The following is a 60948-nucleotide window of genomic DNA, read 5'->3' on the forward strand; positions in this document are numbered from 1 at the left end:
CCTATCCTTGCAACAAAGCCCGTTGCCAACTGTGCCCACATATCTATTCAGGGGACACCATCACAGGGCCTAATCACATCAGCCACCCTATCAGAGGCTCGTTCACCTGCACATCCACCAATGTGATATATGCCATCATGTGCCAGCAATGCCCCTCTGCCATGTACATTGGTCAAACTGGACAGTCTCTACGTAAAAGAATAAATGGACACAAATCAGATGTCAAGAATTATAACATTCAAAAACCAGTCGGAGAACACTTCAATCTCTCTGGTCACACGATTACAGACATGAAAGTTGTGATATTACAACAAAAAAACTTCAAATCCAGACTCCAGCGAGAAACTGTTGAATTGGAATTCATTTGCAAATTGGATACAATTAACTTAGGCTTGAATAGAGACTGGGAGTGGCTAAGTCATTATGCAAGGTAACCTATTTCCCCTTGTTTTTTCCTACCACACCTCCCCCCCCCCCCAGACATTCTTGTTAAACCCTGGATTTGTGCTGGAAATGGCCCACCTTGATTATCATACACATTGTAAGGAGAGTGGTCACTTTGGATGGGCTATTACCAGCAGGAGAGTGAGTTTGTGTGTGGGGGGGCGGAGGGTGAGAAAACCTGGATTTGTGCTGGAAATGGCCCAACTTGATTATCATACAAGAGTCTGCATTAGGTGTAAATTTTTAACAATGAAAGTAATTAACCTTTGGAACAATGTGCCAAGGGTTGTGGTGGATTCTCCATTGCTGACAATTTTAAAATCAAGACTGGATGTTTTTCTAACAGCTCTGCTTTAGGAATTATTTGGGGAACTTCTTTGGCCTTGGTTATACAGGAGGTCAGACTAGATTATCACAGTGGTCCCTTCTGGCCTTGGAATCTATGAATCTATAAATTAGATGGCACTCGAAGCAGGGTTTATATAATGTCCATGTACCACCCATAGAAAGTAACAGGCTACACACACATACATTACAATACGCCACGGCCTATTAAATTCAAAGATCGACTATCTCCCTCTCTGGCAGTGGGACCTAAGAGGAAGGAATTATCTCATCATTAGACCTTCCCCACCCCTACAGCACTGGGGCGGAGTGTGGAGGCAATGCATGCCTTGGTTATGCCCCATCCCCCATCCTGTCCTTACAGCTGAGGCCAGCTCTGGGTTACATCCGAGACTAGGTCACATGCACAAGTAGGCATGGAGTTTGCTCATTCATCGTCCTCTGTGGACATTCCTATCTACCCATCCACCCAGATTCTTATATTGGTACCCACCACCATTGTGTAGGTGTGTTTTCTCACTGTAAAACCACAGCACAACAGACAATCTCTACTTGGCAGAATTTAAGGGCTTAAGGGGTAGTGAGATGTCTTAGCAGTGCTGTGTGAGGGAAGCTTACGCAATGCCTGCCTGTACTATGCCTGGTTCAGATCAGTCTTGTGGCTAAGAGCTAGTGTGATATCAGTTTAATATGATATGTCCCTTATTGGTAAACTAAATCCTTCCCTTATGGGGGATGGGGAACAGATTCTGTGATCAAATTGGACGTTTCCATTGCTAACAACTATCATCCTGTTAGGTCCTCACGTTATTGATCACTGAATTAATTCCCCCAAAAGTTACGGATTCATTTATAAAAGTCAGATAGGTGCTAGATGATAAGACCGTATTCTTTCAGAATTCTTTCATACTAAGTTTTCTTTATATTTGCTTCTCAGATATTTTGGATTTTATCCATTCATTTAAAACAAATTCATCTTCAATCATGTTAGTCCAGATTTTCCTCCCAGCTACAAGTTCTCAAAGAATTCTCTTGCACTTAAACACACAAAAGCTAGAGAGCCAGATCCTCAGCTCATGTAAATCAGCAGAGTCTCATGGCTTTACAGTTGCTGAAGACCTCGCTGTAGACTGCAAATCTCCTCCCTCCAGCTCTAGATGTATTATCTAACTCCTCAGCAATAAATCCGAGGGCATAATCCCGCAGAACAGAAACCCGCCCGCCTGAAATGACAAAAGAGCTGAAATTGGTTATTTTTCAACGCTTACTGTTTTTAAAACACTAGGTCTGTCGAAAGTGGCACTGGGGTAGTTGTATGACCTGTTTATCAACTTAAACCATAAACTTGAACCTTGTTTTAAAATAAACACAGCACGCCGCCGAGGAATCATGATTTTTGCAAACTCGAGCCCTGATGCTGAAATCGGATCTATGCGGGTGAAGCCCTGTGCCCATGTTGAGTCCTATTGACGTCACTGGTGTTCCAGGGTGCAACCATTCACCCACACAGGTCTGGTTACAGGACTGGAGCCTCAGAGCGGGTCAGCTCATTTTGCCTAAATCTGAACCCACAAAGATATCCTAGGTTCTAGACTTTGATTCAGAAGCCATAGTTGTGGGGTTTACTTTCTGCTTAGCAGAGACTGTGAGGAGAGGAAAAGCGGTGGGGGGAGAGAAATATAATAATAAAAATATGTTATATACTGTAAATAGAGCATCCACCGTGCCAGTGAGGCATGTGTGTGTTGTGGGGAACAGGGGTTCATGTACCCCTAATACAGACCATGGGCTCCAATTTAGATCGACAACCACAGTGTTGACCCTTGATAATAAATCATGGGCTTAAATTATAGTGTAGGGTAAAGGCTGTTGTGTACTGCTAACCAGATACTGTGTACCACCCAAGAGGTGACTGCATTTCCGCAATATATGAAGCGTCCCTTATTATACACTTGTTTGTAATGGGCTGAAACAGCAACATATACATCTGGCTTTTGAACTCCCAAAGTTCAGGAGTGTTTAGATTCAGTGTTGGTTCAGACCCATCTCTAGTTGTTTGTAAATAAATTGGCGTGTACATTTTATGAAGTGCTTTGGAAACCTTTAATGAAAAGCACTATTGACTTTGGGCCACAGCGGCTGCTGCTTCTTTTAATGACAGCATTGTGAGGGCTGGACCTTTGCCAAGTGCTGCAATTATCCATCAACGCTTTGCGAGTTCACAGTTCTATACAGCCACATTCCCACCTCTTCTTATTCACTTTTCTGTGAATATTTGTGCAAGCGATTTTGCACTGCTCTTTTCTTCTATGGGCTCATGCATATTTGTGTAAGGCGGGTATGGGAGATATATAAAATATTGCTATATATTGGCAGGGACACTATACAGCATGGCAGGGACTGTGTTATTCCCAAAACCCCAGGCCAGAGACAAATCACATGGGACAAACAAGGGTACGTGAATGTATCCGCATCACTAGGACAATACAGAAACCCTGGCTCAGATGAAAAGATTTTAAATATCCTAGCTAGATTCCCTAGGCTTGCTGTCTCCTGGATCTTGCTCTCCTCTGAAGATGTGCTATCAGCCTCTCCTGGAGAGAATCAAAGCTTCACTAAGACGTTCAGCTGAAAAATTCAGAGCAAACATTGTTTCATCTGAATTTGCCTACTCAGCAAAATCGGAATGTTTCACAGAGACGGGGCAATTTCACAAAAATACAACCAGAACCCTGCCAGCCAGGCAGGTTTCCCTCAGAACCCTGCCCGGTTTCCTGCCAACTCACCCATCGGGAACCCCAGTAGCCAACCGGGCAGACTGCTGTGGGGCCCAGACTTCAAAGTTCGATTGATCCTGGGCAGCAAGTCCAGTGGGCTGCTCCAGGACCGGAGTCCCAGGGCTTCCAGAATCTGGTGCTCCAGAGCCTTGAGGCCCCATTGCCTTTCACAGAGAATATTGAACCTGAATATTGAAATCCTCTGGGACATGGAATCACCTTTCTCTGAACAGCTCTGCTGGTCCGAACTCCTGTCTGTAAAGGCCAGGTAACCCAATGAGGGGGTTGAACAATAGTGCGCATCTTAGCTGACCAATCCCACAGCTGGGCAAGTGAGTGCAGAACCTAGACCAATCAAAGTGGACAGTGTGCAAACAACCCTCATCGGGCTAAAGGAATTTGTACACAGAAGTCAGCCAACGGCTCCTATCCTATTAGCATTAATAGGAGCCTCACGGTTCAATCTGCCCTGGGTAACCACGTCCTCCTCCTCTCTGACCTCCCTGCCTCTCACTTCTTCTATCTAGGCAACACATGGCAACTGCAACAACTGTCCTCTCCCAGCCCTCTGGCCACATGGAGTCTCTGGCTCCCTATTTCTCTCCAGACCCAGTTAAAAGTGCTTGGCCTCACTACAAAGGGCCCTAAGCTGTGCCAACCTCTCACCTCTAATCTCCTCTCACTCATCAGCTCCATCATTCTCCTCCCACATGTCCCACAGTCCCATTCCCCTCTGTGTGTCCCATTCGTCCTCCTTCATATCTCTCCCCAAATTCTTCCCTCTGGCTTTCCACAGCTGCCCTCACCCTGTCCCCTGCTGGAGAACTTATCAGGTTCACTCACTGTGTAATACAACTCATGTTACTTGCATGTGTTTTAACCCCCATCCCTCTTCCCCAACCTCTGGATTCCTTCACCTCTTACCATCATGTTCGGGGTTTGTCTAACTCAGATTGGGCATGCTCCCACCGGAGCGCCTAGTGGCAAAGGAACACCAACAGTTCCGGCTCCTCCTTCCTTGTTGGCTCTCGACACCCATATTGATCCTCCTTCAACCTGCACTGGTTCTTGATGTCTTTGCCCCCTGGCTTCCCCTGACACTTTCCTCATTCCCCCTCTGCCCTACCCCGATACCTTCATCACTCACCACCCCCTCTCTGCCTGACCCCAAGTCTCTCACCTCTAACCATTCCCTCTCCAACTGATCCCTATTCCCTCATCACGATCCACCCCCTCTCTGCCTGAACCCCAAACTTCCTCCACACGTTCTTCACTTGACTCCGATTCCCTCACCGCTGACCACCCCATCTCTGCCCAACCCCGAGTCCCTCACTCCTTCTCCACTAGACCCCAATTCCTGCACCTCTAACCACCCCCACTCCACCTGACCCCAATTCCCTCGCCGCTGACCATTCCCTCTCCACTTGACACTGATTCCCTCAGTGCTGACCACCCCCTCTCTGCCTGAACCCCACACTCCCTCCACACTGGCTTCCCCTGGATACTCCCCTCACCTGCTCTCTTTCTGTGTTCCCTCCCTCCCCCAGTAGCCTCCCATCTCCCTTCTCTTTGGTTCACTGTTACTTCAGAAGGCAACGCACACCGCAGAATTTGATGGGTAGCCCCAGTACTCAGGCAAGGCCGACTTCCCATCCCCTCCTCAAATCACCCCTGAAACTGCACAGTTTGCTGCACTTCCTCTCTGGTGCCCTAGGGCCAGAGCAGGAAAAGAAACTCCTGAAACTCTGCACACAGAAATCATTCCCTATTGCTGTAAAGGAGCATATCTGGGGTAGCCGTAGCCCTGGGAGGTTACTTGTCACACAGTCACAAATGCTTCTTCGCAATGCTTAGATAAGGGACAGGAGCTGGGATATTACATGCTTTAGTCTGACCTGGCTGAGCTGTTCACGTGTTTAACTGAGATAAAGTATAGACAGGTACACACGGGGAAAACAGAACATTAACAGTAGTGTGGCCAGGCTCACGCTCCCTCGGAAGACCCCCCGTGTGTCAGTCTGGGGTGTTGCTACTATCTTCAGCTCCAGCACCACCTGCCGGCTGCCAGCCTCTGGCCCCAGGTGTTCTGGGGCTCAGCAATCTGGCCAAGTCACCTGAGTTCAGACCCCTTCTGGGGTATCATAAACAAGTCCAAACAAAAGTCCAGATAAAACTGCATAGTTCTTCTGCCCTCTTGGCCTAACTGAAGTCTTTTCTTCTCCACTTGCAAACCCTGTCTCAAGGCTTCGCTTGCAGGAGTCTGCACTGCCTCCTTTGTCACTAGCTGTGTATCCTAATCCTCGACTTCTCTCAGCCAGAGAGACCTGTCTCCTCTGTCATCTCCCCCTCAACTAAGCTCCTTCAATCTATTTATTACGGCTTAGCTCTACCTCCTGTGGCCAGGAGCCAATTAGCTACTCACCTCCTCAAGTGCAAAGCATGACAAAGAATCAGGGGTCACCCAATGAAATTAATAGGCAGCAGGTTTAAAAAAAAACCAGAAGGCAGTACATCTTCACACAATGAACAGTCAACCTGTGGAACTCCTTGCCAGAGGATGTTGTGAAGACCAAAACTATAATGGGATTCAAAAAGGAATTAGATAAGTTCATGGAGGATAGGTCCATCAATGGCTATCAGCCTAGATGGTCAGGGACATAACCATATCCTCTCTAACCTGCTAACTGAGAGGAGTTGGGACTGGACAACAGGAAATGGATCACTGATAATTGCCCTGTTCTGTTCATTCGCTCTGAAGCATCTGGCACTGGCCGCTGATGGAATACAGGATACTGGGCTAGATGGACCATTGGTCTGACCAGTATGGCCGTTCTTATGTTCTTACATCTAATTGGGTGCATCCCCTAGTCTTGTAGGTGGTGGGGGTTAAGCCACATGATCATATGCACCGACTTCCTCTCTACCCGTGGGTGCTCGACTCCCTGCCTCTGCCCCAGGCCCAGCCCACACTCCACCCCTTCCCCAAAACCCTCACCCTACCCCACCTCTTCCCACCTTCACTCGGCCCCTGCCCCTACTTCATCCCTTTTCCCTAAGGCCGCACCCCCGCCCCGCCTCTTCCCACCCCGCCTCTTTCTGCCCCCAACCCCAGGCATGCTCAGGCCCCACTCCTCCCCCTCCTTCCTAGTGCCTCTTGTATGCCATGGAACAGCTGATCCATGGCGGGTGGGAGGTGCTGGAGCTAGGGGGAAGCTGGCTGCTGGTGGGTGCTAAGCACCTGCTAATTCTTTTCCTTGGGTGCTTGAGCCCTGGAGCACCACAGAGTCAGCGCCTATGCACATGAGGAAATTTAGGCAATTTTACAATGATCTCTATCAGGAGACATCTGTGTGAAAGGTATATATATTTGACCTCTGGGCTTGGGGCAGTGTTTTAAAGGGAATATTCATGGATCAGCTGTTGGAAGATGAGCCTGGAAATAAACTGGAAATAAACAACCTGAACTCTGAGGATGCTTGGACCCAAATCTGAATCTAAGCCTTGCAGCTCAGGGCTCTCTCGACTATCTCTCGACTATCCTTTGTTCGTGGCCTTTTGGGCTGTTTTGAATCCACATGACAGCATTCCTATCCAAGACTTTTGAATTAATTTTTCAATCCAGATTTCATAAAACACAGTCAAAATGCTTTAAAATCCAAAAAAATTACATCTTTTCAGCTCCTCTTGTTTGCTGATCTTTTAATTCAATAAACAAAAGACGCGAGCAAGTGTGTCTGGAAAGATTTATTGCTTATTAAAGCAGTACTGCTTAATGCTCATAATTCCTTTACCCTACAGCTGTTCAGTGAACTTTTTCTCTTAATATTTGTTCCATTACTTTACAAAGTACAGTATGTAAACTCCTTTTGTGTTTTGAGAATTGGTGTGGTGTCCACTGACCACTCTGGGACCTGGGTGCTTGATAGAGATTCTCTGTACCCAGTGATGAAATTCCAACTGCCTCTGCGTAACAGCACATAGGCTTTTGCAGTGATCCTCCCCCGGACTTAAAGGTCCAGTTCCCAATGCCACATCGAATCATAGAATAGCAGGGTTGGAAGGGACCTCAGGAGGTCGTCTAGTCCAATCCCCTGCTCAAAGTAGGATCAACACCAACTAAATCAACCCAGCCAGGCTTTGTCAAGCCGGGCCTTAAAAATCTCTAAGGATGGAGATTCTACCACCTGCCTAGGGAACCCATTCCAGTGCTTCACCGCCCTCCTAGTGAAAAGGTTTTTCCTAATATCCAACCTAGACCTCCCCCACTGCAACTTGAGACCATTGCTTCTTGTTCTGTCATCTGCCACCACTGAGAACCGCCTCGCTCCATCCTCTTTGGAATCCCCTTTCAGGTAGTTGAAGGCTGCTATCAAATCCCCCCTCATTCTTCTCTTCTGCAGATTAAATAACCTCAGTTCCCTCAGCCTCTCCTTGTAAGTCATGTGCCCCAGCCTCCTAATCATTTTCATTGCCCTCCACTGGACTCTCTCCAATTTGTCCACATCCCTTCTGTAGTGGAGGGACCAAAACTGGATGCAGTACTCCAGGTGTGGTCTACCAGTGCCGAATAGAGGGGAATAATCGCTTCCCTCGATCTGCTCGATCACTTCCCACATCTTCCTTTCCCAGCCATAACTTAATAACAACACTTAAAGAACAATGATATAACACTGATATAACACACCTTTCAAAAACTTATGGCCAATTTATAGCCAATCTACTAACTAAGCTCATTAGCAGTGTTCAATTAATCCCTGAGGTGCCCTCTGTTGTCACTTGGACTTGCGGATTTCCCTTGAAATATGAATAATACTGTTAGGAGACTGCAAGTCCATTTGTTCTGGAAGTGTTGTGTCCTGGGGCTTGGTTGTCTTGACCTGTTGCAGTTGTCGCCTAACTGAGACCTTCTCAAGCAAAATGGCAGACTCGGTGCCCCTTATCTCCCTCCCTTCTGGAAGTTGGAGAAGGGGTCCCCGATTCTTCCTCAGCTTGTATCTGTCTGGGATGGCCACCTAGTAAACTGTGGGGCAAACTCACATGACATCAGCGCTCTTTGCCACCACTGATTTCCGTCATAGGTGCATGCTGCATCATGGTCATGAAGTGGTGGCATCTCCTGGGACTCCCAAATCATATTGCTTTTTTGTTTAGCTATATTTCTCTCTTTATGCATTTGCACATCCCCAGTTCCTCTGACATCAGCTCCCACCATTACAGGTACATTAGTTCTCAGTTTTCTGTTAAACAGATTGTCTGCAGGTGACAAACCATATTGCATTGGTGCCAACCTGTAATTTAGCAATAGTAAATATGGATCAGAGTTGGACTCTGTAACCTTTTTAAGCAGGTGATTTATTATTTTAACACCATTTACCACCCGCCTGCAGGACTGGGGACATGGTTTACATGTCTAAACCAAAGCTTCATTGCAAACTGCTTAAACTCATGTCTACTAAATTGCGGCTTATTGTCAAACATTGCTATGTCAGATATACCATGTATAGCAAAAATAGACTTGTCATATACAATCACCCGTTTAGTGGTAGTATCTGCCAGTAAAGCTATCTCAGGGAAGTGAGAATAATAGGCTAGACTGAGTACATTTTTTCCCCAGTCACTGTAAACAAATCTATGCCTACTTTTCCTGTGCCAACAGCATGGGTTCTTTTGTTTGACCTGGCCTGTATGTATGGCAAACGCAACAAACCTTGACAGCTGCCTCAATGTTGCTGTTCATTTGAGGCCAGTATAATACATCTCTAGCCCTTCCTGTAGACTTTTCAATCCCTAAATGGCCTTCACATGTCCTTTTTAACATGTTTTTCTGTAATACTTTTAAGGATCACCATGCTGGTGTCTTTAAACAAAATCCCATCTAGGGCTCTGAGCTTCTTCCTGAATTAGTGATAGGGGCTGAGAACATGATGTCGTGAAACCTTACTCACTTTCCACAGACTCTCATCCTGAGCTGTGGCTCTGGCAATCACAGTCCACATTTCGCCTGAAACCAGATAAAGTGTTTCCCTCAAATTGATGTATACGATGTCTACCTCTGGACGTGGCTCACTCTAATGCCCTAGAGAATGTCACAGCAACCACCAAATCGCTCTCCGGTTTCTCTCAGGTTTGTGTTTCATATGTAAATTATACATATGTGACTGAAAAAATAGTTTTTGTATTTTAATAGATTCCAAGACAAAAAGGAACCTGTGATCATTTAGTCTGACCTCCTACGATTCCGAGAGCAGATCTTTTAGAAAAACATCCAATCTTGATTTTAAAATTGTCAGTGATGGAGAATCCATCATGAGTCTTCGTAAATGGTTCCATTGATTAATGGTTAATTACCCTCATTGTTAAAAATTTACTCCTTATTTCCAGTCTGAATTTAACTAGTTTCAACTTCCAACCATTGGGTCATATTATATCTATCTCTGCTAGACTGAAGAGCTCATTATTAAATATTTGTTTCCCATGTAGCTACTTATAGCCTGTGATCAAGTCAACACTTAACCTTCTCTTTGTTAAGCTGACTGATTAGATAGTCAGCTTAGATTGAGCTCACTATAAAGCATGTTTTCTAATCCTTTAATCATTCTCCTGGCTCTTCTCTGAACCCTCTCCAATTTATCAACATCCTTCTTGAATTGTGGACATTAGAACTGGACACAGAATTCCAGCAGTAGTTGCACTAGTGCCAAGTACAGTGATCAAATAACCTCTCCACTACTACTTGAGATTCCCCTGTTTATGCATCCAAGGATCTCATTAGCCCTTTTGACCACAGCATTGCACTGGGAGCTCATGTTCAGCTGATTATTCACTATCACCCTTTTCTTTTATGCCTTATAATTGATAATTTTACCCTTTTCATCTAGTAATGGACCAATATAATTGTTAGGATTATTTTTGTTCCTAATATACTTTAAAAACTGCTATTAGCCTTAACTCTGCTGGCCATAGATTTCTCCTCATGTCCCTTTGCTTCCCTAATCAGTTTTCTACAATTCCTTGCATATGTATTACCGGTTTGAATATTGTTCTCTTTGCACATTATAAATGTGATCAAGTCATGAGCACTTGTACCTAATCTACCATTGATCTGTTCCTCTTTAGCTGTCAAGATAAGGTCTAATATAGAATTCCCCCGTGTTGGTTTCAACACCTCATTAGTTAGGGAATTGTCATCTATAATATTTCGAAATTCCAAGGATGATGTAATTCTAGCAGCATGAGACATCCAGCATATGTCACTCACACAGCTTTTTTTCCTACACACTATAGATATGTGTGTATGGCAGTGGTCATCCTGTTCCCTAGTGTGATTTTGTGCTCTGTTGCAGACACCAACTAATACCTTATCTTATGCTTTATCTATTAGGACATTGATCCATACACATTCCAGATCATTTTCTTCCAGTTATTGGTGACTCTGAAGCAGGTAATGCCATTTTTGACAGAGTGCTAATCCCCCTCCCCTTTGGCCAGTTGATCCTTCCTAAACAGGTTATAACCGTTGATGTTAACATTCCAATTGTGTGAACCATTCCACCATGTTTCAGTACTGTATCAAATGTATGCTCATGAACGAGCAATTCCAATTCCTCTTGTTTGTTACCCAGACTCCTAGCATTGGTGTATAGGCAATTCAAGAATTTTTTCTCTTCATATCCTTTGGTTCCTTGATTAATTTTGTTCTTAACATCTTGATTCTGTGCTGAATATGCATATCTTCCCTCTTTTTACCTTCCCTTTTTGTTATTAGTTATTGCCCCCCTGACTACTCTAACCAGCCTGTCCCCAAGGAGATTGGTTCCCCTTCTAGAGAGGCCATTTAAACTATACAGCCCCCTCTCTCAATAGAGAATGGACCTGTGTTCCGCAACACCCAAACCCTCTACTCTACACCACTTACCTAGCCAGTGGTTCACTTCCAGAATCTTCTGCCTTCTGTCTTCCTTCATTCACAGGACAGAAGGATCTCAGAGGAGATTGCTTGGACATCAAACTCTTCCCTCTTCCATTGTGAATAATCAGCCCACCCTCCTTGTATTCAACCCAAGTTCATTATCCTGGTGTCATATTCATCTCCTCTCTGTCCTTCTCCCCGAACCCCCACATGTGGGTCATTGCTCCTACTGATTCCTCCACTATAATCTTTCCAAGATCTATTCCTTCCTCTCTCCATCTGTTATTGATAAAATCCTGATCAGTGTTTGAGCATCTTGACTCAGCTACTGCAAACTTTTTCTGTGTTCCCCCCAGTTTCCATAGTACTCCCCTCACTCCTATTGAAAATTCTGCCACTAAAATTATATCCCCTGCCTGCCACCACATCATAGGCACCCCTCTTCCTTGAGTCTGATCTCTTTCCATGTCATGTTCACATCCAGCACCATGTACAGCTCTGTCCAGGCTTCCACCTCATCTCTAGTTGCCCCTTGCTTCCCTGTATGTGTTCTGTACTTGGCCAGCACTCTTTAATGTACACCAGCTGATTCCACACCTCCTCTCATCTGCCTGAATTGTTAATGGAAGGTGCTCAGATATCATGTTGGTGGGTAACCTTGTAAAAACTTAAGTGGATAGATCGTCCTCCATAACCCAGTGCACCATGCAGCCTCTCTCTGCCGTAAACCTGTCCTCAAAACCCACTTCTTCCAAAAAACATACATAGAAGCCACATGAAGCTTGTATAACACTGAGCTCATCTCAGGGATCTTCCTCGGCCCCAATCCCCAGCCGATACTTGATCCTGACCTGAATTCAGGTTTGACCACTGCCCCCTTTTCCCTATATCCACTTCAAAGGCAGATGGGCAAAAAAAAAATTGAGATTAGTTATTAAGAGGCTTTGGGTGCAATTGGAAAGGCTTAAAATAATATACTGTCTATGAGTCTAGGAAGTAAACACACAAGCTTGCAGTGGCTAATGCAGCTGGAAGAATACAGCAAAAATATGGAGGAACATTTGTTCAAATTTTTAAATGAATTGGCTTCAAGCTGCATTTGCAAACCATTTGTATTCACTTTGCATGAATGCTCATTTTTACTAGCATGAATCGTTGCAGAATGTGAATGTCAAGATTGCACAGGTACTCTTAAAAAGCAATTTGGAATTCATTTTCCACAGGATTTCACACCAAAATCCTGGTGGTACGAGTTACGTTCGTGCTGTCAGGGAGCAGGAACGCTATCACAGGTCGCCTGTGACCGATCGCAACTAACCAGCCTAGCATGATTTTTAGATTTCAGGTCTGGCCACGGAGTAAATGAAATTTGCAAATGTTTTCAATCACGTCATTTCAAATAACAAATTCCAGACAATTGTGATGTGTTCGTGAAGATTCCATGGGGGGTGGGGGGCTGAAAGGCAAATTTACCAACTAAATTATTTGTTACAAAGTATTGATTCAGCTCTACCAGCTGCTATCTCTTATAGTCATGATATTTTGCAATTTTGAAGTGCAACTGTAGTCCAAAAGGTGACTGTAAAATTAGGTATTAATTTTTTCCAAAGACTTCTAGATCAATTTTTTCTCAGTTTATACACCAGGAGATTCTTTTTCTATTACTCAGCCTGGGATCTGAAACACAAGCCACGATCTCTCTGCCACTTACATGATCAGTGGAGATTCTGCTGTGGGAAGTTAGCTGACAATTTGTTTGCTGAGACATAAGGCAAAAATACAAAGCCATGTAGTACCGCTGTTGAGCAAGATGTCCTTTTATACAGCATTATTATTTACTTATTTGTATGACAGTGCTGCTTAGGGGTTCCCGCTGAGATTGGGGGCCCATTGTGCTAGGTGTTGCATTTGCCACAGTGAGTGACAGTCCTGACCCCAAAGAGTTTGCAGTCTAAATAGACAGGACTGATAAAAGTAGGAGGGTGAAGTGATTTGTCCAAGGCCACCCCACAAGCCAGTGGCAGAACTGGTGATAGAGCTCCTGTCTCCCAGGTCTCAACCCAGTGTCTTCTTCACTTGGCAATATGGCCTCACACAAAATCGCCAATTTTCTACATACACGCATGGTTTCAAATGGTTTTTTTTCTGAACCCTCCTCCCCCGACTATTTTGCACAGAGTTATTTGCTATGCTCCATCTGTATACTAGGCCACCTCTCCTGCAAAGCACTGAAGTATGCATGTAGCTTTGCTCACGGGCAGCAATGGAAATGTTCATGTGGGTAAACTGATGCGTGTACTTAGGTGCTTTGCAAGATCAAGGCCTTAGAATATTGCATACAGTGGAGGCTATCTGCAAGCCAGAAAGACTTTGAGAGACATATTGGAGATTAAGGTGTTGTACGTATGAGAAAGATTAAAAGAACTAAATATACATTACGTGGCCTACCAGTGTGTAAGAGAAACTAAAATAGTCTGCAAGTATTAAAAAGTGCCAGTGGTGGCTCGATGGAAAAGATGGAAGACGCATCACTTGGCACATTTAAAATTAGATTGGATAGAAAATTGCTAAATGCACAATAGGGAACAATCATGCATTGGTAAGTGAAGGGAAATTGAGGCCATTTAGACTGGGATAATCCACCAAATGAAGTGGGTCATATATGATTAAACTGGATGCAAGAGTGGAGAACAGACTGGATGCAAGAGCAGAGGGAACACTTTTGCATTAACAGGGGAATGGAGTGGACCACCTTTTCAAATATAAATGCCTAAATTGCACCTGCATGTATGAACATTTGTGCCCTCAGAACAGACCCGCACAGAGCTGCTAATTCACACGTGCAGTTTTCCCATTTTCAACATGCGTGTGGGGAATGGGGGTGTGAACACATTTTGTAGGCACAAATACTACTAATTATGGTATTTATAAAGTGCACGCACTTGGCCAAGCATCTCAGGGCTCTTCACAACAGAATAACAACATAATTAAAAAACAATAAAGAATTCCCACAGATACAACGGATCAAAGGGCAGCCCAATACAACAAGAAAAACCAGGAGGTGGAGGAAGGACCATATCATGACCTTTTCTTTGCCCTGAAAAGCACCTAATGCATTTTGGGCACTATATAAAGAATGATGATGATGATGATAAATGCTAATAGTAAATAAGTACGGTGGAACCTCAGAGTTACGAACACCTTGGGAATGGAGGTTGTTCATAACTCTGAAATGTGCATCATGGCCCCTTCTGGCTTTACATTTGGTTATTCTCTGAGTCTATGTTCAGTCCAAATAATTAATCCATTTTCCATGATAAGTCACCCAGGTGCAGGGACGAATTAATGACCTGTGGCTTGGACAGGCCAAAAATCTACAGACTTGCTTCCAGTTAGAGGCAGGGATGGGAGTTGAGGGTCGCGACTGAAAAAGGTTCTGAGGTCCGGTCAGATCCCACAGAGACCCCTTCCAAGCAGAAGGCCTGGTTCAGCCTCTGTAGGTAATGTAAGGGGTGCTGGTGAAAAAGGCACATGCTCCATGGGCCATCAGACACTGACTTGACAGCAGGGATCCCAAGATCAGCCAATCTAATCAAGGAGGGGAATGCTATTAAAAACAGATAGGACCAGTTGGGAGCACTGGGCACCTCCCTCAGTGCATGGGAGCCCATATCAGCTTATCTGGTTGATCTGCTCTTAATCTGCTTCTGTCCCTGAATGTCACGTGTGATTTCAACCAGCCGTGACAGGTTAGATCAGGAAAGTTCAATCCAGTGGCAGGTGAACAGGAAAACTCTTTGCATCTGAAATGCCTCACTAGGGCATTGTGGCCCAAAGCACAAGGATTTCAATGGCAAAGATGCCCACTGATTTCAATGGGCTTTGGATCAAATCTTTGGAAATCTTCCCACTAGAAGACCCTAAACAGCTCAAAAGACATTCATCAGTAATACTTCTGGCCCAATCTATCATTCGTCTCAAGCGTCTTCCCCTCAGAGGCACGGCCCTCATTTGAAAAGCAAGTTCGTGCTTGCCCCATGTGACCCCATCATCGCCTCGCTTTTATTACTGTAAATGATGGGTGTCCAAAGGGAGGACAATCAAGCTACTGAAAAACAGGACCGAGACTGACATTGATCTTGCATCCATTCCAGCTTCCTGCATTGTTGCCTTTCGAATGTGTCTCCCATTTTGGCTCCATGTCCCACACTCAGCCTTACATTTGGGCCTCCACAGTTGGAAAGGCATATGCCTTAAGAGTAAAAAAAGATATATATATATTCCTCGACTTACCCCGCTGAAAGCAATCCAGGAACATCGCTTTGCTCAGGCCAATAATCCAGAGCAGTGCCCGTCCCTCCTGAGCCCTGGCATAGAAAATCCAAGGTCAAGATAAAGATCCTTCCCTCTTCTTTTGTGTGCTAATGATGAAGCACTTTCCCATCAACTGGTGGATGTCCAGAGAGCCGGAAAAAGGCCCTGGCATTGGTTCCTAAATCTTTACATCTCTTCCCTTGGGCAGCCTTCTCATCTCACCCCGGGAACCGCTTCTCTGCAGACACAGAATAAATGGGCTACGGTCACCTGTGTGGCCACTGTGAATTGGATTAGGATGAGCACAAAGAGGCTTAGGACTGGGCACCATCTGCAGCACAGATAATGAGGTTGTGAAGACTGTTTGTCTTGCTGTTCACATGGATGCATTTTACTGGGGCTGCAGCAATGTTCCACCAAAGGCCTGGAAAGAATGCATTTACCTGGTCTCCACCGCCATGGCACCCTGAAAAGAGATGCAGACTGAGAGTCGCATTCTCCCTGGGTTGTGGATGCACAGATCTCATTCACCTCAGCCGGAGCCAGGAGCCTGAATCCAGAGGAAGAGTTGGCTCCCTCCTATTAAATGCGCGGTGGAAAAAACTTCCATAGGCTAGATGAAAATAAGCCATCTGTTTTATGCTATGGCCTGTGTTAGGCAGGAGGTCAGACTATGTCATTGCACTACAGCTCCCTTCTGACAACAAAAATTACCACATGACCCCAGGAAGGGGGGATGAAGCCTGAGGGTGCCCGAGCCCTGCCGCCCCAGGTGAGGGGGCCAGAGCAAAAGCCCGAGCCCCACTGCCCCCAGCAGGGGCCTGTAACCTGAGCCCTATCAGCTTCGGGCCCGGGCGGTGGGGCTCAGGCTTTGGCTTTGGCCCTAGGCCCCAGCAAATCTTAAGCCAGCCCGGGTGACCCCATTAAAATGGGGATGTGACCCACTTTGGGGTCCCGACCCACAGGTTGAGAACCCCTGGACTAGGTGATCATAATGTCCCCTTTTGGCCTGAAAAATCTCTGAATATATATAAACTATGATTCAAGAACAATCCTTTAACCTTGTCTAGCCCAACCCACCTGAGGATCTCAAAACGCTTTATAACCCTTGATGAATTAACCCTCAGAACTCCCTGGGAGGCAGGTGGGTCTCATTATTCCTAATTTACTGATGAAAAAAGCAGGGGCATAGAAAGGCTAAATGACTTGCTCACTGGCAAATCAACAGCAGGGCCAGAAACACAACCCAGATCTGCTGAGTCCTAGCTTTCTGCTTTTACCACTAGACAGTGCTTGCTCTCTGAAAGACCCCAGTGCAGGGATGAAAGTAACTTAAAAGACTTACTGGTAGGCCGGAGTCCTGAGCAGGGGGCGGGGCCTCAACTGGAAGGGGCGGGGCTTTAAATCCCCAGGCCCATTAAATCTCGATTTAAAGGGCCCGGAGCTCTGGCTGCAGTAGCAGTGGCTGGGAGCCCCGGGCCCTTTAAATCAGCGCCCGAGCCCCTTGGTAGTGTTAGCTGCAGCGGCAGCCAGGAGCCCCCAGACTCGGGAGGCAATTTAAAGGGCCCAGGACTCCAGCCACTGCAGGGAGCCCTGGGCCCTTTAAATCACCGCTCGAGTGCTGGGGTTCTTGGCCACTGCCGCTACCCTGGGGCTTCATCAGCGGGCCTCTGGCAGCGATTTAAAGGGCCCGGGGCACAAATTAAATTAACACATTTTTTTTAACGAGCATCATCAGCATGGAAGCCTGTCCTCTGGAATGGTGATTGAAGCATGAAAGTGCATATAAATGTTTAGCATATCTGGCACGTAAATACCTTGCAATGCCGGCTACAAAAGTGCCATGCAAATGCCTATTCTCACTTTCTGGTGACACTGTAAATAAGAAAAGGCAGCAGTATCTCCTGTAAATGTAAACAAACTTGTTTGTCTGAGCAATTGGCTGAACAAGAAGAAGAACTGAATGGACTTGCGGGTTCTAAAGTTTTTACATTGGTTTATTGTTGAATGCAGTTTCTTTTGTACGTAAGTCTACACTGGTAAGTTCAACTTTCATGACAAAGAGACTGCACTACAGTACTTGTATGAAGTGAACTGAAAAATACTATTTCTTTTTTTTACAGTGCAAATACTTGTAATCAAAAATAAATATAAAGTGAGCACTGTACACTCTGTATTCTGTGTTGTAATTGAAATCAATGTATTTAAAAATGTAGAAAACATCCAAAAATATTTAAATAAATGGTATTTTATTATTAAGAATGCGATTAATCACAATTAATTTTTTAATAGTGCAATTAATAGCGATTAATTTTTTTAATCGCTTGACAGCCCTAACCTTTAGTTAAAGACTATCTTCCTTTAACTATATAATGGATATGCGTAGATTTTCAAGGTGCATTTATCTTATTTCAGAGGGATGCAGAAATATCCCCTGCGTACAGAAAACGCTAGTGCTGTATTACATGTGGATTAAGAATTCTCATACTAGAGTATCAGTCCATCTAGTCCTGAATCCTGCTCAGTGCTTCAGAGGAAGGTATTAAATGCACACACTGCATCTAATTATGCAGTCAGACATTTACAGGCTAGGAGCATTGTCTAGTGGTTACAGCAGGGGATGGAGTTTGGAGATTAGGTTTCTATTTCTAGCTCTGCTATTGACTCAGCATGTGACGTCACACAAGTCACTGTACCTCCAATTCCCCATCCATAAAATGGGAGTCATAATATGTAACAAATTTTTAAAGCATGTTGATATGCTCGAGGGAAAGCTGCTAGGCACGTACAATCATTATTATTTGTAATGCACTAGAGTCTAGGTCCACAGTTATGGACCGGGACCCCATTGTGCTAGGGGCTGTACAGACACAGAACAAAAAGACAGTCCTAGCTGCAAGGAGCTTACAATCCAAGTGCAATGTATAATATCATACTAAGGGCAAATGCTTTCTTGCCCTACAGCTGATCAGTTTATGCCCTGAAGCATGAGTTGATAATTCTTAAAGACCGAGTCCATTCTAAGTTACAGTATTGACTTAGAGTGACTGCATTGACTTCAGCGGAGTTACCCTAGATTTACAGTGCTGTAACAGGGAGCAGTACCGGTTCCTTAATTATTTTCCTAGCTAGGGTGTCTGCAGATGCTACTATTTTCAGATGTGTCCTATTAAAAAGTGTTCGCTAAAAGCCCAGTTCTCTCACCCTTACTCACATTGAGCAATCCTTTGCTCCAGGGGAAATTGTAGCCTATGCGAGTAGTCCCATTGGTTTCAATGGGACTACTCATGGAGTAAGGTACTACTCAGTGTTCATAACTATATCAATCCAAAGTGATCTGTCTAAATAATAGACTTAGAGATTTAGGGTAGATATTAGGAAAAAACTTTCTCACTCTAAGGGCAGTTAAGCTCTGGAATAAGCTTCCAAGAGAGGTTGTGGAATCCCTATCATTGGAGGTTTATAAAAAGAGGTTGGACAAACACCTGCCAGGGATGGTCTAGGTTTACTTGGTCCTGCCTGAGTGCAGGGGGTTGGACTTGACGACCTCTCGAGGTTCCTTCCAGCCCGCCATTTCTTTGATACCCTGGACCATGAGGATAATTGTGTGAAAAGAGGTTTTCCTTTTATGTGTTGCCTTTTCATTGTTCTTGTTTGATGGTCTGGGATACCCAGGAACATCTAAATAGCCTTTTCCATCCCTTGTGATTTTATCTACCTCTGTCTTATTTCCTCTTGCTCTTCTCCTGGCCAAACTGAATTGCCCTATATTATATGGAATCTCTCTCTCTCCCCAGCCTCCCTCACCCCTCTGCACTCCATGGAATCTGAAGCAGGTGTACAATGATATTCAGGATAATGGCATGTGTGATTGTAGGCAGGTGTTGCTTTAAGTCTCTTGAGGGATTGCTTGCTGATCCGCGTGAGAAAGGAAGGGAATCCCTCAAGTTTTAGCCTGTACGAAGCGAGGGCTGTGTCAGTTAAAGCTGTACAAAATCAGCTTTACCTTACGTTGCAGAGGTATCTGTTTTTGGTTGGCGTTTTTTTCCAAAAGGAGATGACACGCCAAGTTGCTTGGAGTGGAGATTTCCAGGCCTTTTCTCTAGCCTTCTTCAGAGACCTTTTAATAGTTTAGGTATTACTATTATTAAAGGCACTTTGCTGTTCTCTGGAGCCCATCTATCTGGAGATCTCAAAGCACTTCAAGGTATTAACGGAAGTTGACACACGACCCCCTGGTGCCATAAGGAGGTATCATTATCCCCATTTTATATATGTGGAAAGAGGGGCTCAACATTCCACCATTTGCAAAGCCAGGTACAGACCCCACAAATCCAGACTCACAGTCCCCGTCTCTAACTCCTAGACAACACACTGTCCCTTAGTCTAAAGTAATCATTCTATTGGCTATAAGTGCTCTATAAGAGCTAAGGCCCAGATTTTCTGAGGCACAAAGGGCAATTAGAGATCTGGCTCCCATTATCTCTCCCTAAGGATTATTGATTGTCAACTTTTTCTAACCCATTTTTATTTTCAAACCGAAACTGCCCAGCTTGATAGATCTAACAACGACAAGGAGATCAGAGTGCAAGGCTTATGTGAGCTTGGGCAAGTCCCTTAAGCCTCCATTCAGCAAAGCCCATAAGCACATGCTTAACTTTTGACACATGCTTCAATCCCATTCAGGTCACGCTTTGCTGAAGCGGGAGCTTCGCTTCTCTGTACCTCAGTTCCCCTTCCGTGAAATGGGGATAATAGCACTGTCCTGCCACATAGGATAAATCTGTGGATAGTTGGGAAGGTCTGAGATACTACAGCGATGGGGCCCTCTATTACAGATAGAGGTAGATGAATCTATCTTGACTTCATTTCCTGGGGGAAGTTCTTGCGTTAAGGTGACCTACGAGTCTGTAAATTGTAAAATAAATAATTGATTATAATAAAAAAGGAACGTTTGAAAACTGTGCCATAAATGGGAAAATAAAACATGGAAACCATAGAAATGTAGGGCTGGAAGGGATGTCAAGAGGTCGTCTAATCTATTCCTCCACACTGACCAAGTAAACCCAGACCACCCCTGACAGGTGTTAGTCTAACCTGTTCTTAAACCTTCAATAATGGAGATTCCACAGCATTCCTAGGTAACCCGGGCTAGTGCTTAACTAGCCTTCAGTTAGAAATATTTTCCTGATATCTAACCTCAATCTTCCTTGCTGCAGAGTAAGATGATTCTTGCTCTCGGTGGATATGGATAACAATTGATTGCTGTCCTCTTTATAACAATCTTTTACATATTTGAAATCTGCTTTCATGTTCCCCCTCAGCCTTCTCTTCTCTTGATTACACAGGCCCAGTTCTGCCAACCTTTCCCCAGCATTAATGGCGGGGCGCTCTAACCACAAGACTCAGATTGAGGTCTGAATTTCAAACCACCCAGAGCTCAGCCGGATTTGACTAGTGGCAGGGATGGGGGGAGGTGTGTCTTGGTTGGGCTGTTATAGAGATAAGAGCCGGCTGTGAAATTGTGAGCCAGATTTTGAAACACCTTCCCCAGCCAAAGTTTTGCCTCTCTGATGATGAGCAGAGGGTAGTTCGTTTACCACAGGTGAGAATCTGACCGGAACCCTTCCATGAACAGCAGCTCCCCAGGTGAGCCCAAAGGCGAACTGCAGCCTCGGGAGCTGTGCTGAGCTTATCTGATCTCTGCTGGAAGCTGCCCTCTTGCATATCTTGACAGGTTCATCTCAGCAGTTCAACACCCAGAGCCAGAGCGTGACTGCAGATGCACAGCGTGGTATCGCTGCACAGCTTGAAAAAAATCTGCTACCCTGCTGTCTGCACCGTGGAGCTAGGATCAGCTTCTGAGATTAGAATCTGGCCCTTTATTGGAAGGCAGCTAATGCACAGCCACCCTGAAGGCCTCATTCTCCTGCCTCCAACCTCCGCAGCAGGTTTGACTTCAGCGGCGTGAGGCTGACAAGTTTCAAAATCAGGCACCAGGTCTCCTTACTTATACTTGCGTGCCATTTCCCCTCTCAGAACAGAACACACGAGTCGGGGCCAGGCGGAGCGAGGAAGAACACCACCTGCACATTTGTCTCTGCAGCTCTGAGTTCAAGCCAGAAACCCTGTGGGCCGAGGGGGAGCATGGGGCAGTAATGTCCTCCCCTGGTAATAGCTTCCCCTGGCACCTGGCTGAAAGGCTGCTCTACAAACCCCGTGAGACACGAGTCACAGAGGTTTGGGGCAGGGTGACACAAGATGGCCAGGGACACGTGTGCAGTGGGGTGTGTGTACACAGTTCTCATTGCTGAGCCGGGGCTATGTCCTCACTCCCACCTCGATTATCCATGCTCCTAGCAGGGATAATCTGGCCTGGAACCAGGGGGCTCTAGAAACAGACGTTGCCAGTTCTTGTGGCCACACAATAACACTGCTTTGGTGGCAGTGTGCACCAGCTCAGCCATTGTCATGTGGATTCTGCAGAGCAGTGAGGCTTTGTGGAAAAGTGAATGCAGTCTTAACGGTGAGAGAATGCAGGGGTTGCTGGGAGGCTACCCCCTGCTTTGATCCATTCTCCTGCACACAGTCACACACAGAGCATGCACAGAACGGGAGTGGAGTGCGGGGGAGGAATTGTGCGCAGAAGGCCCCTGCAATCCGAGGAACAATCCACCTGTCCCTGAGTTAGGAGCTCAGGACCTGGCCCCAGCCAGAGGAGCAGATGGTGAGATATGCAACACAAGTCACTCTTCAAGCAGCAAAGCAGCCTTCTCCTATGGCAAAGTGCTTGCAGAGAGCATCGTCCCTGTGGCTGGGGCTATTGCTGAATCTGATGTCAGAGTCACTGCTATCCCCAGGCTGTGTGAAAGCCCTGTCAGGTGCTTTGAATGCATTAACGTATGCCCCTGCTGCCAGGCTTGGAATTTCTCCCTCACAATCACGCATCATAGATTCCAAGGCCGGACTGAACCATTCTGATCATCTAGTCTGAACTCCAGTCTAACACAGGCCAGAGAACTTCCCCGCAAAAAGACCTAGAGTAGATCTTTTAAGCTCACGAAAGCTTATGCTCAAATAAATTGGTTAGTCTCTAAGGTGCCACAAGTACTCCTTTTCTTTTTGCAATCTTTTAGACAAACACCCAATCGTGATTTTAAAACTGCGTGTGATGAAGAATCCGCCACAACCCGTGGAAAATTGGTCCAGTGGTTAAGTACTCTCACTTTCAGACATTCGCACCTTCTTTCCAGACTGAATCTAACTTCCGGCGAGTGCATCATGCTACACTTTTTTCTGCAAGACTGAAGAGCCCATTATTAAACGTTATTTTTCGCCATGTAGATACTTAGGGAGCTGTGATGAAGAACCCCTTAACCTTCTCTTTGTTAAGCTAACTAGATTGAGCGTCTTGAGCCTATCCCTGCAAGACAGATTTTCTAATCCTTTTGTAAATTTTGTGGTTCTTCTCTGAACTCTCTCCAATTTATCAACATCCTTCTTCAATTGTGGGCACCCGGACTGGACCCGGGATTCCACCAGTGCCAAATACAGAGAGAAAATAACCTCTCTCTTTCTACTCAAGATCCTCCGGTTTATGTATCCCAGGATTAAGTTAGCTCTTTTGGCCACAGCGTTGCACTGGGACCTCAAGGTCAGCTGCTTCCCACGATAGAGTCCCCCATCGTGTAAGTACCGCCCATGTTCTTTGCTCCCAGGTGTACCCATTTACGTTTAGCCGTATCCAACGCATTGTGTGTGCTGCGCTCAGTTTACCAAGCGATCCAGCTCACCTCTGCTGAAATCCCGATTAGCCGGAAGACCTAGGGCCTGAACACCTAAAGCACCAGGCACCGTTTTACACAAACACGGACACTCATGGCAGCAAATGACCAGCATGCGGAGAATTTAACACACACAGCATACCCCCGAGTATCCAGCTAGCGATGAGGACTCTGGTTTTATTCAAATAATAGGGAGTTTAGAGAACTGCCAGGGCAGGAATGGCAGTGCAGGGAGTCCTCCCCATTATTGCAGGGGCAAGGTGCAGGGGAAGGGTATGGTGCAAGTGGGGCAGAGCAGAGACCCCAGCCAGGAGCCCTCTGCAGCTCGGCTGTCACAGCCCCGCTCCCTCCCTCCAGTGACAGCGGGGATGCAGAGGGCTCCCTGTGCTGCCCATGGCCGATGAAATCCTATTCCTGCAGGGGCAAGGAGCAGGGAAAGGCGCAGCGGGGTGGCCTCCCCCACAGCCAGGGGGTCTCTGCTCTATTATCCGAACCTCTGCATTATCCCAGTGCATTCCTTGTCTCATACAGCTGCCCAAGTTCCCTCAGACCTGTCTGGGTGTGCAATCTGCCTTGCTTATCAGATGGGAGCAAAAAGCAAGCAGCAGCTCCACTTGGCTCTGACTCTGCTGTGTGGCCTCTTGACTGCAGATTCTCACCCTCTCACTCTAACCTCAGTCCTTCTGCAGGGCTGAGGTAGGCTGCAGTCCCGGAATGGTACGAATGTTGTTCTTCCCCAGATGCAAACACGTGTCTCTGCCTCTAGACATTTTTCACCACTGCAGCTGCTGAGTTGCATTGTTCTGATTTTCTTATCTACCCTTATCACAGACAGAAACCCTCAGTGTGCCAGCTTATCTCCCTTGTATAGAAGCCTCAGACCCTTCCCTGCACTAGTTTTCTACACATAGAGCGTAGTGACTCCTGGTCTTTTTGCCTCAGCCGAATCTTCGAAATACATTTAGATTGTAAAAATGTGTGTACCCTAAATGATGTGGGGCTGTTCAGTGGCGCTGGAACTAGGGGTGCTTCCGCACCCGCTGGCTTGAGGTAGTAATAACACACACCAAACACATGGTTTCCATCTTCAGCACCCCCACTATAAAAATTGTTCCAGCCCTCCTGGGGCTGTTGAGATTCTGCCCCTGGGAACAACATTGATGGCCTACGTCAGCATTACATTTCCATTGGGGAAATGTTGGACAAATGAAGGGGGTTTGCAAAAATCCTTAATGGGCCTCTGCTCTGTAAAGTGACCGTCACATGCTTCTGAAGATAACAGTCTTCCTGGGTGGTTTACAGTCCAGGATCTGAGTAAGGACAAAGTTAGTAATTTGTCCTGTTGGCTCTGCAGAGCCGATAATGCTAGGGGGAAGTGAACTATGTTTTATCATACTTCTGAGTCTGGCTTCTGCATCAACAAAATTAACAGCATGCTGCGGGACAAGGAAGCGATTTGGATAGTGTGGCCGGTCAGATAATAGGGTTTCCGAAAATCAGGAGTATACTGTATATGACCCAGGACCATGTGTTTTCAACCCCCGATGCAGCTCTACACAGTGGAGCGTGTGTATGAGTGGGCGAGAGAGACAGGATTATTCCCTCATGCTTCAGGCCATAAACCAGCCCCTGACTCTTTGGTTGATTGGTGGTTACCAATCCCTGAGTTGCTCTCACAAACATTTGCATTTACTATTTTGGGAGAGGAGCAGGTGCAGCTCCAATGGTAGAATGTGACTCACCAGGAGGAGTTTGTGAGCATGCCCTGCTGGTTGTGTAAGCCATGTCATGCTGTCAGAGGTCAGGAAGGTGGTTAGCCCTTCAGTGATGCTTTACCTGGAACACCAGGCCCAGTTCTCAGTAGGAGAGAGATGTAGGGAAAAAACGGGAGGCAGTTAAGAGAAAAATCAACAGACGTGGCTAAGTGCCAGACTGTGCAGTTTGTCCCCATCCCTGTGTGCAGGATGGTGCAGAGCCCCTCTGCTCATGGGAAAGCGCTGGTATGTTGTGCCCTCCTGGAGCGCCTGTGTGTGGGTGCTCCCCGTAGTGCACTGGCCCTGCCCCAGGAGCCAATGCAGAGGGCTGGCAGGGCTATGGCCTCATGGCCCCATTGCCCTGACCCTTCGAGCAATTTTCTTGGTGGTGGGAGGAGGGACTGAGCAGCCCCTGCTCCTAAGGGCTGCTATTGCAATCAGCCCCGTTAGTGGTCCAGGCAGGGAGGGCAGGTTTCTTGCACCTCAGCCTCCGCATGAGGACTGATCACAATCTGGCCCTGACTCTGTACATTCTGGCTAAACAGGGCCCATGGGTTGGGAGTGCACAGCTGCTAGGCAGCAGAGGTATCGGTCACAACCGTGAAATACAAATGGGTATTGTAAGGAAGAGGCCTGGAACGAAACAAAGGGAAGGACCATTTATGCAGAAAGTGGCCCCGCTTCTGCCCACACTACAGTCAAGCTGCCTTTCTAGCGACCTCAGTGGCTGCATCCAATACCTGGAAAAGCTTCCTGGCAGTGAGATCTATTAGACTGCGCAATGGGGCTGGGATAGCAGCCCCATCGGTTGGGACATTTAACAGCAAATGATACAACTCTAGGGAATCTGCTGTCGGGGAGAGTCCTGCCCGGGCTGGGAGGGCTTGGATTGGCTCCTAGAACATTACCACGCAATGGAACTTTGCCACCTTTGTGATTGTATAAGACAAGCTGTGCCCCCTAGTAACGAGTTCTGATAAGGATGGCGGCCTTATCAGCAGAGGGGGTAAGGAGAGTCTGTCAGCTTCAGGTAAAGATAGCTATCATTCATTCAGGAAATACGGAGAGGTCAGAGCTATTAGGTCAAATCCTACTCTAGGCAATCATAGAATATCAGGGTTGGAAGGGACCTCAGGAGGTCATCTAGTCCAACCCCCTGCTCAAAGCAGGACCAATCCCCAATTTTTGCCCCAGATCCCCAAATGGCCCCCCTCAAGGATTGAACTCACAACCCTGGGTTTAGCAGGCCAATGCTCAAATCACTGAGCTAACCCTCCCCCCACTAAAACGTAGGACTCCAAAGAGACAGATTTCTAAGATCTTGGTGAATAGTTCATCATCTGACCAGGGACTGGTGGAAATTCCAGATAACCTCATTGACACTAGATGAGCAACTCCAGATTTACCTCTCTGAGCTCAGGAGCTGGGTCTTTAACGCCACAGCATAGCTGGGGCTCGGCGGAGTTAGCTCTGAACCTCAGCATAGGACCCAGCAGGTGTCTCTGTGATGCTGACAGTCCCTTCCCTCTGCCTCTTTCTGGCCCCCAGACCTGCTCTCTTTCTCTTCTTTTCACCTTCAGAATCAGATGAGGGTTCATACCCCGTTCCCACTGCAATAGTGAGTAAGCACGTACTGACCCCAGCCACATGGCATGGGTCAGGGGAACAATAGGTTAGATCCCTGCCTGCCACACCTTTACAATGCCCACACCTCCTCCTAAGCATTTGGGAATTAGAAGGGTTGCCGAAATGGCCTATATCAGCTGTTGGCAGTTTATGACTGGCCATTGTACACCTGGCCCCAAACCACAGGGCAGTTTATGGCAGGTAGAACTGGGATGACAAGAGGACATACACTGATCCTGCCCTTCACTCCCACTGGGCACTCAGCACCCCGCAGGATTAGGCCCCATGGATTTGACTCCCACAAAGTCACTGGGATGCAGCCTGTTGCTGGGCGGTTGCAGTGATGAGGCAAATCTCTTATGCTACAGGGCCAAGCCTATAAAGGTCAGGAAGGAACTTTGCCGCCTCCATGATTGCACCTTTAGACATATTCCTGAGCAAGGAGTGGGGTGGAAGCTGCACCAACCCAGGGATCGCCCTGAGGCACAATTACCACCCCACTCCAGGGAGAAAGTACCTCACAGTGATTTGAAAGAGTGCTTGTACCAGGCTGGCTAAGCCGACCTATTACAGAGGGGATGCGGGTTGAAGCCAAGGCTCTACTCACTTCCATCCCCTCCACAGAGCAGAGGCTGTGAGCTGCACCAGACTGAGACCTAAAACCCAGCTAGGCCAAGCAAGGGTCTGGAGGGGACATGGGAGTGGGTGGCTGTGACTTCCCCATTTGGCCCAGTAAAGCCCAGTCACTTTTTGAGAGCTGCTTGCTCCCCTCTGATGCGAGATATCAGACATGACAGACCAAGCAGGATACTGCATGAGATGGACCCAGTGGAAAGGCCTAAGGGCCTGATTCCACTCTCTCTCATGCCTGGGAAAACCAGGCGCTATGAACCATATGGAGTAAAACAACCATGAGATCAGAATCTGGCCCGAGGTTCCTATATTTTGAGACACTTGCTGGCCCAGATTCTCAGCTGGCATAAATCAGAATTACTCCATTGGCTTCCAAGGAATTACTCAGACTTCAGCCAGGTGAGGATCTGGCCCATTCTCGTTCAGGAGAGGATGCTGCATCTGCAAGCGAAGTGCCTGCATCCCCCGCCACTCCCATGTCACTCGTGTTTATGTCTCTGCCAGAGGGAAGAAGGGCGCCAGTGCCTGAGAGCGCTCCTGCAATGGGAGGAGTTTGATGACGTGAGGGATCTCAGGCGCAGCATAGAGCTCGACAGTCTTTACAGCAGCATTGTGTTCGCCGTGGAAAAAGGGCTCTCCTGGCCTGCGGTCGTGGAAGCGGGAAAGCTTGCGGAAGAGCTGCTGAACGAAACCAAAGGTGCGTCCTAGCAATGGGAACTGCCTCCAGCTTCTCCTCTCTCTCTCTCCCCCCAGTGTAAATCAGAAGCATGGAAGGCAATGGTGTTACACTGCGGTTAAACTGGTGCAAAGACAATCAAGTCCTAACTGTTCAGGGGAAGGGATGTTAATAGTCAGTGAGTCAGTTGTCCCCATGCAGCCCCCTCATGACGAGACATGAACACAGTGATCCAGGAGAGGGTGCATGAGTTACATCAGTGTAAGGGAGAGCAGAATCAGGCCCATTATTTCAAGATCTGTCCAGGCGTGCAAAGAGCCCTGCTCTTGTAGTGAGTGGGGACGCACACAGGAGATGCGCTCCACTTAACTGTGGGCTGACCTGTCTCTGAGTGCAGCCCCGCAGACCAAGTCTGACTGGGTGACACAGGTCTGCATACGTATCACGTTTGCAAGAGCTGAAATCAGGCCCTTGCCCAACCTCTATTAGAGACTGTGAGAAGCAAACACTTGAATCTTGGTGTCATAACAGCAGCCACATGTATAGAGCACCTTCCATGCAAGGTCTGAGAGCACTGGATAAACACTCATGAGCTTCCCCTCACAACAGCCCCCAAACAAACAAACATTACTGGGCCTTACAGGTAAAACTAGGCTCCCATGTAGGGTGACCAGACATCAGGTATTAAAAATGGGGATGGGGTGGGGGTGAGGGGGTAATAGGCATCTATATAAGAAAAAGCCCCAAATATCAGGACTGTCCCTATAAACTTCCCATGTGATGTATGTGTGCCTATGATTTGTTGGTGAAAACACCAGCACGCCCACTTTAAACTTTCCAACACCTAGGTGTGCAAGTATAACACTTTGTTCTTGCAACACCCATTTAAGGTTCAAACACATGCAGCCCACAGTTTGTCACAGCTCCCTCTAGTGGGTGGTCAGCCTGGAGGATAATAGCCTACTGCTTCTACAAGATAACGGAGTTACTCCTTTAGCTCAAGTGGGATAGATCTCTGCTATGGGCTCAAGTTCAAACCCAGCTGTCAATTCATACCAGCTTTGTATACATACTTTTCTGAGAATTCCCCACTAGCAGTCAAGGACTAACTCAGGTCTCCTGTGTGACTGTTGGAGATCAGGACATGGGTGATCTTGCCTCATGGTTCGAACAAGGAGTCAGGCCTAGTGGCTAGAGCAAGCTCCAGTAGCCAGAAATAGCAGCTCAGGGTCAAGCTGGAATCAAAGGCCAGATGCCAGAGTCAGAAGTCGGGAATAGGAGCTGAGGATCAGAGTCAGGTTACCTGGAGCGAGGCAAGGCCAGGGACAAAGCTAGGTTTGAGGCAGGAGCAGGGCTAGAGTAAGGCAGGCACAGGATCTATTGCAGCCATGGGTGAATGTTTTGAGCAGACGCTGAACTGCTACTGCTGGGCTTAAGAGCCGGTCTGCTGACTCTTCCCACCAAATCAGGCAGCCTACTACAGCCCAGCTGCACTTGTTAGGTTGCCTGGAGACTGGCTCTGCTGCAGGCCCTGATTCCTGACACTAACCCCCACACCCTGAGGGCATCTCCTGGGGACCTTAGGGCCCAGTTTCTCTGGGTACTTCTGATGGAACTTTTGCAATATGGCCAGGGCCTGGACTTTCTCTACCGGTTCCCAAGACTGCTCAACCAGATTACAGCCTTCCCAGTCCACCAGGTATTAGAGCCTTCCCCTAATTCTCCAAGAGTTGAGGATTAGGTGGACAAAGCACTCCTCCTGTCCGTAGACTGGGTGGCAGTGGCAAGTTGGAATGGTTTGGGTATGGGTTCTCTTTGTAGGGCTTTAAAAGTGAGATGTGAAAGACAGGGTGGATCTTCAAGGGTAGCCATAACCTGAAGGCAACTGGATTTACCCATTCTTTAATCTTGAAGGGGCCCAGGAATTGGTGGTCTAGTTTGGCAGATGGGTGACTCCATTTAAGGTTCTGAGCAGAAAGCCATACCTGGTCCCCTACAGACAGATTGGGGGCAGCCACATGGTCTTGGTCCACGTGGTGTTTATAGGCTTCTCTGGCAGACTGCAAGTGTTCCTTGAGCTCTCAGTGTAGGTGGGACACTAAATCCGTGGTAACTAGTACTGGAGACCTTACGGTTAGGTCTGGGTGGAAGTGAGGGTGAAATCCATAGTTTGCAAAGAATGGGCTCTGTTGGGTTGAGGCATGGATTGCATTGTTATATGTGAACTCAGCGTAGCACAGCAGGGGGAGCCAGCTGTGCTGGTGGTAAATTTAGAAAGCAGTGAAGATACTGCTCCAGGATTTGATTGTCTCTCTCTGTTTTCCCATTTGTCTGTGAGTGCTAGGCTAGACTTGATTCCAAGGAGTCTGAGAATGTCCTGCTATGATTGAGAGACGAACTGGTGTCCCCAGTCCGATAAAATGTCTGGCGGTAACCCATGGTAGTGATAGATATTTTCCAAGAAGAGCCGAGCCGTCACACATGTGGTAGGAAAAGTACAGCGTGGGATGAAGTGTGCCACCTTTGTTAGGACATCAATGGCAACCAGGATTACTGAGTGTCCCTACGAGCGGGGCAGTTCTACGATGAAATCCATTGATATAGTAGACCAAGGCTGCGGGGGTGTGGGCAGAGGCTGGAGGAGACCTAAGGGTTTGATCATGGGTTCTTGGTATGGTTGGTGAGGTTCCAGAATCGTATATACTCCTTGATGTATATACTCGTATAGGCCTGGCCACCCAAAGCTCCTCAAGACCACGTTCCAGATCTTGAATTGGCCAAAAGGGCCCACAAACAGCAAATTGCAGCATATTTTCAATACCCGAAGCCCAGGTTGTCCCTCCAGAACATAAATACAACCCTTGTGATAGAGAAGGCCATTCTGTAATTGGAACTCAGAGTCAGGTTGCCTACCCACATCATTCAGAGTCTGGCAGATCTGGACTGTGTACGGATCATCAGGGAGTGGATGGAGGATGCCAGACCACTGCTGATCATCTCATGGATAAAGTTGGGCACCTTGAGCATGTGCATCTCCATCAGGTTTGAGATATTCATCTTTGCGGGATAGGGCATCCAGCTTCCTGTTTCTTGTCCCTGGGTGATAAGTTATCACAAAGTTGAAGTTGGTTAAGGCATCTAGCCACCTATAGATACTCCAGGTTTTTGTGGCCCATCAGGATTTGGAACAGGAATTGGGCTCCTTCTAAGAAACGGTGCTACTCCTCAAAGCCACATTGCTAGCCAGTAGCCCCTTCTCCCAGGTATTGTAATTTTCCTCCCACTGAGATTAGTTTCTGAGAATAAAAGGCACAGGGAAGGAGTTGGTTAAGGGGGCCCACAGGCGGAGATAAAACTAGTCAAGTGATCTCGGTCCAGATTCTGTTACTGCAGATTTACACCAGTCTAACTCCCATAAAAGCTCTTGGAGTTGCCGTTGTTTTACACCAGTGATACTGAAACCATAATCTGCCCCCTACCCTTCAGAAATAAGGTGCTGCTGAGTGGTTGGAGCCATGAACCCCTGTGTTTAGGGGCTTGCCTGCACTGTGCACTGTTCATGCCTATCTACACCAATGCTGCACTGCGTCAGGGACTGGGACGTGGACGGTCATGCCTAGTAGTTAGAGCAGGAGGTAGACATCAGGAATCAGAGCCCCCAGGCAGAACTCAAGTCAGAGGCCAGGAATCAGAGCTGAGGGCCAGAACCGGAGAGAGGCAAGGCAGGGTCCAAGGCTAGCATGAGGCCAGGAACAAGCAGACGCAGGGCTTACTGCAGCCGTGGGCGAATGCTTTGTGCAGCCAGTGCCCTGCTGAGCTGAAGAGCAGGTCTGCCGATCCCCCTCAGCCAAGCAGGGGTTTAGCCAATCAAGCAGCTCAGGTGGGGCCCTGCTGAACTCGTTAGACTGCCTCTGATTAGCGAGCTAGCTGTGGGTCTTTACTCCTGCCTAACAGGCACAAACCCCTAGTGTAAACATCGCCTGACTATTTTTCTTCCCACACAAGTGTCTAGATTTGGCGCTGGCCCCCTCTGGTGGCCTTTGGCAAGTCACCCTGTCTGAGTCCCCATCTGGAAAACAGGGATATTGACCAAACAAGAAGAGTGAAGATCAATCAGCTAATGGTCCATTTGGTCCCATCATTTACATGGGTGTAACCCCACTGGGGGGTCCCCTCTAGGATCACCAGCATTGCACTGGTGTAGCTGAGGGGAGAATTTACCCCAGTGCATGTAAAATGCCATTTTAGGGCCTGATGTAACACCTCATTGACTTGGGTGGAAGATGCAACGGGCTTCAGCTTGGACCTCTAGAACCTGAGCCTAAAAGGCACCCTCAACCGCCATGGACGTCCGTGTGCTCCGAGGGCATTCAGCTCTTCGCAGGATCAAGCCCCCTTGTCATCTGTCAATCCCATCCATTGCCCGCCTTGCTTTTAACATGCAAATGCATGTCTTTCAGGCAGAGCTTTTCAGCCAAGCTACTTTGCCCTGGAAGGTGCACGGTGCCTCTTGCTACACGCATTGTTTTGGTGATATCATTTTTTTTTTGCTCCCACTTTGCTGCCAAGAAATAAATTAGAGCTAATACTGTCCTTGTTTGCTTATGAGATAATACATTCAGCTCACACCATTTAGGCGTGTCGTCGTATTTATTTAGCACAAGATTTAAACAGAGATGGACTCGGGCCACAAAGTTTGGATCCGGATCTCATTTGAACTTTCTCAAATCCTTTCTGTATCTCTGGGGTTTCAGGGTTGAATTCCATCCCTTTTAGTTCTAGGGCTTGTCCAACACTCATCCACATAAAGGATGAGTGATTCCCCCCCCACCCCCCCTCTTCCTACTCTAGAGGCTGTAAAGGGCCAGATTCTCCTCACACGCTGATTTTATACCAGTCTTACTCTCCTGACTTCAGTCGAGTTGCTTCTGATTCACATCAGCATATGTGAGAACGGGAATCAGATCTAGGATAAGCTGAGAGGGGCAGGTGTCAGATCCCTTCCTCCTTCATGCCCCTGTAATGAAGAGCAGCAGATGAAGGAAGGAACGGATGGTAACAGGGGTGCCAGAACGGGGGGCCGTGGGCCATGCCCCCCCCACTTTTTACTAGCTGTAAGGGTGACGGGGGGGTGGAGAGGAGCAAGTGCAGGGCAGGGTCTGGGGGGGGGGGGGGGCGGGGGAAGAGGCAGCATGGGGGCAGGTCCTCGGGGGAAGGGGTGGTGCAGGGGCAAGGCCTTGGCGGGAAGGGCAACATAGGGGTGGGGGCACAGTCTGGGCACTATTACCCCGCCCCCCCCCACATTTTTAGGGAGCTTCCAGTGCTCCTGGGTGGTAAAGCCCCAGTGACATAGTTAGAGAGGATGTCATTACATGACAATCAGACAAAGGGACAGTTTTCCTACCTTCCATTCTGGGAAGTGCAGGGGTAAGGGTCTGGGGAGCGGGCACCTGGGTGTTTCACCTCACCTCCCAGTCAGTTATAGTCCCTCTCCCCTCCGTTCAAGGTGATCAGAGCTCACCCAGATGCCTTGGGATGAAAGAGAGAACAGAGCTCCCTCGGGGATGCCTGGATAGGATACAACCCTTCCTCCCCCTACCAGCTACAAAGCATGGCCGTTGCGTTCCCTGCTTTGCAATGTTGGGCGTGAGAATGTTTATGCTTTTAATGCACTCACTAAATAATTGCCTGTTTGTACGACTGACCGTAAAGCCGATGCCTCTGGGTGTATGGCATTTAGGGCCCACGGGGTGCTGAGTACCACCTCCAAGGAGCATAGTGAGTAGCTGAGCAACCTCCTCTGCCAATGAGCAGGTGGGAGCTCTGGGTGCGCTGCACATCCCCATGTGACAGTGAGTATGGGGACAACCAGAGTTTGATTAGCTCATAAGTAAACAGCTAGCAAACTGGTTCACATCATTTGAGGTTGGTCATGTTTGTATAATGCTGGTTTCGAAGGCCTCACCGTTATTGTCATAGTAGCCAACTTGTTTGCACTACAGGTTTATTCTGCACATTTGCTCTGGGCTTGAAGAAAGTTCTGCAAGCCACCCGGGTTTGGACTTTTGGGGTAGCACAGTGTGAATGACAGCCTAGCAAAACCATTTCACACAGAAGGTGAAATTCACCTCGAGCAGGGACCAGCTCCAGGCCTATGCACTGCTTGCAACCCACATATGCTGAGGACTTAAGAACTACATAGACCATTTCTGATTCCTCTGTGCATGAGTGAATTTTATTATTTGTATTACTGCAGCACCTGCGAGTCCCCGTTATGGACCAGAACCTCATTGTGCTAGAGGCCATACAGAGATGGTCCCTGCCCCAGGGAGTTTCCAGTCTGAGTAATTCATTCAGAATTCGCTGACTTTCAATGGTGTCCTAGTTATTGCCACACAACACCCAGGATCATATTGATTCTCAAGCAAGCCTTATGAGACAGAATCTATTTGAGACATCCATTGCTTCTTAGCAATTAGTTTAAAATTTAATTAAAACATCACAAAGAAATTAAATTTTCCTTTGCAGGGTGGGGAATATTATAATAAAGTAGAAACCCATTCTCAGTTTGCCCTGCCAATTCACAGGGGAAGGAGCTATGCTGCGTAGTTTATAATCAGCCCTGCTGCATAATGGATGGGGAGCTAATGATAGATTGAAATCTTTCAAAAGAGCCAGAGTGCACCAGGAGTTAATCTCCAGAACTAAATCTTTGTGGAAAACAAAACAACTCATTTCAGGGTGAGGAGCCAAACTTTGACACTGATAGAAAATGCTGCTTTTATAAACTCAGACTGTGTTAGTGACTGAGAAATATTGTTCAGACCATTTCCAGCAGTATGTTAGCTGCAAAAGCTTAACTATATTTGTTATTTGTACAGTGCCAATATTGTGCAATGTGCGTGACAGACAGCAAGAAGATTCCGCACTGCCTTGCTCCTTTGTGAGGTCACCAATGCCGTGCAACATGGGTGTAAAATGCTGGTGTGAATGGAGAATTCTGAGATGGGAGTGTTGCCGAGTTTGCACAGGTGTAAACGACTGCTCAAGGTGCAAGGCAGTGGAGAAGCAGGCCCAGGTCCTCTGCCCTGATCTAAATGGCCAGCTTACTGGCCAAGGATGGTACATTGAAAAGCAAAGCAATGATGTTTCATGCCTGTTTGGTTAGTTGCATATGTTTTGTTCCTGTTTTCTATTGTCTTTTTAACTTTTCTTTCAAGGGGGATTCAGGATTATGGGCTACCTGAAAGAAGGGTTGGGGGTATTTGAAGGTGGAGGTGTGGTGGATGGGGTCGGATGAAGGAGAAGATAGGGGTACGGTGAACAGGGTCAGAGGCAGAGCGGGCCTCTTGGACTCAGGCACACAGATGGGAGTGGGAGAAGAAAGTGAAGGGTTGGTTCCTCATGCAGCCTTAGGCAGAGTGGAGTGGTGAAGGGGTAGTGAAAAGAGAGAAGAGCGGAGAGGTAGGGAGGTGTTACGTTGTGCATGGCCATAAGGCAAGGACTAGAGACCCAGTCCAAAGCTCACAGAAGCCAATGGGAGTCTTTCCTTCACTGGACTTTGGATGATACCTTCCCGACCTTCCACTCCAAAGGTAACAGAGAGATCTGAAGAGGGATGGGATGTGATGTGCTTAGCAAGAGGAAAGACTGTGGAGACAGCATACAAGATGGATTGGGGGAATCCCCCAAAAGGATGTTGATAAATTTGAGAGGGTTCAGAGAAGAGCCATAAAAATTATTAAAGGGTTATGTAGCAGATCGAGCACTCACCGGCACAGCGCCTCCTGCTGTTCATCCAGGAATTAGCTCTTTTCCAGCCTCGGAGCACCCCCTGTTGGCTGGTGTCTTGTCTGCCTCAGGCCCCGGTGCCCTCTTATCTTGGGATTCTGCCCCACAGTAGTCCCCACACTCTGGGTCTCCCCTCCCTGGGGAATCCCCACCCCCTATGCCCTCTAAGGTAAGTCCTCCTTTTCTTTCACCTTGCCTCAGTGGCTACTGCCAGTTGTCATCTAGCCCCCTTTCTCTGGGGCAAACTGCAGTCTGTAATGGCCACTCATCATTGGCAAAGGGGTTGGACCAGCTGCCTCTGCCTATCCCTGGGCTGCACCTCTGCGGCCCCAGTACCTCCTTGGGCCTTTAACAAGGCCTCAGCTCGGGGAGTTGCCAGGCTGGAGCTCCCCAGCTCCTCTTGCCCTTCCCCAGCACTGCTCTGCTCTGTCTAAGGTACCCTGTCTCCCAGGCAGCTAGGTCCTTCCCACTCCAAGGCTGGAGTGAGACTCTCTGCCTTCTCCCCAGGAGCCCTTCTTATACTGGCCCAGTTGGGCCCTGATTGGCTGCCTCAAGCCCACCCATGATTGGCTCCCCAGGGCAGCCCTTCCCCAGGACTGTTTTTAACCCCCTCGGGGCAGGAGCGGGGTGACCACCCCGCTACAGATTAGAAAACCTGCCGTATAGTGATAGATTCAAATAAGTCAATCTATTTAGCGTAACAAAGAGAAGGCAAAGGGTTGGCTTGATTACAGTCTATCAGTATGTACCTGGGGAACAAATATTTGATAATATGTTCTTCGGTCTAGCAGAGAAAGGTGTAACACAATCCAATGACTGGAAGCTGGAGCTAGACTGGAAATTCCAAATTCAGACTGGAAATAAGGCATACATTTTTAACAGTCAGAGTAATTAACCATTGGAACAACTTACCAAGGGTCGTGGTGGATTCTGCATCACTGGCCATTTATAAATCAAGATTGGATGTTTTATTAACTATATACTTTGGGAATCACTCTGGTGCAGTTCTCTGGCCTGTGTTAGACGGGAGGTCAGACTGGATGATCACAATGGTCCCTTTCTGGCCTGGGAATCGATGAATCTTTGAAAAGGGGAGAGCTGGGGTGGCAAGAGAGGAGGCAATTGCGGTAGCTAGGGGAAAGGGAATGTCGGCTGCCTTCTTTTGCGATCCCAGCCAAATCCCCATTAACCTCTGAAATGAAAAACACAAAGGCTTATTTGTTTTCTTGTATATACAAAGATTAGGGCTGTGCACACAAACCCGAGGAGAGAAGGTTTGCAGGAGAGAGAAGGGCAGAGACACCATCCTACATCAAGGCACAGTCTGCAAAGGCAGGCTAGGCTTCCTCAGGGCAGACTCCTGGCCACCTGGCACCTTGTAAGTGTCACTTTGCTGCCACTTCACAGTGACCATCTCTCCCCTACAATCCCCCACCCCAGTATGGGCCTGAGCCAGAGCCCACTGAAGTCCGTGGAAAGAATCCCATCAACTTCAATGGGCTTTGGATCAGGTGGTATGTTCTGAGCTCAGAACTTCTAAGGATCCTCTACCCTTCCCGGTTTCTACCGTGGCTGCAGCTTGCTCCCCTGCAGCTCTCCAGGAGAGCCCCACACTTCCCGTAGCTCTCCACTCACCCTGCAGCTCCCCCTCTGCCCCCAGGCCCTCCGTGCATTGAATGGCTCTCTCTCTCCTCCAGATCACACCTCCTCCGCAGGCAGTGGTTGCTCCCTGTACAAGGATGTATTTCTCCAGGTGGACATGGCTAGAACTAGGGCCCAGACATACAAGGGGACTTCGGCATTGCAGCACCGACCACCACGGCACCTTGCTAATCACAGGAACAACAATGCAATCCACAAAGCCTGAGTTAGGCACCGACCTAGGCTCCCTGTATAATGAATGGCCAGAGAGAGGAGCCTTAGAATGCGATCCACAAAAGCCAGCATGCTAGGCAGGGAGCCACCTTGCTAGCCGATGAGAGATGCCAACAACAGAGGTGTGTCCTAAGCTGCTTCCCTCTCACCGAGATAGGCGCCTAAGTCCAGGCTGCAAGGAAGTGCCTATCTCTGTTTGCAATCCATGAAGAGGCGCCCATCTTCTGGACTCAGGTTCCTAAGTAGTTACTTGCAGGAGGAGGAAGAGATGGTGGCAGAGGTGGTGGTGGTGGTACCCCCCCTTATAATTTTTGGCCCAGTGGTTACAGCGCTTGCCTGAGATATGGCAGACCAAGGTTCAATTCCACCCTCTGCCTGATGGGGAGAAAGGATTTGAACAGAGTTCTCTCGCTTGTCAGGGGAGGGCTCTAACCACTGGGCGAAAAATTATAATGGGGGGAATTTTGTGGATCTCAGCGGAGCCAAAAACTGGGACTTAAGCGCCTAAGTCTGGGGTTTAGGCACCTAACTACCTTAGTGGATTGGGGCCTAAATGCCTTGAAGCTGGTTTTCCTCTCGCTCCAGTTTTACTCCAGTGTAACTCCATTGGCTTCACTGGAGTGGCTCTAGATTTACACCCATATAAGTGACATCAGAATCCGGTCCCGGGTGCCCGATACCCACTAATGTGCCTGGGTGCCATGTGGAGAGGTTGCTAATGTGGTGTACGGGTGCTGGATGGGGCTGCAGAGACCAGTGGGCAGAGTCCATTGTGCAAGGGGCGGCACCGGACTTCAGATAGCAGCAGGCTGCCGTCAGTGCCTGGCTGTAATTGCTGTTGTGCTGGAGTGATGGAACATTTAAATAGAAATCAGAGCATGGTTAAACACGAGCTGTCTATGCCCTAATGAGAAGAACAACGCAGACCTAACATACAGCCGAATTTGGCCCCTCATAGACAGACATGCTGTGCTCTCTCCTCTGTGTCCGTAGGGAGCTGCCATTCTTGCATATCCCAGCTGGAATAGCCCAGATCCTCTATGGAGAGGTGCTGATACTCCACAACTTGCTAGTACCCCCAGATTCTGAGAGTCCAAATGAGAGAACTTTGGTAGCAGCAGGACTGCCCAGGCAGATGTGGCAGGGGGGATGATTGGGAGGGTCAGTGCTGACTCCCGTTCTCTTTGCAATCCAACTTTCCTTTTCCGGTAGCATCTTGGTGCTATTAATCACTGGCCCTAAATATAGACTTCCCTTACATTAAAACTTTGGCCTCTCCACTCCTGCTGTTTTCCTGAAGGTCTTGATCCAGAAACGATGTGATCAGAGTCTATTCTCAGTTACACTCATGTAAATCCAGAGTAACTCCACTAGCTACTCCAGATTTACAGCGGTGTAACTGAGCCCCCTATGTGCTTGTGAAATAACCCTAAATCCACTCTTTAACTGAAGTTGATGGACCTAATTCGGAACTCATTTACACCAGTGTAAGTAAGTGAGGAGTAACTCCACTGAAGTTAATGGAGTTATACTGGTATGAAACCAAAAGAAGATCACAGGCTTGATTTACATGTTATTTCAACTTCATGAATACCTAGATTGTAAGCTCTCTGGAACAGGGATCGTCTCTTTGTTCTGTGTTTGTACAGCACCTTGCACAGTGGGGTCCTGGCCCATGACTGTGGTCCTAGACTCTGCTGCAATACAAATAATAATAATTGTCATAATAATGGTCACTCTGAGAGGAAGGATCATCTTGTGGTAAAAGTGCTGATCGGGGCGTCAACGATCTGGGTTCAAGTTCCAAGCCCTGTCACAGGCTCCCTGTGTGATGCTTGGCAAGTGACCACATCTCTCCAACAGAGCCTGGTTCTCATTTAGACTGGGAGCATTTAACACCACTTTGGTAGTGGAAAGTGGTTTTTAAGTCACGTTACCAGCTGCCTGCCAGAACTGGGTAAAGGGGTCTGAGTGTAAATGAGAACTAGGCCCTCTATGCCTGTATAACATGGGCATAACAACAATGCTTCCTTTCTCTCACCTGTTGTCTGTCTTGTCTATTTAAATTCTGAGTGCTTTATGGCACTGATTAGGGATCTGTCTACAAGCACTACGTGACACAGCTACAATGCCGCCATGCCTTAGTAGCTGTAGTAAATCCACCTTCCTAGGGGCAGTAGCTAGGTCAATGGAAGACTTCTGTTCTGGGTTTAGGTTGGCCTAACTAGGCCTTAGGCTATGTCTACCCTGCAGTTTATGTCGGCATAATTTATGTCGCTCAGGCGAGTGAATAAATCATCCCTCTGAGTGACATAATTTACACCAACATAAGCGCCGGTGTGAACAGTGCCGTGTCGGCGGGAGAGCTTCTCCGGCTGCATAGCGATTGCTGCTCGCAGGGCCTGTGGTAGTTAAGCTGATGGGACAGCTCCCTGCCGTCAGCTTAGAGCGGCTACATTAGAGAGCTTATAACGGCACAGCGGGGGCTGCTGTAAACTCTCTTGTGTAGCCATAGCCTTAGGCATGTGATTTTTTTTACCCCCCTGAGCGACATGCCTAGGTCAACCTACGTTTTAGGCATAACGCAGGCCTCAACGTGCATGCAGCCCCTAACGTTACCGCTGGACTCTCTAGTTGCTACTGTAATATTAATACACATTTTGCCCACTCCCTGCTTGCGGTGGAATGAAATCTATGCCAAGGGCTTCTGTGTTCTTCATTATTTGGCTTCTCCCTTGACAGATATAAACACTATAACAAATGATCTAGGTCGATACACGCCCATTAGGGCCATTTTATCAAGAGAGCCAATTTTGCACATGGCCCCGTTCATGGGTGCATGAGGCATCTGGGCAGTCAAAGCCCTTGCTGGTATTATCACCACTGCAGTTCAAACCTTTGTCCAGGAATAACGCGCAGTCACTCCTCATTCTAAGCGCTGGGCCAATGGTGTATTTAATCTCCCTATCTGCCAGTTCAGCACAGACTCACCTCAGGTTCCTGAAGCCCTTGGCTACAGTCTTGCTGTGCAGTGCCTGCGTCAGCTGGCGAGGCTGTGAATCTCATGAGCCAGATCTCTTCACCCCAAGGACTTTACTCCCCTGGGCTCCACCTACTTTTACCTCAGATGGTGTCATTCACTCTCAGACTTGTCATTGTTGACTTTGAGGAAGTGTAACCCACACACATCCTGGGCGTGGTGGTCTGTCCCCTCTAGTGGCACCAAGACCCCTTCCAGAGAGAGAGTTAAATGAGTCGGCTCTACAGCCTTAGCTAACAGGCAGTTGGCTTTTAGCTCATGCGGTAGAGGCTCATGCACTAAGCTCCAAAGGTCCCCGACGACCGGGGTCTTTCGGTGTTACAGAAGTACCAATAAATAATAAGGCCATGCATTCATCCCCCTCCAGATCTCAGAGAGTGTAACAAGCACTAATTAAGTAAGCCTCACAGCACCCTAAAGTAGGAATTACCATCCTCGTATTGCAGATAGGCTAACTGAGGGCAGGTCTTCCCTTAAAATGTTGCAGTGGTGCAGCATACCAATGTAGGCTATGCTAGGTCAATGGAAGAATTCTTCTGTCAACCTAGCTACTGCCTCTCATGGAGGTGGATGACCTACTCCGATGGGAAAAGCCCTTCCGTCAGCATGGGTGTTGCCTGCACTGAAGGACTACAGTGGCACTGCTGTAGTATTTTAAGTGTAGGCATACCGTTAGTGGTAGAACTAGGAATAGATCCCGGAAGTCTTGACTCCCAGTCCCCTGCTCAAACCATAATGACTTCTGCCTGGGATGGCTCAAACTTCTAGTCTGATGGTAGTTATTGTCTTCAGTTAACTTTGCACAGACTGTAAATTTATCAGAGGGCTTTTTCTCCAGAAATTTTTCTTTTGGACCTGATTTTCAGAAACAGACTCCAATTTTGAGGCATAATTTATTCCCACAATTAAATACAGGTGCAAATGACAGTATTACACCATTCACTACCTGATTTGCATGCTCAGTCAGGTATAGGGTGAAGGTTTGGCAATACTTTTAACTAAAGAATTTTTCTTAAAAAGAAAGCCGTTTAAAAAAATGTTATAAAAATTGTCAACCCTTGAATGTTTTCATTTTTGTGAAATATTGTACCTTTTCTGTTATCTTTTTTCCCCCAATCAAAAACATGCTTGGAAAGCTTAACTAAATTTTTTATTTTCCTGAAAACCTTTTTTTTGGTAAACATAAATCATAACTAAAAATTCTATAATCATTTTGATAATGTTTTCAATACTTTTTTTTAAAATGGGGGGCGGAATCACAAAAAACCCAATGAAGTGAGCTGTAGCTCACGAAAGCTTACGCGCAAATAAATTTGTTACTCTCTAAGGTGCCACAAGTCCTCCTTTTTTAAAAAAAACCCTGGTAAAACAAACAAAAAAGATTCTGTTTGAAAATCTTCAAAAGGAAGACAAGGTTGAATTTTCAACATTTTTCATTAAACTGATTTAGGAGCTCTAATCAGGTAGTTTAGTGACTTGATGGTGGAATCATTTGAACCCACAAATATTTTTGTGGTGCAAAATTGTGGGAAGAGTTACTTGGGAGTGCAAAATTCTACTGACAAAATTGAAGGCCAGGTTACAGCACTTAAAATTCAGGCTCTTTGCGTTATTCTTAGATTCTAAGGCCGGAAGGGACCACTGTGAGCAGCCAGTCTGAGCTCCTGTGCAACACAGGCCAGAGAACTTCCCCACAATAATTCCTGTTTGAACTACAGCATCTCTTTAAAAATAATAAAATTCCAATCTTGATTTAAAAATTGCCTGTCTTGGAGAACCAATCCCAACCTTTTGCAAATTGTTCCATTAGTTAATTGCCCTCACTTTATTTCCAGTCTGAATTTATCCAGCTTCACCTTCCAGCCATTGGATCTTTTTATAACTTTGTCTGCTAGATTGAAGAGTCCATTATCACATATTTGTTCTCCATATAGGTGCTTATAAACTGTGATCAAGTCACCCCTTAACTTTCTCTTTGTTAAGCTAAATAGATTGAGCTCTTTGAGTCTATCACTATAAGGCATGTTTTCCAATCCTTTAATCATTCTTGTGGCTCTTCTCTGAATCCTATCCTGAACCCTTTTCAATATCCTTCTAGAGTTGTGGACACCAGAATTGGATACAATATTACAGTAGCAATCAGAATGGTGCTAAATACAAGAGATAAAATAACCTCTCTCTACTCCTACTTGAGATTCCCCTGCTTATGCATCCAAGGATTGCGTAAGCCATTTTAGCCACAGTTTTGCACTGTAAACTCATGTTCAGCTGATTATTCACCATGACCCCCCAATTTCTTTCACAGTCACTGCTTCCCAGGATTCTTGCATAGTGCAGCTTGGCAGAAACAAACTAGCTAGCTAGGTCTTAATCACAATAGTATCCGATCACCTCACCAACATTATTTCAATGTATGCTCATTATCTCTCATGCGGGGAAGCATCCCCATTTTAAAAAACTGAAAATTGAGCCACAGAGAAATTTTGTGACTTCCCAAGGTTACACACCAAGTCTATGGCACAGCTAGGAATTGAACTCAGTCTCCCCTGAGTCTGTGGCCAGTGTTGTGGGATTCTGCATAATGGTAATGTAATAATAACAAAAATATTCTTCATCACATGTACGAACGGATCCATAAAGAATTAGCACAGGCTATCAATGCTAAAGTCCATTTGTTTTTATGTTACTGCTGAGGGCTGGCGGGTGTTTGTCAGACAAGAAAGCTTGATAATTGGACACTGTATTTTTTGTGGAATTTCTCCTTTACACACTATAAATAAACTGTCCCCCAAAATGAGGGAATCACATTATTAGCATTAGCATTTGGTCAAGAAACCCTTCGCTAGAGCTGATTTAAAAAAGGGAAGCATATTTTACACACACAAAAATCAAAAGAAATTATATTTTCTATTTGTTTGTGAAAGTGTGAGGGTTTTCAGTGAAATATGAAATTTTTGAACTTTAAAAATTTTTTTTAAGAATTCCCCAAACTTTCATTTTAGCGTGCAAATTACACTCCCCCTTCTCGCTCTCTCTTTTTTGTGTTTATTCCTCGGAAAAAGGGGAGAAAAGTTAAAAAGTGCCAGAAAGTGGGGATTTTCCTGATGCAATTAAACAAAAATATTTGTCTAGATAAGTTTCATGAAAACCCCTAACATATTTTTACTAAAAGGATAATTTTAGCTTTAGTCAAAAAGACATTTTCTTTGGGGAAAAGACTCAATGGACATTTTTTGACCAGCTCTGCTCTTCTGTTTATAACCACATCCAATGCATGGCTTTTCCCAACTTCTCTAGTAATTTGGGGGATTGCATTTTTATTTAATATTTACTTCTGTATGATTGTGTATTTCAATATTTGTCTTTGTTTGCTGCCCATTCCCTCTACCCCCACAAAAAAGACATTAATAATATTCATTGAAGAGTGAAGGAGTTTAGTGGAATCTCTCCCTTTTTAATAATTTTGCTGGGGTTTAACTTTACAGTGCCTCTCAATAACCACCTACCATCATTGTCCCAGCTGTGCCGGATCAGGGTCATCTGGCTCTGCAAACAATGAATGATTTTTTTTTGGTCAGCAAGTTCCCTTCTTAAGGTTTATGGAGTTCAAAGGCTACAATAAGAGAAACAGACAGCCTGGGTTACAGCTCAGCCCTTCACCAACAGCTGGCATTAGAAAAGCTTCAGAAAAGCAACTAAAATGATGAGGGGTTTGGAACGGGTCCCATATGAGGAGAGATTAAAGAGGCTAGGACTTTTCAGCTTGGAAAAGAGGAGACTAAGGGGGGATATGATAGAGGTCTATAAAATCATGAGTGGTGTGGAGAAAGTGAATAAGGAAAAGTTATTTACTTGTTCCCATAATATAAGAACTAGGGGCCACCAAATGAAATTAATGGGCAGCAGGTTTAAAACAAATAAAAGGAAGTTCTTCTTCACACAGCGCACAGTCAACCTGTGGAACTCCTTGCCTGAGGAGGTTGTGAAGGCTAGGACTATAACAGGGTTTAAAAGAGAACTGGATAAATTCATGGAGGTTATGTCCATTAATGGCTATTAGCCAGGATGGGAAAGGAATGGTGTCCCTAGCCTTTGTTTGTCAGAGGGTGGAGATGGATGGCAGGAGAGAGATGATCTGATCATTACCTGTTAGGTTCACTCCCTCTGGGGTACCTGGCATTGGCCACTGTTGGTAGACAGGATACTGGGCTGGGTGGACCTTTGGTCTGACCCAGTATGGCCATTGTTATGTTCTTAGCTGTGGGGTACAGCCTTCTCAGAGACTTTTCCCCATTCTGAACACAAATAACTGAAACTGTAGAAGAGACCACCCTTTTAAGCCAATGAGACTGCCCCCAAAATATTGCTCAACAGGGTGAGAAAAATTCTGCCTCATCTCAGTCAACCATCTCATTTGAGTGGGCCCCTGGAGTGGGTCACTTATTATAGGCTTCACTGTTGCCTTTTTTAAGGTTTTACCAGAGTTTCCTGAATTCCTTCTGAGACGATGATTGGGCCTTTAGTCTCCAGCCTTGGCTACTCTGCCCAATAGGGGGTATGATCAGGCAGTTAACTACCTGCTTGCTAGGGTTGCCACCTTTCTAATTGCTGGTAACTGGATCCCTGAGGCCCCGCCCCTTCTCCGCCTCTTCCTCCAAAGGCCCCGCCCCATCACTCACTCCTCTCTCCCCCATCCCCCATCATTTGCTGGATCATCTCAAGGTGCCTGCCTGACGGTAGGAGACAGCCCTGGCTGAGCAGAGGCTGGCTTGGGTTAATGACCCAGCTCCTCCCCCCGCCCCATGGTAACCAGACTTTAGGTGCAGGTGCCATTTAGGGTTGCCAGCTCCACTTTTCGACTGGACTTTCCAGTCAAAAACTGGGCACCTGTCAACCCTAAATGCACCCAGACCCAGTAGCCAAAAACCAGATGGGTGGCAATCCTACCGCTTGCAGGAAATAAGTAGAGCCTCTGTATCCAGTCACAAGAGTATTATGGGCCCAGTCCTACTCCAGTGGAGGATGATGGGAGTTTTGTCTTTGATTTTGGTGTGAGCAGGCTCAGAGTCTAAATGGTCTAAGAGGAACTAAAAAGTCTTCAAAGAGATTGTCGCTTCCAAAGCATTGTGACAAGTAAACACAGAAATAGATCCCTCCAGATAAGTCTGTAGTCATCTTATATAATATTAGCAGTCTGGCATGAACATTAGGCCTATACAGTTAGGCCACTGGTGTGCAGAGACCACTGTGTATGTTGCTGACCAATATTGTGTCATAATTTCCTTTTTCTCCCTCCTCGATATCTCTGTCTCCTTCTGTTGTCTCTTGTCTTATACTTAGATTGTAAACTCTCTAGGGCAGGGTGTAACAAAGCGGCCTCTGGCAGGACACAACTGAGAGTATCAATTCAGGACAAATTGCTTAGAGCAGGGCGGTTAAAGCCCAAAGCTGGAGTTCCTTTACTATTAAGGCATGCCAAACCAGACAAACAGAGAGGACTTCAGTTTTACCCCACTGGCTCACCAGAAGTCATACAAGCAATTCCCTCAGATACTCCAGTTTCCCAGGTTTCAGAGTAACAGCTGTGTTAGTCTGTATTCACAAAAAGAAAAGGAGTACTTGTGGCACCTTAGAGACTAACCAATTTATTTGAGCATAAGCTTTCGTGAGCTACAGCAGCTGTAGCTCACGAAAGCTTATGCTCAAATAAATTGGTTAGTCTGTACGGTGCCACAAGTACTCCTTTTCTTTTTTCCAGTTTCCCAGTATCACCACCAGCACTGCTCCTTATGGGGACGAATGGTTATGAAAACCAATACCCCAGTAAAAGAAAAAAGGTTCTCCTGATCCCAAAGGACCTAGCCCCAGACCCAGGTCAATATACAAGTCAGATCTTACCCACAAATCACGCTGTTGCCAATCCTTTAGAATCCAAAATCTAAAGGTTTATTCATAAAAAGAAAGAAATATAGATGAGAGCTAAAACTGGTTAAATGGAATCAATTACATACAGTAATGGCAAAGTTCTTGGTTCAGGCTTGTAGCGCTGATAGAATAAGCTGCAGGTTCAAATCAAGTCTCTGGAGCACATCCACAGCTGGGATGGGTCATTCAGTCCTTTGTTCAGAGCTTCAGTGTAGCAAAGTTCCTCCAAAGGTAAGAAGCAGGACTGAAGACAAGATGGAGGAGATGCAGCTGCCTTTTATAGTCTCTTGACATGCGGCCTGTGCTTCCTTTGTTCCAAAAACAAGCTGCCCAGCACATTGCCTGAAAGCCTTAGAGTCCTCTCAGTAGGCATGTCCCTTCATGCCTTGCTGAGTCACAAGGTGTATCTGCCTTCTCTCAATGGGTCAGTTGTATAGCTGATGGTCCTTAATGAGCCATCAAGCAGGCTAGGCAGTGCTGCTGCCAAACTGTCTGGGGTGTCAGCCAGAAGCACAGCACAAGTTTGAACTACAGACAGTATAGAGCCAATACTTATAACTTTAAATACAAAGTTATACCTGCATACAGATAGCATAATCATAATCAGCAGATCATAACCTTCTCATAGACACCTTACTTGACCTACTTTGTAAAAGATTTTGTGCAACTAGAGGACCTCAGTTGCAACAATGATCTATACGGTTACAGTTCAGGTCAATAACGTCACAGAGGGATCGTCTTTTTGTTCTGCGTTTGTACAGTGCCTGGCACAATAGGGCCCTGGTCCCTGGCTGTGCTCCTAGGCACTATGGTAACACATGTAATAAATAACAACAGCAGCAGCACTCAGTGTGACCACAAAGGCAATTCAACAAGAGGCGTGAGTGTGCACTGCAGAATCAGTAGGTGCAGAACCAGCCCTTGAGCCGTTATATGCGTCTGTCACAAAAATTCCCCTTCCCTCATGTAGCTGATTCAAGTGCATATCAACACCATCACAGTGTAAAATACCGGAGTGGGGTTATCCCAATAGGATTGTTGTCTGCCAAAAACATTTGTCAAACAGTTTCATTTGTTGTAAGCTTCCGGGCTGAGTGGCAGCCCTTCTTGTAAAACTCAGTATAATCCTTCAACCATAGCTGTTATGTCCTGTAAAATGCAGCCACGTGGATCTAACACATCTTTCTGAACAACAGCTCTCAAGAAACAGCTCTCCCATCTTTCCCCCATGACAAGATTAAAGATGAACAGGCTTAAATAGAGACTGGGAGTGGCTAAGTCATTATGCAAGGTAGCCTATTTCCCCTTGTTTTTTCCTACCCGCCCCCCCAGACATTCTGGTTAAACTTGGATTTATGCTGGAAGTGGCCCACCTTGATTATCATACACATTGTAAGGAGAGTGGTCAGTTTGGATGAGCTATTGCCAGCAGGAGAGTGAGTTTGTGTGTGTGGGGGGGGGTGGGGTGAGAAAACCTGGATTTGTGCTGGAAATGGCCCACCTTGATTATCATGCACATTGTAGGGAGAGTGGTCACTTTGGATGAGCTATTACCAGCAGGAGAGTGAGTTTGTGTGTGTATGGGGGTGGGGGGGTGAGAAAACCTGGATTTGTGCTGGAAATGGCCCACCTTGATTATCATACACATTGTAAAGAGAGTGGTCACTTTGGATGGGCTATTACCAGCAGGAGAGTGAGTTTGTGGGGGGGGGGGGCGGAGGGTGAGAAAACCTGGATTTGTGCTGGAAATGGCCCAACTTGATTATCATACACATTGTAAGGACAGTGATCACTTTAGATAAGCTATTACCAGCAGGAGAGTGGGGTGGGAGGAAGTTTTGTTTCATGGTCTCTGTGTATATAATGTCTTCTGCAGTTTCCACAGTATGCATCCGATGAAGTGAGCTGTAGCTCACGAAAGCTTATGCTCAAATAAATTGGTTAGTCTCTAAGGTGCCACAAGTACTCCTTTTCTTTTTGCAAATACAGACTAACACGGCTGTTACTCTGAAACCTGTCAGTGTGGGATAATATCAGTTTATTTTCCCCCCAAACAAACAAGGGTTGGTGCCAATCACCTCATCCTTTAAACAGCATGGTACCAAAATGGCATTCTGATTGCTACAAGAACCTTGTAGGGGTTACTTAGGAGATATTTTCATTTTGTTTCTTTCCAGGTTTACCTGTTTCTCAGGCCATCTGTCTCCTAAAGGATAAACTCGTGGCGTGTGAGCCAAAGCTGAGCCCTTTCAAACCGTATGTCTTGTTTGAATACTTCTATAACACGCTCGTCAGGCACTACCAGCTGTACCAGTTTGTGCTGTGTCGGGAGAGAGACGTTGAACAGACGTCTGCCCAGCTAGAAATCTGTGTGCCGCCGCAGCCTCTGCCGCTGATGGCAGGCGTTGATGCTGAAGTCTGGCACTATCAGCAGCAGCTGGCTGTCCTCTCAGCCGCCGAGGTCCAAAAACGTACCAACGTGCTGCTCCTCCGAGAGATGCTACACCTGGAGAGGGAGCACATGTTGCAAAGAGCGTGTGATGATCTGAAATCGCGAGCAGAGATCCTAGACAGACAGGTAACCCTGTAGTAGCTGTAGAGAAATGGGCACTTCATACTGAAAGGGATGCAGTGTGCTCCACAAGCGAGGATACTACAAGTCAGGAGGCCTGGGTTCGGCTTCTGGCTCTGCCACTGATTCACTTTGTGATCTTGGGCATGTCACTTCCCCTTCTGTGGCCTCAATTGTCACCTGCCCCGGGGACTATGTTCCCCAGACACATGTCTGGGGTGGCCAGGAATCCGTGGCACATGCATGGAAGTTCTTCCTATTTATGATGATTCTTAGGTATTTTGACATGAGTTGGGAAGTTTTATTTCTAGCACTTTGCAAGTGACAGAGATGGGCGCAAACCAAAACCCCATCTCCAAACCCTCCTGGGCATGGGGGTTTTATAATCCAGACCTCTAATTTGGGGGAGTTCGGATTTGGCATGTGGATTCAATGGATCCGTTATAAAGGATGATTAGTGGAAGGCATCCAGATACCACACTGATGGGCAACCTTATAAAACCCTGCATAGATGTTATCCCCTTCATGCTTTAGTGCACGATGCCCCTTATCCTTGGCAGTCTCTCCTCGTGTTCCTGTCAACCTCTCCCTGGTCCCATCACAAGTATGTTACTGGATCTTAACAAAGAATAGTAACAGTTCCCCCTGGCCTGGAGGTGAGGTAAGAGCTGGAATCCCAAACGGTAACAGAGCGGATGGTTTGGGACTATGTCATGTAGAGTATTCCTGTTGGGCCTTGATACACCTACCGTCTACCCACATTGCATGCCTTTCCCCTGCAACCTGACGCGTAGCAGGAGCTGTTGGGATTGAGCAAGAGTTGAGTAATGCACTATGGGAAGTGGAGTTACCTCTGCTCCTCTGGGTAGTTGACTCCTGCACAAGAGGTGCTGGGCACGTGACTTGCTCCTGCAAAGTAACCCTGCCTATCCCAGTACAAGGTCAGGCTTCACTTAGGGAATGTCTAAACTGCAATGCAAGCCCAGGGTTAGCGGGACTTGAGTCAGTGGATCCTGGGTTAGAGAAATCAATGCTTGAGTGTCTCCACTGATTGTCAACCCTAGGTTAAGAATTTTCTAACTCACGCTGACCCTGGGGCTCTGGTGTCCACACTGCAGCATGCAGCCCTGAGTCAAACCACCCATATCCCAGACTCCCTAGCATCCTCCCAAAATTTAGCCGCTCTAGCTCTTTGACCATGGTGCCACGTGGTAAAAGTTGGCAGTCCACCCTGCACTTGACAGGGAGCTTGAACTGCCTGCCAACACATACTGCCAAGCAGGCATTTTGGTCTGTGTGCTCCCACCCACCAGAGCCGGCAATGTGAAGACGTCGTCTCGCTTGCACTTTACTCCTGGCTCAGGAAACAGGCAGGGCTTCCATGAGATGCTGGTGGACATTTTGGCAGAGTTTTCTGACCTACCCAAGGCACCTAACGGACCTTCTGATGGAGCAGGAGGAGAAGCAGAACACAGACATGGCTGACTTGCACTGGTGATGTTGCTCACCATGCTCGGTAGAGACGCTCATGCTCCCTGCATAGACTGGCACTTCTGGAGCAGGGCCACAAGCAGAGACGGGTGGGACCGTATTCTCTGGCAGACCTGGGATGACCAGTGGTGGGTCTAGAACTTTTGCATGAAGAAAGCTATCTTTTTGGAGCTTTATGAGTGGTTTGCCCCAACCCCCAGCATAAAGATACCCACATGAGGGCAGGCTTGCCAGTTCAGAAGTGGGTCGCTATAACCATCTGGAAGCTGGCTACCCCTGACTGCTACCGGTCTGTGGCCAACCAGTTTGGTATTGGAAAGTCGACTGTAGGTAAAGCAGTGGTGGAAGTTTCTGAGGCAACCAGGGGTGTGGTTTACCCCAAGGTGGCCGGCATAAAAGATATTCCTGCAGTAACTGCTGGCTTTGAGAGAATAGGGTGTCCAAACCAGGACCACTGATGGGACACGTGCCCATCGTTTGCCCTCCTCAAGGAGCACAGGAATACATAAACCTCAAAGGGTACTACTCCATTAGTAAGCAGGTCCTCATAGATGACAGCACTTGATTTATGAATGTTAACGTGGGCTGCACTAGAAAAGTTCATGATGCCAGGATTTCTTGCCAATAGGGAGTCAACATTCACGGACAAGCTGGGATGCTATTCCCACCAAATGGCATTGTCAAAAACAACATTCCCATCTTTGTTCTGGGGGATCCTGCATACTCCGTTTTGCATTGGCTTATGAAACTTATCCTGGTATCAGAGGCCCTGGCAAAAGAAGATTTAATTATATGCTCAGCTGGTGTAGAATGGTTGTTGTCTGTGCATTTGGCAGACTGAAATCTCATTGGAGATGTCTCCAGACCCATTTGAATGCCGGTGTCATCAATGCTGTGTGCATTACTGTGGCTTGCTGTGCTCTTTGCAATCTTTGTGAAGGCAGAGATGAGCCATGTGTTTACCTTTATTATTTGAAATACACATTGTCTGATGTGACACAGTGATAGCCGTACAACTTCTTGATAAAAGAAAAGGCTTTATTTTTGACACACATATTAGAAGAGTACATTAATCCATTGCCAACACAGTGTTACAACAAACCTTTTTTTAAAAAGTGCATGAACAAGTGCAAACAGTGAAACCGTATATAAGATAGACTGCTTACTGCTTCATGTCTCTCCCCCCCCCCGCCCCCGCCCTTGTCCTTTGCCTTCCTTCCACATTTGCTGCACCCCTGGCGCCAGGAAAATGGGGTGGAAGCATCCACATAAGAGGGGAGTCGATATGGAGAACTGCAGAGGGCAAAGTTGCTCTGCCCAGCCACTCATAGGGCCCGATTGCATGAGCCACGCAGCCATGGAGTTATCCAAGCTGTGTCTGGACTACAGCACAGGGCACCGTGGTGGACACTTAGACCATGGTGTGTGTCATTTACTTCTGTACTGCAGAGCTTGTTTATACACAGCAGATGTGTTCACCATAAGATCTTTTAATGCTCTGCCAGGTATGGCTAAAGTTAGCTTTGTATGTTACACACAAAGCCACCTAATGGCAGAACAGCCTAATACAGTAGGCATTTGGTTACATCTCCCCCTTTAAGTTCTACTTTCCTACCATTTAGGATATTTACACTATCACTGAAATTCAGTACATATCAGATTGTTAAGTGTCTCTGAATTGTACTGGTTTTCTAAGTACATGACCCAAACACATAACTTGGTTATCGGGCTGTCCATTAGTTGCAACAACTGGATGTTGTTGCTTTGGAATCCTTGAGTCTTCTTGTTCTGCATCTGCCATCTCTAGAGTTTGCTCTGTTGATTATTCTTCCTGAGGAACAAACTGTAGATTTCAATTGTTTATGCTGAACTTTCCACTGTCAGTCTCTATCGCATATGATCTGGGAGCTAAATTCTTTTTCTTCATGACAGCTGGAGTTGTCCATCTTTTTTCTCCATCCAATTTGACATGAACATGGTTCTAGACTGGCAGTTCTCTGAGTGACATCTGTTGGAAAAATGTTCATAAGGTATTTTAGCCATTTTATCTGCTTTGGCTATTCTTTTCATGTCTGGCCACTTTGGAGATAGGTTCTTTTCCAAAGTTGGAGCAGTAGTTCTGAGTTGTCATCCCATCAGGAATTGTGCTGGACTATATCCAGTAGCCACTATTTGTGTTGATTTGTAACTTAGAAGAACAAGGAATGGATCTTCCTGCTGTAGGATTTCTTGACTGTCTGTACAACCTCTAGCCTCTCCATTTGCTTGTGGATAATGTGGGGTGCTAGTAATATGATCAAAATCATTTATTTGGAATGACAAATTCTGCTGCAGTGAATTATGATCCATTGTCCTTCACTTGTTGTTCTGGAATACCAAAGTGAGCAAAAATAGTTCACAACAACCAGGTAATGATGCCCTCTGAATCTGCATAGATCTGCAGCTTGTATCTTCAAAGGTCTGTCTGGTAGAGGTGTTGTTATTAAAGGTTCTTTGTGTTGTAATTGATCTGTTAGTTCTGCAATGTTCACATGCAGGTACCTTATTCTTTATGACAGGTTTCGGAGTAGCAGCCGTGTCAGTCTGTATTCGCAAAAAGAAAAGGAGGACTTGTGGCACCTTAGAGACTAACCAATTTATTTGAGCATAAGCTTTCGTGAGCTACAGCTCACTTCTTCGGATGCATTCATTGGACTGATACCCAGCCTGGTACCACACTGACTAGTTGGCCTGTTCATGGCATTTAGATAACCCTTGATGTCCTTCATGGATGAGGTTTAGGATTTCTCCTCTCATATCATTTGGAATTACAATGAAATTGCCTTTAATCATGATCATTTGACTCACTTAATTGTCCATGCACTGCAAAGTAGTCTATTGTCACTTTCTTAGTGTCCTTTAAATACTTGGGCCAGCCAGCCCCGATGTAACTTAGAACTTCCTGAAGCTGCATGTCCATTGAGGTTGCTTTTTGTGGCTGGAGTCATCTCTTTTCTGACACTGGTCTGTATGTGTCCACAGCATCCACATACACCTTTACATCACCTTCAAGCTCATGGGTAATTGACTGTGACGCTGGGCTCCATGACATAGAGTCTGCTTCTACCAGATTTTTCCCAGAAACATATTTAGCAATTTGGTTTAAGTTGCCTTAACCTTATAGCAACAGACATTGGCATCTCAGCAGTGCTTGATCCAGGTCTTTTCTGATAATGAGGGTTGCAAGCAGTTTATGGTCTGTTACCAGTGTAAACAAATCCAGTCCACACAGATATCTGTTAAACTTCCCACCTGCCCCTACACTTGCCAGGCACTCCTTTTCAATCTGTGCATATCGTTTTTCTGCTTCTGTGACTGCGCGAGAGCAAAATGCATCTGGCTTCCACTCAGAGCCATGCTGCTGGAACAATACACCACCTAGGTCATTGCTGTTTGTATCCGCACTGACCAATGGTGGGCTTGTTCACATCATAGTGCTTGAGAAATGGAGCTGTTGAGATCATTTATTTTACCTTTTTTGAAGGCAATTTGTTGATTTGACTCCCATAGCCAAGATGTGTTGGACTTTACCAGTTTGTTCCATGGTTTCGTCACTGTAGAAAGGTCTTGTCGGTATTGACCAAGGTAATTTACCATCCGCAGTATACGTTTCAATTCTTGTACAGTAGTTGGTGCTTTCAATTCTCAAATTGCTTTTACTTTCTCATGGCTAGGAGTGATTCCCTCTTTGTTTATTATCTGTCACAAAAACTTGATTTTGGGTAGGCAGAAAACACATTTTCCCTTGTTCAGCTGCAGACCAGACTGACTGATTAGGCTTAGGACTTCACTGAAGGTTTTGGTGTGTTCTTCCACTGAAGAGCCATATATCAGAATATCGTCCATGAAAACTACAGCTCCATCTGTGTTTGTTAACAGTTCTGGAATCTTTCTTTGGAAAATGTCAGGAGCACTGGTAATCCCAAAAGGTAATCTTCAAAAGCAGAATCTCCCAAAGGATGTGATAAGTGAAGTCGGTTTAGCACTTTCTTTGGCTAAAGGAATTTGCCATAATCCACTCCAGGTATCCAGGTTGGAGAATACTGTAGCTCTTTTCACTTTGGGGAGGGAATCATCCAGTGTTGGGAGTCTAGATTTTTCTCTCACAGTTGTGCTTCATTAAGATCCACACAGGTTGATGTTTTCTTTTTAATTCTTACCATTGGGGTACACCATGCTGTTGGTTCAGAGATTTTCTTGATTATGCTAATCCTTTCCATTCTCTTAGACTCCCTTTCCACTGTATGAAGTAATGGGATAGGAATCCTCAGAGGTATATATACCCTATATGGTTCCGCATTGTCTCTTAAGGTTATTTGTACTGGACCTCTTCTCAAAAGTCCAATATCACCAAATATTGAAACCCTGTCCTCAAGCTTGTGTAGCCAACCTCAGCATTTCCTCTTGCCATAAGGCCCTGTCCAGAACTGTGACCACCAGTTCAACACAGAAACGCTTCTCCTTGGAATGGTCCATGAAGGTACATTGACCCAGGCTTTTGCTGCAGCGAGGGTGAGCTGTGGAGACCCAACAGCCTGTAGAGGTCGAGGGGCCTAGAATAGGACAAGGCATAGCAGGTTATTTTCTCAAAGAGCTCAGCACAGGAGCACAGAAAAAACCCTTGTGGAATTTCAACGGCATAAAATGTTGCTTTTCCAAACTGAACTTCGATATATTGTGAGAAGGATGCTGCAGACCACAGAAGAGCCCTGGACATCAAAGTGAAGAAGTGCAGAGACAATAGTGAATTAAAAAATACAATCTGCTTTTAAAAAAATAATTGCAGATCAACTTGGGTTTTGGGGAGTGCTGTCAGAGGCTATGCTGCCAATGGCTTTTCTATCATTTCAGGCCTTCCACATTTTGGAGGCCATAACAGTTCTTGCGGTGCCTGATTGACAAAGGGAGATGTTATTCTAAGTTGCGGTGGGAAACCAGCAGCGTATGCAACTGAAGTATTCAAATCTGTAGTGATTGAACAGCACATCTATGAGTGGAGTGGGCTGGTAAGCTACTGAGGTGGCCTTGGAAAATACACCCTTCCCTGAAATTGGCTACCTATCCGGAGTTCCTGCTATAGGAAAAGTATGCAGCTTTCAGCACCGGTGATTGGGTCAGAATTCATGGGGGACTCAACAGGACGCTGTGTTAGCTTCCACCTGGCTCATCTTGTTATGACTGCATGCAAACACTCAGAGCTCCACCCCCCAACCCCACCCCACCCAGTCATATTTGGGACAAATGATTCTGTCACCTATGGACTGCATGGACTACCTTTAACAGAAATTAACTGGACTTGTAAATGAGACCCATTTCCACAACCCACAGTTCACTGTTTCCAGGCAGTTTGTTACACCATAGAGTGGTTATAGAGGAGTGTACTTACAGGCTTGGAAACATAAGGTTATTATTTTTAAGAAACAAGAATGCCTGAGCAAAAGTCTGTGCCTTTCCAGTAAAAATTCACTCTCAAGGCGTTTTTATTGTTTGCATTTTCTGTCACCATTTTGAACTCCATGTGGTGTGAGACGTGAGGGGGATTCCAAGGTGCCGGCATACAATCCGACATTAGAGGATACACGCTGCTAGCCGGAGCGTCTAATAACTTTTGCATTGGTTCATAGAACGGAAATCCCTCCCATTCCTATATTAATAAACTTAAAAATGGAGCCAGAACCTTACTTGGCTCCGGGGCAGCTTCTGTGTCTACTGCCGGTTCCCCGGTGGGCTGTTCCTCGGGGGGGGAGGGACATTAGAAAGCCCCTCTGAGTACAGCCCCAGGATGTGCAGCTGCTGCTCCTGCGGAAAAGCCTCCTCTGAGACCAGTTTCAGCAACAGAATCAATTTGCTGGCTTCACTTGGCGCCTGCTGCTGGCTCCCATCAGTCCCCAGGCTTACCTGTTCTGTTCATTCCCTTTGGGGCACCTGGCATTGGCCACCATCAGAAGACAGGATACTGGGCTAGATGGACCTTTGGTCTGATCCAGTATGGCCATTCTTATGTTCTTAGATTCCCTGCTCCAAAAAGAGAGACATCGAGAAGCCAGGACTCATGGAAGACCAGAGCATGGTACAGGGGACTTTCTCCCAGCCGTCTTATTGTTAGTACTGTTATGAGCTGGGTGAAACCTTGTTATGGGCTGAGTTTTGTATGGAGATTTGTAGATGTGAGCTCACCTTTCAATTAACATAACTATAAATATAAGCCCCACCTATGGCAAAAGGTGTATGCCAACTCACGCAGGAGCTTTTGACTGAGTATTGTTTTGGGTACTGTGTTAGAGTGACCAGACAGCAAGTATGAAAAATTGGGACAGGGGGTGGGGGTAATAGGCACCTGTATAAAATGAAGCCCCAAATATCGGGACAGTGCCTATAAAATCAGGACATCTGGTCACCCTAGTGTGTGTGCGGAGAGAGAGATCACACAAGACACTGAGTCAGGCAAGAACAGAGAGAGAGAGAGAGCCTGAAGGAGCAGCTGAAAGTGTCTGGATGACTTTGGAAGAAACCTTTTGGGTTTGCGGGTCAGGGTGCAGACTGAAAAGCTTGGTGCTGTGAGCAAAAGAAGCTGTTTCCTTTTATTTGATTCATTTTGCATTCAGAGCCACAGGACTCTTTGCATTCTTTGTAGATCAATAAAACTATCTCAGAGAAACACCTGATGATCATCAATTTCTACTCCCAACTGGAACACCCCCTGCACTCCAAACTTTGTCCAGCAGCTTGGGTCCAAAAAGGGCAGCCACGCTATTGACCCACTCGTTATTATTTTGTGGCATCCACAGCATGTTAGTCATTTCATACAAAATACACAAAGAGCAGGTCCCTGTCCCGGAGATCTTAAACTCTACAAGCCACCTTTCCCCCTGCTGACTAATACGTTACTGCATGAGCTCCTTTGCAACTGTCCATGGGAGTGCTCACAGAGTAAGGTACTAATGTGAGTGAGGGTTTGAGAACGCAGCCCCAAAGGACGGACGTGACAGACCAATGAGGGTATAACATGCGCGATGACGGGACGTGGCAAAGAAGGACGTGAGTTATGGATGTGATGACACAGTTACGCAGCTGACAACACCATGTATGTCTTGGCAGGAGAAAAGAGGCTTTAATAAGGATGGGAATAATCTCACCTCGCTCTTGTATAGCACTTTGCCTCAGTGGCGGTCAGAGCACTTTACAAAGGAAGGCAGGGTCATTATCCCCAGTTTACAGATGGGGAAAGTGAGGTCACCTAGCAGGACAGTGGCAGAGCAGGGAATAGAAACCAGGGCACCTGACTTTCAGTGCAGTGCTCTGAAGAAGTAACAAGTGGGACTGGTCCAGTGAGCTCGGGAGGGCATTCTACACCTTGGGGCAATGGTAGGGTTTTCTTTTTTTAAATAAAGCACACAGCAAAGAAACGCAAAGGTAACAAAACATATATTACCCTGATCCGCTCTGATGCAAAAGATTGAGATACCACTTGCTCTGGTGGCACTGACTCAGATTCATGCAGATTGTTTTCCAGGCCCTGCTGAGTGAATGAGGTCTGCACCTGAGGTGATGGAACTTGGGTTTGTTTATCTTCCAGTGACTTTGTCATCTCAGCATGGAGTGGTGCATCTCCCGGGTCTATGTCAGGCTGCCCTCAGCTCCCTACCTCAGTGACCTGTGTATTCATGGAAGGGAGAAAAGCCTTGGACCAAAGTCTGTGATCCGTACCCAGTGGGAGTTTTGCTTGAGTAAAGGCTGCAGAATTTGGCTCATTGTATTTAAACAAGCAGATCCTCTTCTCCTGCATTAACGATAACCCCTCACTAAACTAAATCCATTTGGAAAAAGCTAAAAGAAAAGTACATTTCACCACTGATGCTGCTTGTTCGCGTTTTACTGAGCTTGGACAGTGAATCTGGAGAGATCAGAGTCAACTCCCCTGTTCTCCTGCCCTCACACAATGCCCCTGTGTTAGGATGGCCCAACCCCACTTTTTAACCAAGCTTAACTGGTGGGTACTAAACTACTTGAGAGTGACCCTTTAATAGAAGCGATGGTCCTGAGGCTTTGTCCACAACTTTAATTCTTGATCCCACCCTGTATTCATCACATTCACGTCTTTTGGTGCAAGAGCATTCAGTTCCCACCCAAGCACTGAACTCCTACTGATGTCAATGGGAGTCTTGGGTGTGCAAAAAAATGCAGAATCAGGTTCTTTATGGCTAGAGTATGTATTGGGCTGCCACTTCTCGTCTCATTCCATAACCAGCTGTGAAGAGTTTGTAACACTTAGGGGGGAAAGCATATTAACCCGCCTCAGCTTGCACTTCAGGTTCTCAGCCCAGGAGCAAATCGTTTTGGAAATTTAATTAAACTCTAACGAGGCACTTTTATTATTGGGCCATCTGTCTCGTGGAATTAACGTACAATAATGTGCAGGTGGCTAACTGCTCCGTTGGCAAGTTCAAGTAAAGCAGAGACGAGCTTCCCAAATCACCTTTTGAACTCACGCAAACAACAGAAAAAAGCAACAAGGCAGGTGTAACTGCTTCTTTAAGCACCGCAAGTCCCTTATGTGGGTCAGTCCAAATATAGGACTGGAAACTCCCTCCAAGTTTCCTTCATGGCTCTAAGTGGGGTGGGGGTCTTGCTCCTCCTCTCTGAGGAATCAGCCGGTGTGAGGGGGAGTTGGTCCACAGATCTGGTTAGATCTCAGGAGATCTGGTGGTGGCCTGGGCCATCTGCATGGAGGCCTCTGTTATACTGACAATAAATGCAACACCCTGTCCTTCTGTGCTGTCTCCGAGCCCCTCCCCAACCTTCTTGGCAGCATGGCTTCGATGAAGCAGTGTGCCCATGTGTTCGCCCTCCCCTCCCCACCCCACCCTGGGGTTTCAGAGTGTAGAGGGGAACCTACCTTCAGAGTCATCTGTGACACATGCAGAGAATTTCTGCAGTGGTAAGTGGAGGGTGCTGCTCTGGAGAATGGCCACCTCCCAGGCATGCCCAGGCCCGCACCTTCTCCAGCAGCAGATCCAAAGCCTCACCGAGCCGCCTAGAAGAGCCTTCCACCAGGCTGGGGGAAGGGTAATGCTGCTACACAGGAGGCACCTCACCACCTTTTCTGCTCCCCCCACCCCCTCCTTCATTCATTGCCAGCTTGGCCCAGGATCAGTTCAAAGGGAATGGCCCCTTTGTAATGTAATACAGGTAGTAAAAAGAGAGATGAAATGAACCACTGCCCTCCTCCTCTTCCGCTTGCTCTTCAGATTTTGGAGACCCTAGTGAAAGAAGTGATCGGGACCCAGATCCAAGCTCTCAATGAGATCCTGCAGACTGAGATCCAGACCACCTTCGAGATCCTGGAGCTGAGACTCCAGAAGAGGGCCCTGATCCTGAGCCCTCCTAGCCCCTATCCCCCACCTCCCTCTCTTGAAGAACGAGCAAAGAAGTCACCCAAAGCTCAGCAGCAGAAAACAAAGAAGAAGTGAGGAGATGCGGGTTGGTGTAGCACTTGGCAGAAATCCCTGACTGACCTGTAATAACCGTGGATTGTACTTTTCAGTCCTGAAGACCATATCACCTGCCCTGGGTTTTAAATGCTCGATCCATAGCTTGATGCTGGTCTGTTTGTTCACCTTTCCCTGGCTGGAATAGGTCAGTGGGACTGGTGAGCTATTAATACGGAATGAGCATAGCTTTGGGAGCTACAACTTTATTGTCCTCTTAACAGCTTCCTGATGCAATGTTGGCCCTCTGAATTTGGCAATAAAGACCAAGAGACCCGTCTAACAACTGTATGGCCTGACTCTTCTTGACCCGTCTTATTCCACTGACTTCCCTGAGGCATGGGAATCGGGCAATCTGGGGGTCATCTAGTTCCTCTGGTTGGGCCTGGCTGCATGACCTTGCACGAGTCACTCACTATTGCTATGCCTCACCTTACCCTTTTGTAAAAGAGGGTTGATAAGGAT

The 60948-nt window shown here is 46.7% G+C and overlaps 1 protein-coding gene across 1 annotated transcript; it reads left to right on the plus strand.

Annotated features, from left to right (window-relative positions):
* Positions 1-26309: 26309 nt before the first annotated feature.
* On the plus strand, positions 26310-60465 carry C3H8orf74 (chromosome 3 C8orf74 homolog). Its single transcript, XM_037893448.1, has 4 exons — positions 26310-26357; positions 28091-28283; positions 49071-49471; positions 60244-60465. Exons 1-4 carry the CDS (start codon positions 26310-26312, stop codon positions 60463-60465), a joined length of 864 nt encoding a protein of 287 aa, XP_037749376.1.
* The last annotated feature ends 483 nt before the right edge of the window (positions 60466-60948 follow it).

Source organism: Chelonia mydas, chromosome 3, assembly GCF_015237465.2.
Source record: "Chelonia mydas isolate rCheMyd1 chromosome 3, rCheMyd1.pri.v2, whole genome shotgun sequence".
Taxonomy (NCBI): Eukaryota; Metazoa; Chordata; order Testudines; family Cheloniidae; genus Chelonia; species Chelonia mydas.

Excerpts from the sequence above, each read along its gene's own strand:
- C3H8orf74 (XM_037893448.1), top strand. The coding sequence starts at position 26,310 with ATGGCGGCCTTATCAGCAGAGGGGGTAAGGAGAGTCTGTCAGCTTCAG. Across the intron at positions 28,284-49,070 it reads GCTGCTGAACGAAACCAAAG|GTTTACCTGTTTCTCAGGCC; the intron begins GTGCGTCCTAGC and ends GTTTCTTTCCAG. Across the intron at positions 49,472-60,243 it reads CAGAGATCCTAGACAGACAG|ATTTTGGAGACCCTAGTGAA; the intron begins GTAACCCTGTAG and ends CTTGCTCTTCAG.